At 36.5% G+C, this 70,208-nt stretch overlaps 7 protein-coding genes and 1 pseudogene across 13 annotated transcripts; 6 read left to right on the top strand and 2 right to left on the bottom strand.

Annotated features, from left to right (window-relative positions):
- The first annotated feature begins 468 nt into the window (after positions 1–468).
- On the top strand, positions 469–3,134 carry LOC125192619 (annotated as a pseudogene).
- Positions 3,135–29,860: 26,726 nt separating this feature from the next.
- On the top strand, positions 29,861–33,597 carry LOC125192517. The gene is made up of 15 exons (XM_048090115.1): positions 29,861–30,055; positions 30,414–30,525; positions 30,629–30,743; positions 30,858–31,004; positions 31,451–31,555; positions 31,700–31,783; positions 31,858–31,973; positions 32,141–32,242; positions 32,325–32,438; positions 32,527–32,583; positions 32,681–32,747; positions 32,821–32,874; positions 32,948–33,022; positions 33,233–33,268; positions 33,348–33,597. Exons 2-15 carry the CDS (start codon positions 30,491–30,493, stop codon positions 33,462–33,464), a joined length of 1,224 nt encoding a protein of 407 aa, XP_047946072.1. The 5' UTR covers positions 29,861–30,055; positions 30,414–30,490; the 3' UTR covers positions 33,465–33,597.
- A 2,993-nt stretch (positions 33,598–36,590) lies between these two features.
- Positions 36,591–39,099, top strand: LOC125193182. 2 transcript variants are annotated; one of them, XM_048090936.1, is made up of 2 exons: positions 36,591–37,015; positions 37,661–39,099. In XM_048090936.1, the coding sequence occupies exon 2, from the start codon at positions 37,676–37,678 to the stop codon at positions 38,750–38,752; it is 1,077 nt and encodes a 358-aa protein (XP_047946893.1). In that variant the 5' UTR covers positions 36,591–37,015; positions 37,661–37,675; the 3' UTR covers positions 38,753–39,099. The 2 variants fall into 2 exon arrangements, with proteins under 2 accessions (XP_047946893.1, XP_047946892.1); XM_048090935.1 differs by lacking the exon at positions 36,591–37,015 and having other exon boundaries at positions 37,655–39,099.
- Positions 39,100–40,460: 1,361 nt separating this feature from the next.
- Positions 40,461–41,860, top strand: LOC125196847. Its single transcript, XM_048095507.1, has one exon. The coding sequence runs from the start codon at positions 40,563–40,565 to the stop codon at positions 41,619–41,621; it is 1,059 nt and encodes a 352-aa protein (XP_047951464.1). The 5' UTR covers positions 40,461–40,562; the 3' UTR covers positions 41,622–41,860.
- Positions 41,861–42,029: 169 nt separating this feature from the next.
- On the bottom strand, positions 42,030–45,288 carry LOC125192594 (CRM-domain containing factor CFM9, mitochondrial). 2 transcript variants are annotated; one of them, XR_007171434.1, is made up of 5 exons: positions 45,166–45,288; positions 44,808–45,069; positions 43,616–44,017; positions 42,467–43,515; positions 42,030–42,391 (listed from the first exon to the last, which is right to left on the bottom strand). XR_007171434.1 is itself a non-coding variant. In XM_048090217.1 (4 exons), exons 1-4 carry the CDS (start codon positions 45,237–45,239, stop codon positions 42,562–42,564), a joined length of 1,692 nt encoding a protein of 563 aa, XP_047946174.1. In that variant the 5' UTR covers positions 45,240–45,288; the 3' UTR covers positions 42,030–42,561. The 2 variants fall into 2 exon arrangements, 1 of the variants encoding a protein (XP_047946174.1); XM_048090217.1 differs by having other exon boundaries at positions 42,030–43,515.
- Positions 45,289–53,559: 8,271 nt separating this feature from the next.
- On the top strand, positions 53,560–57,527 carry LOC125193059 (SAGA-associated factor 29 homolog A-like). 4 transcript variants are annotated; one of them, XM_048090769.1, is made up of 9 exons: positions 53,560–53,876; positions 55,185–55,278; positions 55,526–55,602; positions 55,844–55,950; positions 56,109–56,194; positions 56,320–56,373; positions 56,873–57,023; positions 57,127–57,140; positions 57,228–57,527. In XM_048090769.1, the coding sequence occupies exons 1-9, from the start codon at positions 53,759–53,761 to the stop codon at positions 57,328–57,330; spliced, it is 804 nt and encodes a 267-aa protein (XP_047946726.1). In that variant the 5' UTR covers positions 53,560–53,758; the 3' UTR covers positions 57,331–57,527. The 4 variants fall into 4 exon arrangements, with proteins under 4 accessions (XP_047946726.1, XP_047946724.1, XP_047946725.1 ...); XM_048090767.1 differs by having other exon boundaries at positions 55,841–55,950; XM_048090768.1 differs by having other exon boundaries at positions 55,182–55,278.
- Positions 57,528–58,788: 1,261 nt separating this feature from the next.
- LOC125191835 (surfeit locus protein 2) lies at positions 58,789–60,925 on the top strand. 2 transcript variants are annotated; one of them, XM_048089257.1, is made up of 6 exons: positions 58,789–59,064; positions 59,165–59,200; positions 59,414–59,511; positions 59,611–59,952; positions 60,374–60,422; positions 60,592–60,925. In XM_048089257.1, exons 1-6 carry the CDS (start codon positions 58,814–58,816, stop codon positions 60,680–60,682), a joined length of 867 nt encoding a protein of 288 aa, XP_047945214.1. In that variant the 5' UTR covers positions 58,789–58,813; the 3' UTR covers positions 60,683–60,925. The 2 variants fall into 2 exon arrangements, with proteins under 2 accessions (XP_047945214.1, XP_047945215.1); XM_048089258.1 differs by lacking the exon at positions 59,165–59,200.
- A 1,535-nt stretch (positions 60,926–62,460) lies between these two features.
- LOC125196917 (uridine kinase-like protein 5) lies at positions 62,461–66,834 on the bottom strand. The gene is made up of 13 exons (XM_048095582.1): positions 66,522–66,834; positions 66,333–66,424; positions 66,185–66,254; positions 66,003–66,118; positions 64,178–64,274; positions 63,927–64,006; positions 63,652–63,846; positions 63,493–63,576; positions 63,290–63,411; positions 63,131–63,224; positions 62,979–63,054; positions 62,833–62,915; positions 62,461–62,736 (listed from the first exon to the last, which is right to left on the bottom strand). The coding sequence occupies exons 1-13, from the start codon at positions 66,703–66,705 to the stop codon at positions 62,575–62,577; spliced, it is 1,455 nt and encodes a 484-aa protein (XP_047951539.1). The 5' UTR covers positions 66,706–66,834; the 3' UTR covers positions 62,461–62,574.
- Between the last annotated feature and the right edge of the window lie 3,374 nt (positions 66,835–70,208).

Here is a 70,208-nt window from a genome sequence, read left to right as displayed (position 1 = left end):
TACTCCCTCCGTCCATAAAAATAGAACACAATTATCATTTTTGACCGTCCATAAAAATAGAGCACATTTATTTATGAAATTTTTTTACTACCTCCGTCCCCCAAAATTTGCTACACTTTGACCCGACACGAATTTTAAGAAATGTAATAGAAAGTGAGTTGAAAAAGTTGGTGGGATGTGGGTCCTACTTTTAAAGTATTAGTTTTATAATAAAATGTGAGTAGGAATGAGTTAGTGGAATATGGGGTCCACTACCAAAAATGGTAAAAGTGAAGTGTATCAAAATTTCAGAGACAGACCAAAATAGTAAATTGTATCAAATTTTCAGGGACATAGGTAGTAATAAATAATAATCTTACCTATTGTTCCACTAACACTAATTAGTACTATTAATTATTGAGTATACTATTGAACCTAAAGTGTAGAAAGACAAGATAAAATGAGCCCACTACTTGTGACGCGGACAGAATTCCTTCCGCCGCTCTCTTTCCTCTCTCTCTCTCTCGTCTCTGCATTGGATGTTCGAAGATTACAGAAGCATCCAATCATCTCATCTCATCTCAGTGCATGTATTTTGTGGATCTGGGTCTCTGAGAAACGAAGTTAGGCAATCAAAATTCATCACTTCCGTCAATTTGCTTGCGAGAAATTATTAATTTCGACATGGATTTTGCTTGAAATGTGCGGCAAAGGGATAAATATCTGATCTTGGAGCTGTTTCAGCACTTTTACCAAGTGGCCAAAGTCTTAAAACTGGTGATAATTTAGAGAGAGAATGGAATATCGAAACGGGTTTTACCCGGTTGCAGAGCTTGATTTGGACCCGAAATGGTTGGTGGATCCGAAGCTTCTCTTTGTAGGGCCTAAGATTGGAGAAGGAGCTCATGCCAAAGTCTACGAGGGAAAGTAAGTTGACCTTCTCAATCTTGGTTTCCTAAGTCAAAATTTGCTTATGATTCTTACATTATGATGAATCTCTGTGATGTTGGTATGTTGAAAAATCTAATCTTTTGAGGTGGGAGAGCACTAGTTTTAAGTTAATCAAATTTAAATAAAAAAAGATTTTATGTTGTAGAAAGTAATTTGTGATTGGGCTTTTTGTTTCTTAAGATACAAAAATCGGAATGTTGCTATCAAAATTGTTGAGAAAGGGGATACAGCTGAAGAGATTGCAAAGAAGGAGGCAAGATTTGCAAGAGAGGTTGCAATGCTTTCCAGAGTCCAACATAAGAATTTAGTTAAGGTTGTTGTGTATTCATTACATACAAATAAGACTGATCTCTGTGAGTGTGTATTGTGTGTGTCGGTGTGATATTTCTAGTCACAACCTTCTTGTTTATGTGCCCAAAAGTAACGAGCACTTACAATGGAACAGAGCAGTTCATAATGCTGCTGATACTCGTTTGCCCTCGTCAAAATTTGTACACCTCTGACCTCTTTGCTCTTGCTATCAGACCACAAACTGGTTGGCTTTGCAAAACCAATATCAAGAATTTGTGATAACCTGTTTGCTCTTTGTCAAATTCGTATAACTCGTGCTACTAGACTAGGAATCTGCTTGAATATTTGTTAACACGGTTAGCGGATGCCTTGCACTTTTGTCTATATATATTGCATGAAGATTGACAAGCACATGGCTTTCTCTGTCTTGCAGAGAATTTGCTCTTGACAGAAGATCGAAGAACAGTCAAACTTGCAGATTTTGGTCTTGCCAGAGAAGAGTCGTTGACTGAGATGATGACTGCGGAGACGGGAACCTATCGTTGGATGGCCCCAGAGGTAGTTTCCGCAACATCTTCCCCTCTGCTTGTTTTTCTGATCAAAATGATTGAAGAATATGTTGCACTTGCAGCTGTATAGTACTGTCACACTAAGGCAGGGAGAAAAGAAGCATTATAACCACAAAGTGGATGCTTATAGCTTCGCGATCGTGCTATGGGAGCTCATACACAACAAGTTGCCCTTCGAAGGCATGTCAAATCTGCAGGCGGCCTATGCTGCAGCTTTTAAAGTGAGTTTCCTCAACTCTTCCTTCGGATATTTCGCACTTACTTTGATTCGTGTAATCCGGTAATGAGCGCCATTGGCGGACACACCTTGAGCCTACCAGGGGCTTAAGCCCATACCAAGCTAAAAAATGTAGTAATTTTTATTTCATACATCTTTGTCGAATTTTCGATATTTGTGTGAATTATTGTGCAAAAGCCCGTATTATCACAAAAAAACATGGAATTATTGTCTCAAAATTTAGTCGTGCGTCTACGCTAGATTTTATGCATTTCCTATGATTCAGCTCGATGACGAATGCTGGATTTTATCAATTTCAAGCTTGAAATTTCGATAAGCTAATTTTTTTATAGTTCAGTCTCATGATGGGGGCTTTTGCACAACGACCCTCACAAAATACCGAAAATTTGATAATTGAAGTATAAAAATTGATTTGTGGAGGCTTAAGGGTTTAGGGTTTAAACCCCCTTGACCCTTACTAGCTCCAATTCTAAATCCGGTCGACCGTCATCTCAACTACTTTCTTTCCCTATTTTCTGCAGAACGTACGGCCGAGCGCGGATGAGCTTCCGGAGGAACTGGCTCGAATAGTGACCCTATGTTGGAAGGAAGACGCTGATGCTCGCCCCAACTTCACTCAGATAATACAAATGCTCCTGGAATATCTTTCTGCGATGTCTCTGCCTGAGCCAGCCATACCGCACTGCATCTTCAAAAGCACTTCCGAGATGAATGCTGTCTTCCCACCGGAGTCCCCAGGGACGAGCTCGCTGATGGCGAAGAGGGGTGACATGGCCGGCACGCCGACTGCAGCGATTGAAGACGAGCCGAGAGGACTTTTCTTCTGCTGTTGCTAGCCGGATCGATTTTCGAGCTCAAGGTGCTTCTGCATATTGGATTTGTTGTGGTTGAAGCAAGACAGGTTGTAAATTATGGAGTTTTAGAGGCTGTTGTGATGGTGTTGTAGTGAAACTGTGAGGTCCATCCAAATGCCTTTGCTCCATTGATTTGTAGATTTTCTCAATAAAGAGAATCAATAATGGTTGGTTCTCTGTTCATGTTGTGTGTGGTTGTGGTGACTCGAATTCTCAACCTATTGGTTACAAGGAAAATAATTTACCAACTAAGTTGCTCGACATTGTAATTAACCCTCCATTACTTTAGGTTATACTCCCTTCGTCCCATTATAAGTGAGGCGTTTCAATTCGGACGTTGTTTTGCAAAAATGATATTCCCTTCATCCAAAGGTAGATGTCATACTTTCCCTTTTAGTTTGTTCCACAAAAAATGTCACATTTCTTCTTTTGGAAAATGTTCCCTCTCACATCAATTATAAAATTATATTTTCTCTCACCATTTAACACACAAAATAACATCTCCTAAAATTTCGTGCCATCTCCCAAGTGTGACATCTACCTTGGGACGGAGGGAGTAATAAATAGTTAGAATGAAGAGAAAGTAAAGTAAGTAAGATAATAATGTATACACGACTCTCTTCTATATTATTCTCTCTCTTACTTTACTTTATCTCCACTCTAATATTTATTATTATCATCTTCGCAAAATAACAGCCGAAAAGAAACGCTTCACTTATAGTGGGACGGAGGGAGGAGTACTATGCTACAATTCTTAACAATGCAGATGTAAAATATGCATAAATTATTGAGTTAATTTATCAAAATGTTCGTAGTGTAAAAAACTCACAAATTTTTCCAAAAGAGAGAAAAATGTTAATTTTTGGGCTTAGAATATTGCCTCGCCCTTATCCATGAGCTAAAGAATGCATAAATTATTTCACGTGTATCGTTTAAAGCTTTGTGGTTAACAAAAAAAAGATTTATGCAGCTTTTGCCTAATTACCTAAACAATTCCAAAGAAATAGAAGACGAAAAGGTATAGGATATGAAAATCGAGTCAATAAATAAAAAATGGTTAATAGAATAATCACACACCTTATGATCACATTAGTAGAAACTAAAACAAACGATGGAGAACCAATATTGAATTTAGAAAATGGTTAAGAGAATAATCACACGCCTTATGACCACATTATTTAGTATCTTATTATTAAAAAACTAGTGTTAGCATTCGTGCTATGTACGGACCAAATAAATTTCGGCTAATGAATATAAAATAATTAAAAAAAATTATTATATATGTACTTCTTACAAAAAGAACAATGATCTTCTAGTCCTAATCTAAAAAAAAATATCTTATTCAAAATAAAATTTAATACATTTGTAATTTGTGAGAAGAAACAGAAATTACTCACATAACTTAGATTTTCAATATAGTATATAAATTTAAGACCACAATATGGAAAACTTTGTTTTATTAAAAAGTCGAAAAAGTATAACGCACAATACTAAAAATACAATTTCAACGGTTACATGACCAAATTTCTTCGATGGAAAGTGAGTTGGGAAAGAGATTAGAAACGTGAGAAATGAAGATAAAATACGATATTTTTATAGAATGGAAAATAGGAATAAAAACAAAAAAATTTAGAAACTTATAGTCCGTGTTATAGTACAAGTGCCCCCGACGACGGACTGTAGTGTTTTGAAATATACCTATTTTTCTTTTTTTTTGTCTACATTAGGATTTTCAAATCAATTTGTAGGGTAAAATTAACAACTTTATCTTTATACATCATTTGTAAAGTTGTATCAATTGATTTCCATTGAATTCATCAACGTTCCCCTACACCAAAAAATTGGATTAACATTGCATCACCACAAATTCAATTATCACAACAATCTAATTTAAAATTAAAAATTTAGATGTTTTAATACGCCTAATAGTTTAGGTTTTCAATATGAAACTAAAAACTATAGGAAACTAGTACTATCACCACCACCACCGGCGGCAGTAGTAGTAGTAGTTAGATGGATATGGAGTAAGTAAAGAAAAAAAAATAGTTGAATATTTTAACGAGGAGAGAATGATTTATTTTCAAATATAGAAAGTTGATATCTTGAGTGCGACAACTAAAACAGAAATATGGACATCTGGAGTAGACGGAGGGAGTATATAATTAAAGTAAGAAAGAGAAAAAGAAAAAATAATTATAATATTATTAGTGAATAATAGATTTGTCTTAATAAAGAGAAAAAAATATCCAAAAATTAAAACATACATACCATTTATTATTGTTAACTAATGTAGAGTATGTAATCCTCTTTCGTATAATTTATTTTGCTTTTGTGCAAAAGATTATCTTATTATCTGATGAATGGTGCAATTTCCCTATGTTGACTCTTTGTTCCATGAGGCTTGACATCTTTGAGTATTTTTGCTTTTTGGTTGACCATCGTTTTTAACATTTATTATGGCAGAAATAGAGTATACATTAAGTGTTTTTCAGGGCTCACATATTGATAAATAGATAAAAATTAAAAAACATAACAAAATATAAAAGGACATAAATATAACAGAAGAAAATATAAACAATATAAAACAAAATTAACAAAAAGAAAAACATAAAAAGAAAAAATTAAATAAGATTTTAATGTGTATACAATAGTTGTGTTATATGTGTACAGTGTACAGTGTATTGTAGTAATATTATGTTTGCATAGTGGTGTTTGTGCTGTGACTTGTGATCGTAAGTTCGTAACATGTGTTGGCGTGTATTGTGTGTGAGGATGCATGTAGTGTATATTTCAGTATATGTATGTAGCTGCATGTTGTGTATTGTGCATGAGTTTGCATGTAGTGTATATTTCAAATTTCAAGATATGTATGTAGTTACATGTACGTGTATATTTTACTCCCTCCGTTCCATAAAAATAGGTAATATTTTTTTTTCGTTCATTCCATAAAAATAGTTTATATCCATTTATGACAACCTTTTTTTTCTTTTTTCTTTTACTTTATCATTTATGAGTCCCACCATTCACTACACAATTTTAACTACTTTTCCTCCTCTTTTTCTTTACCAAATTAAGCATCAAAACTCGTGCTAACCCTAAATGACCTATTTTTATAGGACGGAGGGAGTATGTATTGTGTGTGCGCAATATATGTATTAAATAAGTATTTCGTATTATGTGTATTTAGTAAGCTTGTGTGTTGTGTGTATAATTTCATATCAATTATTTTATTTTATCAAAAAAAATTTAAAATTAATTTATAATTCAATTCTTTTAATCACTTTTAATTTCAAAAACAGACTCTAAGGGCATCCGCATCGCATCTCGTCGATGTCTCTATCTCATCTCGGAGAGACGAGATGGCATCGTGACGGCGATGCGGAAGCCATCTTGTCCCGAAGCGATAAGCCATCTCGTTGCGCGTCTCGCGTGGAACAGCAGCGAGACGAGCTGTCTCGCCACGCGCTCACGCCACGTGGCGCGCACAACGGCTATGCGTGACGCCCACTCGCCGACCCGTGAATGTGTGTCGTACCCCAACTGCTTTGTCAAGATATCTGCAAGCTGATCTTTGGATCGAACGAATGGGAACTCAACAATTTCTGCCTCGATCTTCTCTTTGATGAAGTGTCTGTCAACTTCAACGTGCTTTGTCCGATCATGTTGGACTGGATTTTCTGCGGTGCTTATGTTGGAACATATATACTAAAAAGCATTTTTCGAGTTTTTTGAATCTGATAAATTGCTTGTATATTGTAAACACTCTTCATTTAATGAGAATAATAAATGTTTTCTTCACACTGTGTATTTTACTTTAATGGGTATTGACCGTATTTAATTATATATTAAATTATATAATTAAAACGCCGGAAAGTAAAATCAGTCTAAGTCTTCTACATTGAAGGTTGGGTCGTGGAACAGGTCATCACAGTAGGTGGCCCAACCGGTACCTTGTAGAAGTAAAACTTTTTCACAACCTAGATAGGCTTTGGCTACCTATCGTGAAAGGTTGCAGTGTCCATCCGAAAGTTGTTTTTACCTTGAGAATGACTAGTGACACTAGTGTGGTATAGCATTGAATGGATCTAAAATATAGACACGTCTTTGTTGCTATCTACTGTAAGACGATGTCTTGGAGAATTAATATTTCCTAATCTTTGTAATAATATAGGACACACGTTATTTAATCATACGCTGCTTTGACTTATCAATAGGTGCGGGTTTTTCGTAACCCAATATTCCTGATATCTTAGGTAGTAGTAATTAATAACTAGAATGGTGTCAGTTTTATTATTACATTGAATCGTGTGCCTGCGCGGTTTGACTATATCCCCAAGAGGTGTTCGAGAGAAGTTCTATTATTCGGAAACCCGGCCGGTTTGGATTTAATCCAAGAATGAATAGAAAAGGAAAAGTATATTTTTAATATACATCTCGTACTAGACAAACTCTTGGAAATAAAGATATTAATTAATTTAAAGTCTATAGCAGACTACAAATTAATTAATGGATATAGAAAGTCTTAGACACGGGAAATAATATATTAAAGAGGTTAACCCGGATTGCTTGTAATCACGGATTGGATGGGCGGTCAATATTTCTTCTATAGTGGCACAAGAAATATTCCATTGGCCTTATATTAAATTATGGGTTATAATTTAATTAGTAAAGAAGGTCCAATTGGGGAGGCCCAATCCAAGCCCCATAGATCCCTAACCTAGCCCATCATAAACTCTATAAATAAGAATGTAAGGAGGAGACACACATGTAATCACAAACCCTAGCCTCCACACTTGGCTTTCTTGTCTTCTCCTTCAAGATTCTTATAATTTTTAAGAGATTCCTCCCACAAGGAATTTAGATCTATAGAGTTAAGGGTCATAGGTTAGAAGATCTTTGGTCTTGCATTCATAATCAAGCTTCAAGATCTACACGTGGAGAAGTAGCAAGCCACTTCGATTCTTTGGAGAATCATTGTTGTAAGTATTCAACAACATAATTTAAATTAAATTATGTGATTAATTGCGCAATTATATGTCTCTACATGTTCAAGCATGAAATTGAATCGACCCACATAATCACCTAAATAGATTCTTATGTGGATTTATTTGTTTTGCAATTTCCGCTGCGATTATCCCCAACAGCTTATTGCAGCTTTGTTATCACAAAACAATCGACATGGTTTTTGTGATAAAAAAACTCAATTCTTCCATCAATCCTCTAAGCCATATTACCTCTGTCAAACCATTTCGGATTCCTCTGAATTCTGCCTCTACACTTGATAATGCTACAACCTTCTGTTTCTTACTCTTCCAAGTGACTAAGTTTCCTCCAACAAATGTGAAGTACCCAGAAATGGATTTCCTATCCATTGGGTTTCCAGTCCAGTCGGCATCTGTATAACTATGAATTTCCAAATGTCCATTCTTTTTTAACATAATTCCATAATCAAAAGTTCCTTTGAGGTACCTAACAACTCTCAATGCTGCTTCAAGGTGGTCTTTTTGAGATCTATGCATAAACTGACTTATCACACTTACGGCATATGCGATATCTGGTCTAGTGTGAGACAAGTAGATTAATTTTCCTACTAACCTCTGATATCTCTCTTTATCGGCTAGTTGGGCTCCCTCAGTTATTTGAAGACCATGATTTATGGCAATCGGAGTATCTGTTGGCTTACATTCCATCATGCCAGATTCTGATAGAAGATCCAAAGTATATTTCTTCTGATTGATGAAGATCCCTTCTTTTGACCTTAGAACTTCAACTCCTAAAAAATACTTGAGAGCCCCCAAATCCTTCATTTCGAATTCCGTTGCCAAATTCTTCTTAAGCTGCTCTATCTCCTCAAAATCATCCCCTGTGATGATCATATCATCTACATAGATTATCAGACACGTGATTCTATCCCCTCTTTTCTTCGGAAATAGAGTGTGATCTGCATGACTCTGGTGATAGCCGTACTTCTTCATTGCTTCTGTGAACCTTCCAAACCATGCTCTCAGAGACTGTTTTAATCCATACAAGGTCTTCTTCAATTGGCAGACTTCTCCATCTTCGAATTCATTTTCAAAACCCGGTGGGGCTTCCATATAGACTTCTTTCTTGAGTTCTCCATGCAAAAAGGCATTAGTCACATCGAACTGGTGCAGGGGCCAGTCTTTGTTAGCGCAATAGAGAGTAACACTCGAACTGTATTCATCTTTGCCACCGGTGAAAAGGTGTCGGAGTAGTCCACTCCATAGGTCTGTGTATATCCTTTTGCTACAAGACGCGCTTTATATCTCTCAATAGTCCCGTCGGGCCTTCGCTTGATTGTAAAAACCCATCTGCAGCCTACAGTGCGTTTTCCTTTTGGCAGTCGACATTTCTTCCAAGTCTTGTTTCTCTCCAAGGCCTTTAATTCAATCATCATTGCTTCCCTCCAGTGTTTGATTTTTAAGGCTTCCTTCACTGTTTGTGGTATTTCTTCTTCTTCATATAAAGCCACCTCAAAGGCTCTAGCTAGTTTTGTCAAGTTTGCTCTTGCCACACTATCCATTAGATATTTTGATTTTCGTCCGCCCGTCTTCTCCAGAGAGTATCGTTTGGGTGGAATTCCTCGGTTGCTGCGATGTGGCAAAATATATTGTCCAGTATCCTCATCAATTATCTCTCTTACTTCATCTTCTGCAGCTATATTGTCAGTAGTAATAGTAACAGAGTTCTGAGTAGAGTTGTTTACCTCAGATATCGAATTAGGAGATGATTGGGTGACATTTTTTTCCACAGGTTGAGTTGTGTTTAAGACCTGCTCGGCGACAGGAGTAGTTGGCTCGGGTTGGTCTTCGTTGGAATCATGATCATGGGAAATATGTTGGGGTTTGTATACTAAAAGATACTTCAAGCGTACATGCCTTTGTACAGTCAGCTTGTGCATGTATACGAGGAACGCAACGTCCACTTGTTTACCTAATTATGAGAATATTATATGGTTTATTATTGAAATATGATAAACAAGTCTAAGGCTTTTTACTAAGAAGGTCAAGTAGGGAAATTCGATGAATCTCCTCATGAGTTTTCCAGTAGGGGACTTGGCCAGATCTAGTAAGAAGAAAAATGTATTCACAACCTAGATAGGCTTTGGCTACCTATTGGTACGGTTGCGGTGTTTGTGATAATTCTCTCTTACCTAAGACGAGATTAGTAACACCGGTGTGGTAAAGCACTGAAAGGATCTAATATGAAATGTATTCTTTATTGCTATCTACTATAAGAATATATTTCAGAAATTTTAGTATTTTCTAGTCTATAGAATTAATATCAACATTGTTTATTCAGTCATACGCCACTTTGACTTATCAATATGTGAGAGTTTGTATTTAACTCAAGTTCATGATATCTTGGGTGGTAGTAATTGAACAACATGAAGGTATTGGAATATTATTTCAGAGAATTCGCGTGCCCAGTGTGGTATGATTAAATCCCTAAAGGGTGATCCCCAAGAGGTGTTTTGAAAAAAAGGAATTTATTATTCAGAAAACTGCGCAGTTGGAATTTATTCCATGAATTATAAATAAAGTTTCAAACTAGAAAAACTCTTTGGAGAATTAATTTAATTCTAGTCACATAGCAGACAAAAGAATTAAATTGACGGATCAAGATAATCTTAAACGCGGGAGATATTATAAAATAAAATGGACCCAAGTTATTTGTAATTTAGTGATTTAAGTGGGAGTGCAATATTATTCTTTAGTGGAACAAAATAATATTCCATTGATAATATATTAAATCATGGGTCATTTGATTTATTAGTAATTTATCCAATGGGTGAGCCCAACACTTAAATCATTTCATGGATCCCCTTACTAGCCCATTAATTCTATTATAAATAGTGAGGAGTATGGAAAACCCTAGCACACCACACAATACACAACACACACTAAACCCTAACCCTAGCCGCCATTCTTGGCGTCTCTCTCTCTCTCCCTCTTGGCACGATTTTCGTGCCTAGCATGTGGGAAATTTAGGGTTCTTATTTTGTTCTTGATCTATCCTAATTCATAGGATTAGATCGAGGAAATCTCGTGTTTTGTGTTTGGTTTTTCTAGATCTCTTCAAAGCTATTTGTTGATTATCCAAGATCCGCCCACACGGATGGATGATCAAGGACAAAGGAATAGTACGGAAGATTCGTGGTTGATAAACCAAGGATCTCCGGGTGGTGCAGCTAGCAACGTCAATCCAATGTCGGATTATGAGGTAACATTTTATTCACGTCGAATATGCATGTTTATGTGAATATTTGATGTGTGATCTGTAGATCTATGTTTATTGCATGAATTTGGAATTGAATGCATAATCACCTAAATAGATCCGTTAAGGATCTGTTTGTTTTCTGTGTCTTCCGCTGCGGTAGTCCCAACAAAATAGGCATCCAACTTAGCATGTCAACATTTGCTTCCCTCTCCCCCTGACTGGTAAGTTGGGTGTTGTAGAAGAATTCTATTTCAAGAAAAGTACAGTTCATCGTGGTGATGACCTGTCTATTTTGTGGATCGTAGCACCTGTATCCTTTTTTATTTCTCCCATACCCAATGAAAACACACTTTATTGCACATGGGGCCAATTTCGTTCATTCGTGTATTGGGGCATGAACAAACACAGAACATCCAAAAATTCGAGGTTTGAGGGATAGGGCTTGAGGGACATCAGTGAAAGTAGATAAAACATGAAAGGAGGTTTTTAGGTTAAGGATTCTAGTAGGGAGGCGATTAATAAGGTAAATTGACGAAGCAATAGCCTTGAGCCAAAAATGTTTTGGTACTTTAGACTAAAAAAGAATTGCCCTAGTCATTTCTAAGATAATTCGGTTTTTGCGTTCAGCTACCCCATTTTGCTCAAGTGTGTAGGCACAAGAAGTTTGGTGGATCAGACCTTTCTCAAAACAAAAATTTTTCATTTTTGTGTTAACAAACTCCCCCCATTGTCGGATCGAAGAATTTTGATTTTTGTCTGAAATTGGGTGAGGATCATTGTATAGAATTCAGAAAATTTCGAGAAGACATCATATTTATTTTTAAAAAAATACACCCATGTCATGCGAGTGCAATCATCAATGAATGAGACAAAGTATTTCAAACCGTTACCCCCATAAATTGGACAAGGACCCCATAAATTGCTGGATTTAAAGGATTGTCTGTGGCTTTTAGCCAAAACACAGGTTTCACACCCAAAAACAGAATCTGTCACAAGATGCGGAAACAAAAGTTTTAAATAACTAGTGAATGGATGCCCTAACCGCCTATGCCATAGCCATGATTCCCATTCTGAAGACCCGTGAGCCAACATTGCCCTGCCAGTTTGAGCTATCTCGTCCACATAGTACAACCCACGGCGTTCAGTGCCACGCCCAATGATCATCCCCGTCCGAATATCCTGAAGAAAACAAAATTTAGGATGCATTAGAAGAGCGCAATTGAGCTCCCGTGTTACATGACTGATAGACATCAGTTTTTGTGACAAAGACGGCACATAAAGGCAGTTTGAAATTTTTAGTGTAGGTGAAATTTGAACAGTGCCAGCCCCTTCAACCGGAGCAAAATCCCCACCATCTGTTTCAACATATGTTCTTTTTGCCTTTGATAACTCACCAAAGTCCGATCTATCATAGGACATAGTATCAGTGGCCCCACAGTCAAAAATCCAACCTCTATCATTTTAAACATTCCCTAATTTGGCATTGCATGCAGTAGAAATTTCAAATTCATCCTCTAGGGCCGAAAAACGATTTTTGCACAAGATTTTTGGGGTATTAAAATATTTTTCATAAGAAATGAAGGTCTTTTGTGAAAAAGTTTAAGTACTGGGGTCAATATGTAATTTCGGGGTTCCTAGAGGTGTGTTGTTAAAATGGTTGGGGGTCATTGTATAATTTGAAAAGATGGAAGGGTTTGGGGATACATCCCCAAACCCTTTACCTTCAATGACGTTCCCTTTCGCAAATTGAGCTCTAGCCGCCGCTTGTTCTCCAATTTCGACTCTCGTCGCTAACCATCCTCCTCCCGATGTTGCTGGACTGACGCTGCTCGACGGGGATGCTCTGGCGCTTCTGGTGCTGGTGGCTGTGTGGTTGGCCATCGGGGCGGAGAAAGTTTCCCCTCCTTCAGCTCTTCCAATGGCCACTGGATTCTGATTATTTTTGTGGCCGTCCTCCCATCACTCCGGATAGCCGACAATCTCGAAGCACGTCTCTTTTGTATGTTTTTGTTTTCCATAGTGGCTGCAAAGGAGTTTCGATTTGTCAATCTGAGATCGATTGGAGTCTGGCGTGAGCTGACTTCGATCTCTCGGAGACGGCGGTGGTCTGTTGTTGCTCCGACGTGGCGGCAGTGGTCCGCCTGACTTGCCTCCAAATCCTGCCCCAATTTTGGAATCAGACGCTGGGGTTGGGGGCTTCCATATCCCAGTGCGCATTTCTTCTTGTTTGACTATTCCAAAAGCATCTTCCGCAGAGGGCTCGGGGATTTGTTTGAGGAGTTCTCGGCGGAGGGTATTGTATTTATCATCCAAGCCGGAGAGAAATTAGTACAGTCTTTTGATTTCCGTCTCCTTTCTGTAGATGTTGAGGCCTTTCTCGCAGCACGTGTAGGGGCAAGGTTTTCGGCATCCGTTTCGAAGGTCGCCCCAATATTTTTTAAGGGATTCATTCCCCTGTTTGAGTTGGTTGGTTCTAGGTTCTAGATCGTATACTTGGACGAGGTCGGCTCTGACTCCGAACGTTGTTGCAAGGCTCCTCCATAATGCTTTGGCAGTTTCGTGTTGAGCAAATTGCAAGACGAGTTTCGGCTCCATGTTTTGGATGAGCCATGTGAATACATTGAAGTCGATAGCTTTCCATTTGTTGAATTCTGGGTTGGTAGCTTTTGGGGGATCCTGCTCTACTTCGATGTGTTCAAGTTTCTCTCTACTGCCGATAACAACTCGCATGAGGCGAGACCAAACTTGGAAGTTTTTTCCATCTAACTTGAATCCTAAAGATACAGATTCAATTTGTTTGGACATTTTGTGTTTTGTTGATATTCACTTGGTTTTGGCTGATTTTCAGGTTCTGGAATAGGTGGTGGTAAGGCTGATTTTTTCCTTGATTTAGTCAAGGGGTTGAGGGGTATTTGAACGATGATGAGAACTTCTCTGAGTTCTTAAAGGAATCAGGACCGAAAATTTTCTCTGGATACCATATTGAGACTGGAAGGATTTGTATTTTTATTGATAATTGAAGATAACCAAACTCCATGAATTTATAGGAGTATTGGTGACGGTTAGGATTCCACAATTAATACATTCTAGGAACTAGACATATTTTGAAACAAGTTAAGTAACAGTCTACTTCTCGAAACCCTTAATATGCTTCTTGGAAGTCTTGGTGCATTAAACTAACAGAAGAGAGATAGGAAGAAGATTAGAAAAATGTTGAATGTATCGATAGCTAAGAGCATCCGCAGCGGTTGAAAAAAGGTCGTCCGTCCGTCCGTGCCAGCGGCAAGGACGAGCTCGTCCGCCGCTGCGAGCCGTCCGTCCGTGCCGCTGAGCAGTGATGCACTTTTTATTAGCACTAAATAAACCTACAAGTATACAGAGTATGTATAGTATAGCTAAAGGTCAATACCGGGATATCGAACACGGGGAAGGCAAACACAAAGTGTCTATCCTCGACTTGAACTCAATTACTATCTGGAAGAACGAAAGGTTTTGAAAACTTTTTGAAAATAGGAAATAATTAAAAACAATTAACACTAAATGCGAATAAAACACGGAGACAATCGATAGAGATAAGGGAATCCCAGGGATGTGCGTTCATTGTTATGGTTATACAAATTCCAAACTACAATACCCTAGCACAGTTATTACTTTGATAGGACGAGTCGCCTAGCTTATGCTCATGCGATACAAACGTTGATTACAAAATTAGGGTTGTCAATCCTAACACGTAACTCCATAAAGCTCCTAAGACCCTTGAAAAGTCCTCACTCTCAATAAACAGTGTCGTTTTAAGGGAAGCTAACTGTAGCGTCTACTAAGTGAATCTGACTCGCTAGAACTCTCTCATAGTTATGAAGCAAGCTATATTAAATCATGCAAGATTGTATCACTCAATCATGCAGCATCAGAATTACTTAGGAAAGAAACAAAGTAAAAACAAAACGGATATTAAATAGAAAAAGGAATTGTATAACCAAAGTCGTTACTAACATATCCCTAGAATCCTATGAGTTTAGTTACACATAATGAAATAAGCTAAACACATAGATTGAAGGGAAAACAATTTGAACATAAAAATAAAGCAAATAAAACCCGTAGGTTGAATCCTTGTCGTTCTTGATGTTCTTGAAATCCTTCTCCAACTCCTTGCACAATTGAAGTACTCTAGCTTTTGATCTCTGTGAATTATTTTGCAAGTAGATGCTATCTAGTTTGATGAAGCTTGAGGTCCTATTTATAGGGAAAAGCCAATCCTTGTTGTAGAAGGAAAAGATCTTCAAAATATGGTAAATCTTGGAGCAAATCTAGGGCATCTTGGATTCGCCGCCATTCTCCGGCGGGCCGCCGCACCCTGGCCGGCGAACGCCGTGTTGGAGTCCAGACACTCTGTTCCTTTGGCGGCGGACCGCCGCATGACTTCTGGCGGTCGCCGGGCGAGACATCTCTTCAAAGTGCAATTTTCCGAGGCGGACCGCTGCCTTTGCTCGCCCGCCACAGTGCCGGCGGTCGCCGTACAACTTTGCGGCGGTCGCTGGTCGCCATCTCGACTCCAGATTTCCAGACTTTGCGTTTTGGCTCCCTTTTTTGGCTCAATTATGCACATTTCTCACAAAACACGTCAAAATACCAAAATAGATAAAATATGCAAGATAATGGACGTGTAGAGTGACTTTGACATAAAAAAAACGGACCAAATAACGGCCTTAAAATCGTGCAAAATCCGAGCGTATCAAGAAGCCCTACGTGGCGTGTTCTGACTGGCCAACGGCTATCCGTGCAAAATCCGAGCATATCAAGAAGCCCTACGTGGCGTGTTCTGATTGGCCAACGGCATAGCGGTTGGCAAATTTAATTTTTTTTAAAAAAAAGTCAAATTTTATTTTAAAAAATATTTTTAAATAAAAAATTATTTTCCCACTTCCAAAAAATTATATCCGTTTTCTATCCACTTTTAATTTAATTTTCAATTTTTTTCTCCAAAATTCACAGTTTCATCTATAAATGCCCCCACTTTAACACAAAAAAAATCGTATTCTCATCTATTCTATCATCTACATTCTCTCATATTTTTTCTCATATTCTCTCATCTAAATTCCCACCACACGACACAATGTCCGGCTCCGGCGATCACCCCTCCGGCAATCGCGGTTGGAACCACGATTGGTTTGACTCCGACTCAATCCCTAGTCCGGAAACGCAATTTACGGCCCCTCCTCAAACCCAAGGTTCGCAATTTCCGGGTGGCTACCGTACTTACCCGGTGAACGACCAAAATGCCTCCGGGTTCGGGTGGGCACCCAAACCCGGATCGAGAGGGAGCAGCAGCTCTACTCACACTCCTACTTCTATTCCTACTCCTACTCCTACTCCTCCTACTCGTGGTACCCGCACCCCGTACACTCCGAGTGAGATGATGGCGATGTTCAAAGACTACTTGGCAGTCTCCGAAGATCCGGACGTTGGCACGAACCAAACCGGGGATACGTATTGGTGGCGCATCACTCGGCTTTACAATGAAACCCGGCCTGGGGGAACCATCTATCGCAATGATAGTATGGTGTGCAATTGCATCTACAGATGCAACGAGGCAATTGGTAAGTTCCAGAGGTACTTCCAATAGGAAGAGCGGGCGGCGGGGAGCGGCAAGAGCGAGCTCGACATCATCATTGCCGCCTTGGCGACCTACCAAAGCTTGGAGTTCAAAGCGTTCAAGTACCTCGCTTGTTGGCAGGAGGGGCGCCTTCATCCGAAGTATAGGGGCGGCGTAGTAGCATCCTCCTCCAGCTCCTCTAGCAAACGGTCGGGGTCGGTAGCCATATCCAATGGTGCCTCCGATGATATGGCTACCCATCTTGCCGGAACTAACTTGGGTAGCCTCGACGCTGGACCGAGCAGTTCCCGCCGGCCGCAAGGAAAGAAGAAGGCGACGGCCACCCGCCGTCGCGCCCCGACTGCATCCGCCCCCGCCCCCGCTCACGCTCCCACTCCCTTTGTGCTCCTCCACCCCCGGATCAACTTGCAACACATGAAAGAATGATCCGGGGTCTCAAGAGGCAATTGGGGATAGAGGACTAGTCTTCCACGTGTGTAATTTTTAATTTGTATAATTTTAATTATGTATTTTTTTATTTTCTAGGATTTTAATTATGGATTATTTTTTAAGATTTTAATTATATAATTTTTATATTTTAGGATTTTAATTATGTAATTTTATTTTTTAATGTATTTTTATAATGTAGAAATATTTTTAATATTTGGAGTATTTAAATTGAATAATAGAATGGTGAGACCCTTGAGCTTGTCCTTAGCTAAGAGCACGGATGTGGGTGTTGTGCTCTTAGCTAAGGACAAGGAGTAAAATTGGGTCCGGGTCCACTTCCGCGCTCTTAGCTAAGAGCACGGATGGAGATGCTCTAATGACTGATAAAAAAACAAGAATCAGGCGGTGAAATTTGTGGAAGACAGGTAGAGATCTGAAGTTTTTTTCAATTTTGCAGAGAGGTAGGTATTCGAAGGAGAGAGGGGAGAGAAATTCAGAAGAAAAATAAAATGAGGAGTGTGTGAGTGGTGATCTGGCATTGTCGCTCAAGAGTCGCTCAGCAGATCAAAACTCTCGGGGAAATACCAAATTTTAAGCAAAGTTTATGATTTAAAGGACCAATTTGCATTGGTAAAACAAATATCTATCCAATCCAAACAAAAGTATTTAAAGGTGGCATTTGGATACAATGCGAGTCTAGTTAGTAAAAGATAAAATTCATAGACAATTAGAAGAAAAAAAACTAAATTTTGTTATAGTGAACGAATTTTAAGAGGAAAATTACAAGAATATGTGTTATATTGTGAAACGAATAATTTTTTTATTATCAAATAAGTATATTAAATTTCCAAAAACAATTATAGCTTGTGGAATTTTAAAAGGAAAATTACAAGTACGTATACTATATACTTTTTTGAGTTTTTAAGGATGCGTCTGGTAGCCACCACAATTTTTAACATGTTTCCATGGTTAATGGACTTTCTTTAATTGGTGGATAGGACAGTAGGTTGTTTGGTTCAACCCATGTAGGATGATTGGGCTTATTTCAAGCGTTTGGTTCAACAAGGAAGTGAAGGAAACAAAATGCCATCTAACTAAATTACCCTCTCATCGAAGATGCATCTTTACAAACTTTGCTCAAAAAACAGAACGAATGCAAGAAAACAGCCAGACCAATTCCATATTCAAATCGTTTTTGGTATATGCACAACAATCTATCCCAAAATGAGTAACAATGGAGGATGCAGGACGAAATCAACTCTGCAACCCAGACTTATCGAAGACAAATTCGCAAAATTGGCACAAATGCAGAACGAATGCAACATCACAGCCAGACTAAATCTATATTCAAAACATAAACCAACAGATCGCCCTTCCAAAAAATGCTATTCGACCGTCCAAATTTGTAAGCTATAGATGCATAAACTAATTGGTTCAAATCGGACCCAAATTCAAACATCAACACCAAATAAATATTCACTGCAAACAGATCGAACGCCAAAACACTACAAATCGACATACCCGGACGAAGGTAATGCGACGGAACCAGAACTGAAATGAGTCGGACACCGGCGAATGTAGAGTGGCACACTCGCGACGACGGAATTTTAGCGGGCAAATTGGTATAATTGTGCAGTTTTCAGCCTAATCGACGGACCCCCAAAACTAATACCAGCTCATCACCTTGATAGACTTGACACAGATTCACTGATAGTAGTATGTGAAAGGCTGAAACCCGGCGGATGATTCCCGGGTCGGCCGTTTGGTGTTCGGCGTACCAAACGGTGGAATAAGCGTGAAGGAATTTGGGTTTCACTCCATTTCAGAGTAATGATATGCTATATATCTTATAAAAGCTTTTTACGTGAGCATCACTCTCCTTCGGTACACGTTTAGTGTTGTTCGTTTCGATTTATATATTTAGTTTGATTCTAATACATTAAAAAATATTATTGAAAATTTTAATTTCACAAAATCCATAAAAATCAAACTCGATTTGCTCATTTTCTCAATAATTTTAAATAATTAATAAAAATAACAAATCATGCTTTGATTTTTTATGAGTTTTGTGAAATTAAAAATTTCAATAACATTTTTTAATGTATTAGAATCAAACTAAATACATAAATCAAAACGAACAATGTTAAACGTGCATCAATCGAGAGTGATGCTCACATAAGGTATGTAGCATATCATTCATCCCCCTCAATATACGAGTTTTGAAGTTGCAGTTACTATTCACATCTACTCCCTCCGTCCCATAAAAATATGTGCACTTTCCATTTTTGTCCGTCCCACAAAAATATGTGCATTTCATTTTTGGAAAGTTATATTAATTTAATAATATAGGTCTCACTATCCACTAACACTACTTTAACAACCATTCTCCCCCTCTCTTACTTAACCATATCATTCTTCTCCTCTCTCTTATTTTACCAATTGTGTCTTAAATCTCGTGTCATACTCATTGCTAGCGCTGGGTATTCGGTCATCGGTTAGTCGGTTAACCGATGACCGAACCGAAAAACAGCAATTTCGGTTAACCGAGAACCGCCAAGTTCGGTTTCGGGTCGGTTTCGGTTCCGGACTTTAGGCGTTGATCGGTTCTCAGTTCTGGAACCGATAACCGAAGTTAATAACCGATTAAATAGGATTTACTATTTTTTTTTAAATACTAATGAGCCCTAAATCCTAATAATCGGGACCCCTAAATCTCTTTTCATTGCTCTGCGCCTCCGCCAACTCTTTTCTCAACCCTCTTTCAATTCTCTTTTCGCAACTCCTCCGCCACGCACCGCCACGCACGGTCGTCGGCGCTCCTCCTTCCCCACGACCGGAAAAGGTCGGCGCCCGTTGAGCAGAGACCGTCATCGACTGCTGCGGTGTGCCCTCATTCATTCCTTCTGCTTCACTATCCACGAAATTCAGTTCTAGCAAAATTCTAAGGTAAGAAATTGATTCACCCCCAATTCTCTTGATTATTTTGTTTTATTGGTTCAGATTTAGCATGCAATAAGGGGCCGAGATGTTAATGAAATTGAATTGAATCCTAAGTTTGGTATTTGGACCTGGTTAATGAAATTGAATCCTAAGTTTGGTAATTGAAAAGGGGCCGAGAATAGTAGGACTTGATTTGGACTAATTATGGGACTTATTAATTGTTTGCATTCTTGAAACATTGTATGAAATTGTGGTATTTTCAGAATTTACGTGTGTGTTTTTAGGGGGGTTTATTGGTTAGCGTTTGAAGTTTGAATCAAGTTTATAAGTTTTTTCATAGAGAGAGAATTAATTCTTTGATTGTATAAATCAAACGAGAGAATGGTCAAAGTCACTAGTTGAAAAATGTATTTTAGTTTCTACAAGTAGTAGTAGGTAATTGATTTCAGATAGGCCCTCGTGTGCTAATTTGATTTCTAGTTTTTTGTTGTGTAATATGTATCTTTGTGATTAATAAAGCCTTTTAAGATTTTAATTTGGAGAACTAGGCCAGGGAAGGAAAGGAAAGAAAGGGGAAAGGAAAAGGTTTCCGATAAAAAAAGCGAAAAGGAGAAAGATCGCATATGGAAAATTTGATTAAGTTTTGAAGATTCTATTCAAAAGGAAAAAAAATTTGGGAACGTGTATATTTTTTCGATCCGAAGCAAAGGAAACCCCGCTTGTGGAAGCACTGCTTCGTGTTTGAAAAAAAATGGCGGGAATCAAACACCACCAAAGATAAATAGGAAAGACACCCGAAAGGGGCCTCCATTATGCAAAGATTGTTTTTATGAACAACCATTGAAGGAAGAGGATTTCGTTTACCCCGGTGATAGGTCCCAAAAACTTTATTACCCCGAGCGATCCGAAGCGGTGTTAAGATGTTTTTTAGGGAGAGGGAACTAGTGAGGGGTTTTCCGACGGGCATGGTGGGATCAATCACCACCATGTTATGGAGTCAATAACACAATTTTTTTTGTGTTACATCACATTTCATCGACAAGGAAGGAGGTTGCACAAGAAATTAATCATTCTTTGACATTACTAGTCATGGGGGGTGACATTGCTAAGGGTTGATAAAGGCCCTTCGAACCGGGCATTCGGAGGTATTTTGTCGCTAGGATAACGCTAAAACAAAGGGGGGCTCGGGGAAAAGAAGCCACCTTAAAAAAGAGGTTTCTTGTTGCCAATGGGCAATATTTTCACGAGGGTGTTTCCCCATACTTAATTTAATTGTCGAAGGGATGAAATAAATAGGATGGGCGATTGAGAACGTGAAAGGATAAAGGGGTTCATCCCAAAACTAAGGGCTTCAAGGATATTGCCAAGGTGTAAAGGTTTATACCAAAAAATTCGGGTCAAGAGCCATAAGGAACTCGACTCCCAATTCAGGGCATTTCCTATACGGCATTTGGGGCCACAACAACGTCACTCCCCCTTTGGTGGATTTGAGAAACCCCAAAAAACAACGGCCCCCCAGTTGGTAGAAGGAGAACCAATTCTATTTTTGCAAAAGCAATACCATGAAAGTGAGTATTCATTGCTATTTACTAATATATTTATTTATTCTTCATTTTGAACTCATTTTCTTTAATTCATTATTTTTTAATAGTGGTTGGGGAACTCGTAAGGATGGCAAAGTGACGTGGCCATTGGACGATGCAGAATTGGGAGAATTGGAAAGAACTTGTTCAAGTGATCATGATGAAAGTTAAATTTTGTCAAGCTGAGGATTGTCGAGACATTTGCTCAGCTGGTGAGCTTAATTGCTTGAATTATATTCTTAAAAGTTACTAATAATTTAGGCTTCCAATAGTAAGATTGTGTTTTCTACTTTGAAAATTGGCAGCTCAGAGGATTTTGTGGAGGAATGCATCCAAAATTTGGAGTGCTTGACCATAGGAGTGACTACAGAGTATTTGCTGATATAAGGAATGGTGGGAACATGATCTTAGAGTGAAGATGAGTCATGGATTCAATCTTGCTCCAAACTTTTGTCTATCTGGATTAATGAGCAATGTAGTTCTTCTTGTTCTAGTTGTGATTGTTTCAAATGATTTTTTTCAATGTTGGAACTTTTCTTGAATTGCAATTTTGAGTTGATTTGGTGTTTTTAGTACTATATGATGGCTTGTTTTAAAGTAATATCCTTGTTTTAAAGTAATACTCCAAGTCCCAAAATTTGTTATATATATGATGGCAGCAAAGTATATTAAATTACCCATGGGTTCCTAATCCAGAATTTTGTTATTAAACGTAAATGAGAAAGGGGTTGTTTTTGTTTTTATAATTTCTAATACAAAAATACCTACATACATTTTTTACAAGTTTATGTACTATAAATCGGGGTCACCCCGGGGTTTACGGGGGAATTTATAAAAATTTTTCGCAATATTCCCATATTTACTTGCGGTTTTTTTTGTCCAAGATTTTTTAATATATTCCCTTTTTTATTTTTCACATTATTAAAATAAAAAATATTAAAAAAAGTGGCATAATTTCCTGAAAAAAAGGACCGACAAATATTTTTTAAAAAATAATTAAATTTTCTTAAAATGGGCCCTAAACCCTAACTTAAATAATATTTCACCATTTCACAATTTTACCGTCTCTACTCCCCACTTTCACTCCGCCTTGCTAGCCCACATTCCGCCGCTCGTCGTCTCCTCCTCCTTCCGCCCCATCTCCCATCCGACGCAGGCACCTTGCTTCCCGTCCACCAATTTTGAAATTTTTTTCCTTTATAATCTATTTTCTGATTAACTTTGTTGTACTCACTTTTGTTTTTTATTCTAGGTAGTGGCTGAATTTGATATTGTATATAAACTTTAAAATCATTAACAAAGCCTGCCCTCACTTTTGTTGTACTCACTTTTGTTTCATATTGAATTTTTGAAAAAAACGTAAAACTTGGGGAAAAAACAACTAGGATTTAGGGCTTAAAGACAAAAAGTAAATCATTACTAGAACTACATAAAAAACGTGTCAGGGCATGTTAACGTTTCTCTCTAATTTTTACTATTATTAAATCATATAATCATTACTAATTTTTACTATTATTATATTTAACCTACCATTCTAGTATGCAATTCATCGTATTACTAGATTATTCCAAATAAATATCCTAAAATTTTATTATTATTATTATTATTATTATTATTATTTATTTTCATTTTTTTTGGAATTATTGGTTTTATAATGTTTTTTTTAAATTTAATAGTGATTATGGTGATCATTCTAAAAGTAATTAACAATGACTTTATACATGTGCACTTAATTTTTAGATTCCGACTTTAAAGTGCGGTGCTATTCAATATGTATCATCGTGCGTGGTGGTTCCCAACCTAGCCCGCCCCCCTCGTCAACCGCCCGAGAAAATGGCATGAACAATTTTTATGATTTTTTCCAGAGGATGGATTTGATGGTGATGATGGACCCTTCCCCCCCCGATGGGGGGAAAAACGTTTGGGCTCCTATACCTTTGTAATTGATTATTTATTATTAAGGGGGGCTTTATTTATTAATTAGTCAATATTTTTTAATGTTATGGGGCATTAATGATACACCCTTCGATGTCGGGGGAGATAACCACAAAAAAAAGGAAAAGGAGAAAAGCTATACGAGGGAAAATCGTTGTATAAAAAATTTTTTTGAATAAATTATTTATAGGGGGGCCCCAACAACCCAAAATCTCTAGCACTTTTGCACTAAAAAAGAATAAAGAATTAAATTGACTACAAATACTTACTAGGACCCCTAAATTCTAAATAGAAAATAAAACAAACTAATTAAAAACAACCACTAAACATATCTTATTTCCCTAAAGTTTAGATAATTTTTTAAACCCCTAGTGAAAAACCCCGATCAACAACACCTAAGGAGGAAAAGCTCAATTTAATTCCCCAAAGGCCTTAGTAAAAATATCAATTGATCTTTGGGGCAGACCCCCTAGTTACTTGATTAAAAACCCTTCAGAAAAAAGTGATGTAATTTTAAATGTTTTTGCAGCAAAAAAACTGGTTTTGGCCAACTTTAAGTTTTCTTTTGTGCATTGTTTGAAAAGGGTAGTCAATTGCTTAATACTCCAATCAATCTTTACCAAATTTTGTGGAACCCCCTTTTACTCCCTTTTTTAAAGGCCACGATTTTGTTTCTTCAAACCTAAAAAAAATTGAACCAATATAAAAACAGAGCGTATTTAAACGAGACTTTTGATCTGCCCAATTCCGACAAACCACTCAACAAATTATCAAATTTTAAAAGTACCGGGGCTTTATATTTCCTTTCAATAGCGGGATTCTTTTTAACATTAAATGATAACTCCTGGATTTTGAAAATTTTGGCAACAACACCAACACAAAAGAGATCTCGGGCTTTGTGAGGGTCAAAAAAATCGACCCCCAACAAGCTTTAAACTTCTTAGATCTTCCTTTTCCCATCTTTCTTCAATTTAAATTTGATTCCATGGGTGTAGCCATTTCTTTGCCCCCCTTTTACGCTCCAAGAGACTCCTTGAAACCCTCTTTAGAACAAAAACCCTTTGACCCGCTCTCTCCACTTCTAAGCCAAGGAAACATTAAACCCTTTCCCCCAAATTTTTCATCTCAAAGCAAAAGAAGATCCCCCATCAACTAAGTTTTACTCTTTTCCTTTATTATCATATCAAACATACAATAATACTAGAAGATGCACATGTGGTTCTATTTTGACGAACAAAGGGGAATCGAGGTAGATACTCTAAAACCACAAAAGAAAGGTTTGAAATTTTACCATAAAAGCTCGGGGTGCTTTTTCCCCAAGCCATATAACCCCTTCTTCAAACGAAAAATAGGATGGAAACTTTGTTGGACGAAGCCTTGGGTTCCAAAAACCCGGACGATCCCCACCAAAAAAAATGATTTTTTACACGAGGAAACTTCCAACCTTTGAGCGAAAATAGAGAAAATAATCTTACCCACCATTTTTGCTAAGAAGTCTCCTCATAGTCAATTAAGCTTTGAAAAAACCCGCGAGCAACAAAACAGCTTTAAACCTCCAATGGTTCCACCCCATTCTTTGATGCGGAATACCCATTTCACGAGACGTTTTGGGTTTTGGGCCCCACACCAGCCCCCATGTCCTTTTGCTAAGGCTTATCTCCTCCCCAAAGCTTTTCCCAATTTGGACACCCCCCTTTGCTTCTTCATGCTTTTTGATCTTGACCTCCCCCGTAAAAAAACCCAATACAACCAAAAATGATTGATATCTACCTCATAATTTTTGAGATAACGGGGTTGTCTATCTCCCCCGGCCTTCCCAAAACTTGTTGCACATCCTACTTTTTTCCAAAGAAAAACCCGTTTGGGCTGAAGGGTGAACCTTTTTAGCCTCTTCACAAAATTTTCATCTACGTGGGGAAATAGGCCCAAACAATCTTGCCCCCCCATCAAATGCGTTTAACAAAAAGAGACGCACTTATCAAATCCACATTTTAACGTAGTATACTTCATCGTCTTTGACCCTGCCCCCCACCCTTTCATAACACATATCCAACAAAATACATTTTTTTTAAAAATTAGTTTTTTAATTAGGGAAAATGTACGTAGCAAAAAGAACAAAAACCGGCCCGAAACGGAACGTCACCATATAAAATCTAAAAAGGGATTTTTGTCCCCGGGGGGGGAAGGGTTTTTACATAGGGACATTTAAGAAATTCAAAGTTCTCGAGGGAAAATTCTTTTCATAAAAAAGAAAAAACAAACTGGATGAGCTGGGTTTTTTTTTCCCCCAGTCGGAGGAGGCGGGAAAGTCATTTCCGTTGAATGCCATTGTTTCCAAAAATTTGAAGAAAGATCCACAAAATTCTCCACCATTCCGGGGGGCCTTTATCTTCTTCCAAAATCCTTTTTAACAAATTTGAACTCCCAAAATTGGACAGCCTTTTTTCTTTCAAAAATTTCACCCAAGTGAACCGAGTGCATCCACCAACACCATAAAATAGCATGTCCTTTTTTGGGGGTTTTAGTCCCCATCAAATAGGAACTAACTAACAAGTAGACTACGTTTGGAATTTTTAAAAGGAAGTCATGTGATTTACCTATTGACATCCCGAAAATTAACCCCACATTCACCGAGTGGCAACCAGATCGCCTTTTTTAGCAATTTTCAAGATTTTAAACCTACATCCCAACCCAACATCCATTCGATGATTTGGGGTTTTACTGTTTTTTGAATAGTTCACCTGAAAAACAAACAAAGAACCCTTCTTTTTTCCAATATACGTTATTCCGGGAAAAATTCTTCACATTATCAAGCACCTTCCCTCATTAGGAAAAACAAGACATCTTTCCAGTTCTAATTTTGGGGCCAAACTAGATTTCGTTTTAAACCCGGGCGTGGTAAACATCATGAAGCTTTACACTTTTGGCTGATGGATTTCCGCAACGTCAATGGTCACGTACCTTTTTTGCCCTTTTATGGTGGGGGTTTTTGGCGGACAAAAATCTCTCCCATGGTGATCAATCTCGAAAAAAGTGGCATTTGGTTTCATGATGAAACAACCGAACGATGACCATTCCCCCTTGTCGTTGATGTAGTTAACATGGACATCACCCCCTTTCCTTTGATTTCTTCAACGGGGAAGCCTTTTCCCCTTCATTTTATCATCTCCATCATTTGTCAGAAGTTAGCTTTTGTAAGCAAACCAATTCTTCTTTAAAATGCCCAAGTTTTCCACCCCAAACACGGGTAGGTTTTTTACTTGGGGATTTGCCTTTTTCCACCTGTTTATCCTTTTTCCCCCGTTGGGGCCCAAACATTCTTCTTGTTTGTTTCCCTTTTTAGAAAAAAAGGCAATCAAAATTTTTTGCCATTTTTTTCCCAAGGTTTTGATTCAAAGCATTCTTAGCCCCTTTAAGGCATTTTACCACCCCGGGGTCGGGTAACGCGGGCCCATACCCTTCCTCAAACCACAATAAGATACCCCCCGAGAGTTTTCCTTTTCGTAGGCATCTCATATTCCCCCAAAAAACTTTTTCCAAATATTCCGAAATGAATACCCCCGAGTTAAATTGCTCCACCCAAAAGTTGGCTTGGGGCTTGGTAAAAAACTTTAAGTGTTTCAAAATCTTTTGGACTTTCCCAAAAATGACAATGAACCCCTTTCCGATGATGTCCCCAAAGAAAAAAGTGCCTTACCCCACTTGATCTTCCACTTCCTTCGTGATTCGGGATTTTTGGGAACATCTCGGGGACCTCCGTTTCGGCACCGGCGACTAGCTCCCAGATCCCGACCTTGAAGATATGCCTCCATACACATCCTCCGAACTTGTAGTTGTTATGGCCTACAAGTTTCTCCATCCCGAACGATTATTTCCACCATTTGAAGCTTCCATCGTATTGCGACAAGAGCTTTCCCAAGAGTACAACTCGCTCGTACCATAAAACAAATAAAAGGAAAGCGAGAAAGAAAGCTATACATGTATGGTAAAATCGGTGTGTATATAAAATACTTCCGATACAACTTATTTATAGGCAAGTCTGCTCAACAACTTCCTAAAATCTCTAACAGAATAAATTGACTACTAAATCACTCTACTGGTGACTCCTAAATTCTAGAATAGAAAATAACAGAACAAACTAATTAAAAACAACCACTAAACATATTTGTTAGTTCCTAAAGTTTAGCACTAATTTTAACAACCACAACATTTAAGCGCATTCGAAATATCACTGGCTTTACTTGGAAGTTGACACCAAAGGAGATTAAGGATGATTATTATCAAGAATTTCAAGTAAGTATAATTTTTAAAAGTGTTCTTTGTTGCATTATTAAAAAATGCGTGTGCAATATACTTTGTTTTGTCACGAGTTTATCTATTGCTCGACCTAACTATGACTCTAAAAAAGATAGACTTGATGCATCCCTTATTTTTATATTAACTAAGTATTAGTTTCAAAATTCGAATAATATTATCAAACATTTATGTTATTTGAAAAGTTCATTATTGGTTTATCCATTTTGTTTTTGCGTTAAAGGTTGTTAATTTGTTGGTTTATTGGAAACAGGTAATCGGAGTAAAAGGTAGTTGTAACTAGGTAAACAAACAAATAATTAAAATCATAATAAGAAGAAATAATTAGCAGCGAATTACCCTCGAAAATATTAATGGCGGATTATATTCCGCCGCTAAATCTAAACTCATCGGTCCAGTTTTTCAGTGACGGAAAACTATCCGCTGGTATTAGCGGCGACAAATTATGCCATTAAACCGCCGCTAAAGTCAAACATTTACCGGCAGAATTTTACCGGCGATAATTACTGGCCGCTAATCTGCCGTTAACAATTAGCGGCAGAAAATATTCTGCAGCAAATTGTTTAGCAACGCAAAAATAGAGGCAACTTCATTCCGCCGCTGATCTGCCGGTAAATCGTTTTACCAGCGGAAATATCAACTTTACCAACGGAATATTCCGCCACTAAATTGCTATTTTTTTGTAGTGATACTTCCTTCGTTTTCTAAAAGTATAAACTTTGAAAATGGCACGAGTTTTAAGAGCATAATTAACCCCGGCCCGGATCCAGGCCCTAAGTCCCCTCCACGTCATCACTACTCTAATATTTTGGATCAGACCACAACTCCTATAACCCTTCAAGCCCTATTCATGCCTCGACTATTAAATTGCACTATTCACAATTACAAACTATTTTATTCGTAAAATAGAAAATGTTGTACAATTAAAAGACAAAAAATTCATTGTTCAGTCAAAAATACAAATTAAAAACTCTAGAAATTAAAAATTACAAGTACTAAAAAAATTATAAGTCCTAAAGTGAGAAATTGGTGGAAGAATGTTGAACAAATGATATACAAATAGGCAAAAATTTGAAATTAAAAAAAAAAAAGAATTTGGGGGTTCGGGTCAGGCCCGAACACCCCATAACCCTAGTTCGGGCCGCAACCGGGCACGGCCCCAGGACTCTCCAGCGTCCTCAGGCGCGGCCTGAGCCGCAACTCCCTCCCCTCCAACGCTGCAGGCCGCGGGTCAGGACCCAGGTGCAGTCCGGCCCGCGGCGTTATTCATGCTCTAATGCAAGATTGGTAAAGTAAGAGATATTAAGAGAAAAAAATTAGTAAGAAAGATGAAGAGACCAAAGTAGTGGAAACAATGTTACTCTCTCCGTCCCGCTTAAGATGACACGTTTTACTTTTTAGTTTGTCCCAACTAAGATGACACATTTCCTTTTTTGGTAACTTTCTCTCTCCAATTAATACACTCAACCACTTTTTCTCACTCCTATTAAAATATTCATCTTTCTTCATCTCTCTACTTTAATACTTACACTCACCTTCTCTCTCTCCAATTAAATACTTTAACCAATAACTCCTAAAATCCCGTGCCGGCTAAGCAATGTGTCATCTTAGCCGGGACGGAGGGAGTAGTTGATTGTAGGGTACATTTCTTGAAATTGAGAGTTTTTATTTTTAGGAAACAAACTAAAAAAGAAGAATTTTTATTTTTAGTAAACGTAGGGAGTGTATAATTTATGAATAAATAAAAATAATGATAGCTATTCTAAACTTATGGAGTACTACTAATTTTTTATAAGATGGTTTTAATTTAAATTTTAGAACTGAACGATAAAGCCGATAGGCCCCACAAACTAATATGTCTACAGAGTAATCAAAATGGAAAATCATAATAAATCGCAATAATTGCAGTGGGCTCTGTTAATACCATCTCATTCATTTCATAATAACAATCCCCCCTTTTGCTCTGGGGGATTTCCTATCATTGTCATTTTTTGTCATTTTTCTGCATTTCCCACCTTCGAATTTGTGCCTTTTGTAGCTCAATTTCAGCATTCCAGATTCCTGAAAACCTCGGACTCAGTCGGGCCCCCTATCAGATTCAAGATTCCTGCAAAAAGGTGACACCCAAATGCCCTACATTTTAATTCTTGCCCATTTCGTTTGAAGATTGAATCTTTTTGTTTTGTTGTTGTGTTTCCTTTTTTTCTGGAAGGAGGGATTTTGTGTAAATGGGATATTTGTGCATATTTCAAATGAGCCATAAAATTCTGTTATGTGTTTTTGTCTTTTGTTGATGGGCTGTTATTGACCCTATTGGTTGTGAATGATGATATTTTTGGGCATATTGATTTTCTGTGATCAGCTTTTGTGGTGTTGGAATTTCCTAAATCGAGTATGTAATTCTTGAAGGAATGGAATATGGTGTTGGATTGAATGTTTTTTTTTTCCTGAAAATGGATTCTTTATTTCTTTAAGGAATGGAATCTTGAAAGATAGTGGTGTGTGAAATTTGGTGCATTGGCTGCTCATCTGCTGCAAAGATTGTGAGCAGAATGGGCACCCCTATACGAAGGACCGCGAATTCTAGGTAATTTTTTAGCTCAAGAATCGCCCGTTTAAGATTAAAAAAAATGCTCAATTTGTTGGGCCCGATTGTGAGTAAATGGTGACGCAGTCCCTGGCTTTTGCAGTGGGTGGCATTTGAGAAGAACAAATGAAACAATGAGGCTGATTATCACAACTTTTGTGGGGATTGTATTTGGCTTCTTTTTAGGTGTATCCTTTCCTACACTTTCATTAACAAAGGCAGGGAGACTGGGCTTTTACTCATCTCAATTCCTTTACTTGTTTGCTTCCTTTCAATTTCTTACACTCAGTGTTTGCATTTTGGTGAGATGGTTTGTGTTGTATGCTTTGTAGGTTAACTTATCATCAAACATATTTCCTTCTGTTGATCTCACCTACATTGAGGACAAGTACTCGGGTCTCTCGACTCAGGCACTTTTGAATGTATGGTCGGCTCTTAAAGGAAGGAGAGTCATCTCGCGCAAATATAACGACACTAAGGTATGTAATTCCATTTTGGACATGGTTTCATAAAATTTACTCTAAAGCAGAGCTTGCCTCGTCATAAATATTTATCACACAGTTTTAGTTGCAATGGTAAAAAAGCTGCAGCTTCTACTTAGCAGTGAATCTGAAATAATGTTATATGGAGGGATTTTTGCAAATACTTCTATATCTTGATTAAGTTATGTGTTTGGTATGAATTATTCGAATAATTCATACCAAAGTATTCATATGATTTCAACACTTTTAGGCTCGTAATCGACATGACTTAATCTTGAATTGAACTCTTTATGTATGTCTGAATTGACTTCTTTCTCAGCCTTGTCCTGAAGACGAAAAGGCAGAAACATGTGTATTCCTCTTAAAAACTATGCTACCTCTGGTGTCCGACTTGAACAAATTTCAAGCCTTTTCATTTTCTTAGTGTGGGTGATTCTTTGCAGATCTGGGTTCCAACCAATCCTCGAGGTGCAGAGAGACTACCACCTGGTATTCTCGTAGCCGACTCTGACTTTTACACTCGCAGATTATGGGGTGTTCCTAGCGAGGTGTGTATTCTTCTGCCAAACTTAATCGTGTGTGTAACTATCAACTTCTTGAGAATGAAAACAAGTTGTGTTGCACTTATACCAGCATGCTCGTTTCCATGTGAATTATGTTTCATTGTCTGATAAGAAGGCTTGACATTGCAGGACCTAATTGTTAAACCAAGATATCTCATGGCCTTTACTGTTGGTTATGACCAGAAAAACAACATCGATGCTGCTGTAAAGAAGGTAAACTCGAAGCCATCCCGTGCTCGCTCTACTAAACAGGCATTTTATGCAAATTCCTGACAAAAGTTGTGCAGTTGACAGAGAATTTCCAAGTTCTGTTGTTTCACTATGATGGCCGGACAAGCGAATGGGATGAATTTGAGTGGTCGAAACGGGCTATACATGTGAGCGCAATGAAGCAAACCAAATGGTAATTTGTAAAGCAATTCCTTGAATTCCTTCCGACCTTTGTGTATTTGGAGACATATTTTTTAGTTTGTGCAAAACCAGACAGAGGCATCAAAATTTGTAAGAATGCACGCTTTACTGGCTTATGGTGAAAATAAAACGTGGACTATGTTGTGTTCATCATACTAGGTGGTATGCGAAGAGATTCTTGCACCCCGACATTGTGGCTCCATACGACTATATCTTCATCTGGGATGAAGATCTAGGAGTTGAGAACTTCAACCCAGAGGAGTGAGTCAGAAATGGTCGCTTCACCTTTCATTTTATGAAGCTCGAACCAAATTATTCGCTGATGCTTTCTTCCACATGACAGATATATAAAGCTAGTGAGGAAGCACAAGCTCGATATTTCACAGCCCGGTTTATCCCCCGATAGTGGTATGACGTGGGAGATGACAAGAATGCGTGAGGATACCGAAGTCCATAAGTACGCACCATTAAAAGCTTCATCCGAAAATAAGCTGTGTAATGAGTGTCATGTTTTGTCAATCTAAAGATTACTCTTTTACTTACAGGGACACAGAGGAAAGGCCTGGCTGGTGCACAGATCCTCATCTACCACCCTGTGCAGCGTATGTGAATGAGACAAGAGAAGCATTTGTTCGAAGATCCACTTTTACTCATATTATAATTCAAACATTCAACTTATTGAGATATTTTTGTGCACAGATTTGTGGAGATCATGGCCCCCGTTTTCTCTCGGGATGCCTGGCGTTGTGTATGGCATATGATCCAGGTATTTTACGCAACATTTCTTGAACACGCTCCTCCATCTCAATTTTTGATGTTTCGAAATTGTAATGGCGCAGAATGACTTGGTCCATGGATGGGGTCTTGATTTTGCTCTTAGAAAATGTGTAGAGGTCAGCTATCACTTTGTATATCATGTAAACACACTTCATTTCTCTCTCCTCTAACTCTTTCTCTGTAAAATAGCCTGCTCATGAGAAAATAGGAGTTGTGGATGCTCAATGGATAGTGCATCAAACAGTTCCTTCACTAGGGAATCAGGTAAACATGCTTAATCTTATATTCCCTCCGTCCCATTAGAAATGAAACATTTGCTTTTCGGCACGGGATTTTTTGTATTGTTGTTTTGTGAGTTAATGATGAGAATAAAGTAAGACAGATGAAAAAGTTGAGATGGTGTTGTTTTCATTTCAGGAAACGTTTTAATTTTAATGGGACAACCTAAAAAGGATATTTTTTTTCCGTATGCAGGGTCAAGCGGATCAAGGCAAGGCGCCGTGGGAAGGGGTAAGAAACCACGTGTGACCTGCCCCAAACATGTGTTTACGAAAAAGTTGTTAAACGTGATTTTGTTTTGTTGACTTAGGTGAGGGAGAGGTGTAGGAACGAATGGACTATGTTTCAAGATCGGCTGAATGCAGCTGAGAAAGCGTATTTTCAGGCCATGGGCATCGATCCTCCTAACTCCACAGCTAGTCGTTAGGCATACTAGTTTCGATGGTTTTTCTGTATGTATGAATCAACCGTGCTTCTTCGTCTTCTAGTGCTTACATGTACACTAATTGAATGGGAACTGTAACCTTTTTTGCTTAAGTTCATACAGCTGAGTTTGTACATATTCTCATTATATTTCTCTTGGAGTCCCATTTGAAATCAATGTATAATTTACTGAAAAAAAAAATGTCACCATTAGATTTCAAACTCATATAAAGCAAGTACTAATACCATTTTTTTTTATGTAATGTTGTTTACTTTATTTAAATAAAGAGAGAAAAAATACTGACTTCAATTAATTTATCCATTCATTGACCATCTACTAACTTTTAAAAATTTATGACATTTTCGTGGCTCAACTCCAACACGCAATTTAATGTGTAAGAATTTTTTAAATATGAACAATTGAGAATGTGTGTAGATGGACTGAGGACGTTTGATAAGATAGTAATACCAAAATATAGAATATATGTGGACATTTTTAATTGTATGATATCATATTTTAAGTTTAACTCAAAACTTAAAATAAGACAAGGGCCCGCCTTAATCTTGCCAATATTATCTTTAACCATGTTTATGTAATCCACCAATTTGTCAAGTTAAACCACTATTATTAATACACTACACAAATTTAGATAATTTCTTTTCTATCAAACAACGAAAAAATCTTATCTCTGTCTATTTTGTCATGAAGCCCATATGTATTGTTTTACTTATCTTCTCATTTTCTTATCAAACAGGTCCTTATTTTTATGTTTAATTATCTCGTAGTCGTCAATTTTGTTAGGATTTCTTCTTTGTACCATAGAGATGTCGTGTGTAAATATATAGATGCAGGGATCTATAGGTGAGAGAATGTTCTCGATTTTGATAAAGTTCTGTTGTATGGCGTCAGAGGCTGTAGGGTAGTCGGTTTTCGAGAATCCTTTTAATAATTCTGGTTGATGATGAGTGGTGTTGGTGGTGTGAAGTTTTGCATTTTTGTTTCTCATTCGCAGTTGGCGAATTTTATGGCAATTTGGACGAAGGCGCTGGATTCTTATCTAGGATTTATATGGAGCGGGAACGGATGATTTAGTTTATTTGTGTTGTAAGTATTATGTTAATGTATAGATTTAATCATTTCATAATGGTATGTTTTAGTAAGTTTTATAATTTATGGTATAAATTATATGTGTACATATATGCCCATTTGCTATAAGTTTGTTATTTTGTGGTGGCCTATTATATATTTCTAAAATTAATTTTTATATTAATATATTGATGATAGGTCTAATAATTCATTTTATTCTCTCTCTAATTATGAATAGTTTGTGTCAGTAAGTAACTTAAGTTATATTTTTCCCCATGATTTAACTCACAATATGATACGGAGTATGAAATTTTTGCCTAATAATATTTCAATTTTATAGTCATTGTTTTCACCCAATTATTTTTTATAAATGTAACATAATTTATTAATTATGATTGTTAACAATATTATGTTGTTTTTGTTAATATCATAATTAAATGAATCTTATTTCTTTTCTTTTTTTACAATTTCCAATAAATATCTTATCAAGAAATTTTTAAAACAAGAATATAAAAAATAAAAAGATGAAATATTCTTATGCTCCGAAAATGTTGTTAATTTATAAGATGGATGTGTTTTATCTAAAAGCCAATTCATCATATGATATAATTTTCATATTTAATAATATTCCACTTCCATAAAATGACTAAATGGATGCTTCATTTTTACTCAATTTTAAATAGTCCCCATCTGTTCCATAACAAGAGTCTTGTCTGGTTATTTATTTACGTCCATCCAATAATAAGAGTCATATTTCATTTTTAATAGTATTTAAGCTCTATATTTTACTAATTTATTTCTCTCACATTTTATTATAAAATTAATATATTTAAATGAGACTTATATGACATTAACTTATTTAATCCATCTTTTTTTACTCGCCTCGTCCCATAAAATATATCACACTTTCCTTTTTAGTTTGTTCCACAAAAAATGTCACATTTCACTTTTTGAAAAAAGTTCTCTCTCACATAAATATAAAATTATATTTTCTCTCTCCATTTAACACACAAAACAAAATTTCTTAAAATTCCGTATCGTTCTACAAATGTGACATCTTTTATGAGAAGGAGGAAGTATATTTTTTTAAATTCGTGCTCAAATCAAATATGACTCGTGTCATGAAACGGCGTGAATAATTAATAGTAGTAGTAATTTATTATCACATAAAACAATATACTTGGATTCTTCATGCCTATCATAGTCATTGCTATTTTGGATTATTCGAATATACTAGTGCAATAGTACTATATGTCAAATTATAGGATGCTTTATTAATTTTCCTCCGAAAACCAATTAATGGTAGTAATTTATTATCACATAAAACAATATACTTGGATTCTTCATGCCTATCATAGTCATTGCTATTTGGATAATTCGAATATACTAGTGCAGTAGTACTATATGTCAAATAATAGGATGCTTATATTAATTTTCCTCCAAAAACCAATTATTCAAGATTTCTTTTTCTCTCCAGACACATTTTTCTTTTTAGTTTGTCTCAATCAAGATGACACATATCCTTTTTTAGAAACTTTCTCTCTCTAATTAATACACTCAACCACTTTTTCCCATCCATATTAAAATATTCACCTTTCTTTCTCTCTCTCTTTTAATACTTCCACTCACCTTTTCTCTTTCTAATTAAACACATTAACCAATTGCTCCTAAAACCCCATGCCGGCTAAGGAATGTGTCATCTTAGCCGAGACGGAGGGAGTATAAGTTTATAACACAAAAACATTAGAAGTAACTAGAATTAAATATGCAACCAATCACATCCACATTTTCCATTGCTCATATGATATTTAAATAGAAATAATATAAACCCAATTATTATCCAAAAAATTGCGTAAATTTAGTTAGTCATAATCCAGCATAAATACAGTTAATCAAGTTTTGCTGCTTTTACATTTTAACCAAATTTATGTGAAAAATATAAAATACTAGAAATAATAGGCATGCAGCCTCCACCTTACACCTTCTTTCCATCCTTCCTTGTTCGCTATCAATTCAATTCGATTTGTCCATTTCTGATTTCATTTTCCCCCAATCGTTAATTATAGTATTAATCCCAATTCCCCAAACGCCATTTTCTTCCCATTTAATTGCTCATTATTTCAGCATTCCATTCCCTCTCAAGAAAATTTGCGAAAAAAGATTCTTCTTTTATATGAGAGGAGAGAGAGAATGAGGAAACTGGTTATATATACAACCAGCCCTTTGTCGACGACGATTGCCCGTTTAAAGGAAATCAAATTCCCCCTGTTTTCTCTCTCCAAAATTGTGTCTTTTTTCACCATTATTATTTAATTTTGTATAAACTTTTTTTTTCTTTTCTCTTCGCTTATTTATGATCACGATTTTTGGTGTGGAAGAGGCATTTGTACAGAGAGAGGGAGAGATTTTGAGAAAGAAAAAAGGATTTTTGGGCTCTCTTCTCTCTCTTCTTTTGCTGTTGTTACCAGGTTAGTCACATTTCTTGTTTTTTGCTTCTATTGATTTAAGGTTTCATGTTTAATCAAGATTGTGCTCTTGCTCATTTTCTACTTATTTGATTTGATTTTGTTTCTTGTGGGTGCAATCTTTATGTGTTTTTTCAATGATATTTTGAGGTACAACTGTTCTTGAATTAGCTTTATGAGTGTACATTGCTGAAAATGGCATTTTTGCTGTTGGGAAATAAGCAAATGTGTTGTGCAATATAATCTTCAAGATGTGCCCTTTTAACAAAAAGAGGTGGCTTGTTTTGTTGGTTATATGAAATTATGAATATATGATGGCATACAAATGTGTTGTGCAATATCAACATCATCCCCTATTATAAACATAAATGCTTTGTTTTTGTTGCTGATTATAATGAATATATAGGATGGCATTGTTGCTATTGGGGAGAATCCATAAATAATTCAAATTGTTAAGAAATAAGCAAATGTGCAATGCAATATCATGATTTGCATTTTTATATGCTTTGTGGCTTACTTGATTATATGAGTATATGTTTTCATTTTTCCTGTAGAAAAGAATCCACAATTGTGCATATTGTTAACAAATAAAGTGTTGTGCACTAATCTCCCGAATTCATCAAGAAATTCTTGCTTTTCAATATGCAGCCTGCACTTTTGAGCATGTCGAGAGTCCGGTGGTCATTTCTAGGGCTCGATTTGAGGGCCTTGCTCTTCCTATGTCTAGTCATTCCCTCCGGCATAATTGGCATATACCTCCACGGCCAAAAGATAACCTATTTCCTCCGGCCGTTGTGGGAGTCCCCTCCGAAGCCCTTCATAACCTTAACTCACTACTACCACGAGAATGTGTCGATGGAGACTCTATGCAGGCTTCACGGGTGGGGCGTTCGGGACTTCCCTAGGCGCGTCTATGATGCTGTCCTCTTCAGCAACGAGGTCGACATGCTCAAGATCCGGTGGAAGGAGATGCATCCTTACATATCACAATTTGTGCTGCTCGAGTCGAACTCCACCTTCACAGCCCTCCCGAAGCCCCTCAACTTTGACTTGAACCGGGACAAGTTCAAATTCGTTAAGCCTAGGCTGACTTATGGCATGATTGGTGGGAGGTTCAAGAAAGGCGAGAACCCCTTCATTGAGGAGGCATACCAGAGGCTGGCCCTAGACCAGCTGCTGAGGATTGCTGGGATAGAAGACGACGACCTCCTTGTCATGTCGGACGTTGATGAGATCCCTAGCAGGCACACCATAGATCTACTGAGATGGTGTGACAACATTCCTCCGGTTCTCCACCTCCAGTTGAAGAATTATGTCTACTCGTTCGAGTTCTTGTATGATCTCCGGAGCTGGAGGGCCTCAGTCCATAGGTACCAAAGGGGGAAGACGAGGTATGCTCATTACCGCCAAGGGGACCTCCTCTTGGCGGACTCTGGGTGGCACTGCAGCTTCTGCTTTCGTTACATAAGCGATTTCGTGTTCAAGATGAAGGCTTATAGCCACACGGATCGAGTGAGATTCTCTCACTTCCTCAGCCCCAGAAGGATTCAAGAACTGATATGCAAAGGTGCTGATTTGTATGATATGCTACCGGAGGAGTACACGTTTAGAGAGATCATCGGGAAAATGGGCCCGATTCCTCACTCTTACTCAGCTGTTCATCTCCCCGCGTTCCTGCTGGAGAATGCAGACGAGTACAAGTACCTTTTGCCCGGGAACTGCATAAGGGAGAGTGGTTGAGGGTGGAAGCCTCGGATTCTTGAAGAGGGCGAGCACTGACTGTGCAACGGGGCAAGGGAGACGAGAAGGGGACTAGTGTAGGTGGATGATCTTTAGAGAAGAGCTAGACATATCCATCTTTGCTCCGATTTGGAAGACCTCTCTCGTTTAACGATGTGGCCGGATTCGGGCTGTGGATGGTGTGGTTTGCTTGCTTTCATCAACGATGTTTCTGTTCATTTGTTTTATTGAATTTTTTATGCTTACATTGTAGAGTGAGTCTATTTATCAAGGCATGATATTTTACCTTGGCCTAGGATTTCTGATATGCAAATAAAGTTGGTGGCTGCTCCTCTACTTTTCTTTTATTTATAAACTATTGTTTCACTTGTGATGCACGATTCATGGTATTTATTTTAGGTTATATAACATCAAATTAATACGCATGATAAACAAAAAATATAAAAATTTCTTTTTATAAAAAAGCCCATAAATGTTGATTAAAATCTTTTAGATATTTAATATTGTACAAAAATTGCGAACACGCATCAACAATAATATGCCAGAGTGAGTGAAGATTAATAAACTATAGAATAAAGTTCCACCCGAATGAATAATATAAAAAAAATAACGTGAGTGAATGGATTTATAATGCAAAACGACTTGTAGCTAAATTTAACTATGGATTGATAAAGGAATATACTAGTAATACATGGATTGACAACCGAATAAGAGTTCATGAGATAAATACCGAAATCATAGTAAAAATTAATTTAATTATAAATAAAGTATCTAGCTAAGCAAAAGAAAAATAGAAGCAAAAGCCGAAACAATAAAAATAGTGACGGACAAAAATGCTCTTCAGGAGTGTGTTGGGTGAGACCCAAATAAACTCATTCGTGATTAAATTAAATACTACCGGTGGATGATATTTTCCTATAGGAATGTGTTGGGTGAGAACTATATTCCATAGGAACTAAACTTAGTTCACTTTTTTAAAAAAAAAAATCTATGAAATAATCATTCAAATATATCGCATTCTTGTACAACGTTAAAAATAGTCCACCACAATATTATTGTCTTAAACCAATATATGTTAGTTCTTATATCTGACATAAATACTCCACCACGTAATATTATCTTAGGCCACAATTGGGTGAAATGCAGGTCCACAAAATCCTGTTATACCGAAGAATAGTATTTGTGCGAATATTTCATATTTGTATAAATTGCGATTGACAGTGAAGGAGATACAATTTTCGTGGAGGGAATAATATATTCAATTTACTTAATTAGACCAGTTGACCAATTGACTAATGTTTTTCCAAAACTATTTCACCACATAAGCATTAAGATTGGGCAATAGTTTAAGTATGAGATTTAATTGAATGCTTATTCGTTCACCAGAAAATTTCATGCTGCAAAAAATTGTGCGAATAATTATACATTCGATCTTTATGAGAACATATAATCTTGATGTAAGCTCAATAGATTTATTTTTGGTAATTACCAAGGATATCCACTGGCAGGCTCAGTGCCTATTTTCTGCGCTAATTTGTAGTCATCTCGATGGATAGGACAGTTAGTCCAAGGATTTAAGACTGCTTCATGCCCAAAGACAGTGACAGATCCTCTGACCATTTAGTTTAGGATGGACTGACCCATACCACTCGACCACTTTATTAGTACAAAATAATGTAGAAAAATTAATGACGAGGGTGTGTGGTCATATAAGGAGCTCAGCATTACCAATCTCTTGATATTTAAGAATCAACAAGTTGCATTTATATTGTTAAATGTGTTGTGTATTCATCAAGAAGTAGTGTTGATCATGTCAAGAATCCGGTGGATATTTGTAGTGCTGTTGCTATGTCTAGTGATCCCCTCCGGCATGATTGGCATATACATCCACGGCCAAAAGCTAACCTACTTCGTCCGGCCATTGTGGGACTCCCCTCCCAAGCCCTTCACAACCCTAACTCACTACTACACCGACAACGTCTCCATGGAGACTCTATGCAAGCTCCACGGCTGGGGCATCCGGGACTTCCCTAGGCGCGTATACGATGCTGTCCTCTTCAGCAACGAGGTCGACATGCTCATGATCCGATGGAAGGAGTTGCATCCGTATGTGTCACAATTCGTCCTGCTCGAGTCCAACTCCACCTTCACAGCCCTCCCCAAGCCCCTCAACTTCGCCTTGAACCGGGACAAGTTCAAATTTGTTGAGCCCCGGCTCAACTACAACATGATTGGGGGAAGGTTCATGAGAGGCGAGAACCCCTTCGTTGAGGAGGCGTACCAAAGGCTGGCGCTCGACCAGCTCCTGAGGCTCGCGGGGATAGGAGATGACGACCTCCTCATCATGTCGGACGTTGATGAGATTCCGAGCAGGCACACCATTGATCTACTGAGATGGTGTGATGACATTCCTCAAGTTCTCCACCTCCAGTTGAAAAACTATGTCTATTCATATGAATTTTTGTATGATCTCCGGAGCTGGAGGGCCTCGGTGCATAGGTACCGGAGGGGGGAGACGAGGTATGCTCATTACCGCCAGGCGGACCTCCTCCTGGCGGACGCTGGGTGGCACTGCAGCTTCTGCTTTCGTTACATAAGCGATTTCGTGTTCAAGATGAAGGCTTATAGCCACACGGATCGAGTGAGATTTTCGCACTACCTCAGCCATAAAAGGATTCAGGAACTGATATGCAAAGGGGCTGATTTGTATGATATGCTACCGGAGGAGTACACGTTTAGGGAGATCATCGGGAAGATGGGCCCGATTCCTCACTCACACTCGGCCGTTCATCTGCCCACTTTCCTTCTCGAGAATGCGGAGGAGTACAAGTACCTCTTGCCCGGGAACTGTGTAAGGGAGAGTGGTTGAGGGTAGATGATAGGACCCTCGAGCTAGAAATCTCGCCCAAGATAGTCTCCAACATATCTTCTTAATTTTGTTTAAGTTAGCATATAGGAGTATTTAATTTAGTTAACTATTTTTTATGCAATCTTTATCTTCATTGAGTCTAGTTATTATGTATGAATTGGAAGTTAGAAATGCCTCCTTGAGTTTAGTTTTTTCGCTTTCTTCTCAGTTTTGAAGGCGTCTAACAATTGGTGCTTTCATTGATGTTCTCATTTCCAAATGTTTCCATGACGTAACCATTAAATATCCCATATTTAATGTTCATGTGCTGTGAGAAAAATATATTCCATGCGGTCACCATCAAATATCCCATATGGTTATATTTGAAGGAATACTTGTGCGAATATTCTCTGTATAAATTGCGATTGTTAATGAAGGAGGTACTTGTTATATAGAACCCAAAAACTAAATAAGCATATACTTTTGTTGGATAAACAAAACTAAGAAAAGATACTAGGGAGTAAAAGATTGAATCTATTTAGACAAAGTGAATCTTAACGCCCACTAAAGTTTTTTGAAACTATTTCACCACATAAAAGATAGCACATGGAGCATTAAGCTCCATCTTGCTAGGCTTCGGTTAATTAACATGTGGTAAAATCCAGAAAAATATTTGATAAATAAAAATTCCACATCAACAGTTCCACTCATCCCCAATTCCTACCTGTTGAGAAGCAGCAACAACGAACAAATTGTCCACTGCAACGGCGAGCCACCGCCCTTCTCCACCGCTGGCATATCATGAACCTCCAATCAGTTTGTTCCTTTTCGACAAGGAAAATAAGAAGTTCAAAATATCCTTTAACCTTGCATCATGAGGAGTTATCAGAAGCTGCCACAAGTTCAAATTTCACCCAACATTCTTGAGTTATCTGATTCTAGTAGTATAATTTATCGTAGTTTATTTGCTGCCTTCATCATCTCCTGATGTAGCATCTGATTCCCATTCTGCTAGCTCCGATTCGCTAAATGGATCTCGATCAAAAGCACTGCCTTTCGACGTTGCTGGAGTGCCTCTATGCGATCTTCTGTTCGTCTCAGTCTGTTCAAAGTTATCGACGTTACTAATGCTCCCACTCTGACGATTTGATGTTCTTGAATCCCTCAGGTCTCGCCCTTCGCCCTCCGGATCCCACGTTATATCTTCCAAATCACTTAATGCGTGTTCTTGAACAGTATGTTGATTCTTCCTACCATTGGGTTTCATTTCATTTCTACCAAAACCCCTGCTGTTGGCTCTACCAGCGTTGCTACGCTGATATCTCTCCCCATTAGATTCATCAGAGTCATCCTCATAACTCCCACGAACCACTTCTCCAATGCCATCAGATTCAAACCCATCATCATCACCTTCAACCTCATTGTCAGAGGCTCTCCCCCTACGCCTTTGATCCCTGTATTTCATCCTATCCTTCGTTTCATTACCCAAGTACTCATTTCTGATACCTTCAAATCTTTGGTATCTACCACCAAAATCTTCTCTATTCCAGTATCTTATCCGGTTAAGCTCTTCCTTCTCTGCTGATTCCTCCTCAGCCCATTCTTTATCAGCCGCATCTTCTATCTCTGCAATGAATCGGTCGAGCTCCTCCTGATCACTATCACCACCAGCATCTTGCGGCTGCTGAAAGCTCTCCTCAGATGCCACTTGTGTTGTCTTGTCCTCTCGAAAGACGTAGGGACTTCCCTCTCTCTTATCAATAGCATTGAAAAAAGTCGAAGCCACTCTTTGGATGCTAGCCATGGCAACTGGGTCATCAGGATTCACACCCTTCCTGCGGAGCTCTTGTTCTATCTTTTTTATGTTAAGCTTCTGAGATTCGAGGGCCTGTTCAAATCGTGCCTTGAATAATGCCTGCAATGTAAAAAATACGAGTAATTAGGATTCAACATATTTATTCTACACTCTTTAAATTTGTTTGCAGATGCCAATATTGAGGAAGATTACACCTCACCTTCCTTTTCGTGAGGGTGTTGATAGGTATCAAGTTCTTAGGTTGGCGATAGTTTCTGCCACGAAACATGATAATGGTTTTCACATTGTGTACATTCACGACAATCCCTCCACTTAATCTTGTGAGCATGGATGCCATCTCTTTAATCTTTTCCTTGGGGAAATTATCACAACAAACTTGGACCGTCTCATGGAATTTCCAGTGAAGGTGCATGTTCTGAACAACTCCTCCAAAGACACCGCGAACACCAACAGGGACATAGTTCTTATTTCTGAAACCAATCTTCTTGTATGCCTGCAACTGCTCTGCAGTGAACAACTCGGGATCATGACGAGGAAGCGGAAGCTCTGGTAGTTCGTACTTTTTCAGCTTCTGAAGAAGCAAAGCCACCTTTTTCTTTGCCTGGACTAGTCAAAACATGAAGCAAAATGGTGAAATATTCAGCTTCTAAATATTAAAGGAGAAAAACAAGCAGCAAATAGAGAACTCAATGCTTGCAATTATATTAAAAAAAACAGCACCACTTCTATTAAATGAAGAAGATGCTAAGCAACAAGAGACAACAACAAAGCCCAATCGGAAACAAGAACGAGTCACCAAAAAAGATTAATACACCTTTGAACATATACGAGTAAATGTAAAGACATTGTTGTGCAGTGTCTGAAAATCGAATATAAAGACATACTACCTCCGTCTCCTAAAAATAGAAACTATTTCCCTTTTGGTCCGTCTCTTAAATACAGAAACATTTTAAACTTTCTATATTAGGAAGTGGACCCCACAATCCACTAGCATTACTTTCACTACTTTTTCTCCCCCTCTCTCTTACTGTACCCATTTTTCTCTCATTCTCTCCTACTTTACCAATTCTTTTCCCTTACTTTTACCAATTGGGGATTAAATCGTGTTGTTTCAAAAGTTTCTATTTTTCAATAACGGAGGTAGTAATTGTTATCCAAGTTCACCATTCGTTTCTTCACTCCAACATTGCACTAGCAATTTAAGCAGCTACAAATAGTGATTCATTTCACATATCCAAATGAATGGATCAAAAAGGAGAACTCAAACTAATCAACTAAATTCCAATAACTACTAAAGCAAGCTATCCCATTTCACCATCAAAGAACCAGTCTTGACACAGAAAATGACCAAAAAAAAAAACTAGTAGTAGAAATCAGTAGTAATAGCATACCCTTCTAAGATTGTATATGAGGCGTTCTTCATCAGTCATCAATTTCTTCCTCAATTTTTTCGCCCTCCGAATTTCCCTTAGGGTTTTGCCCGACTCCCGCTGCATCCGCTTCTCCACTTTACTCCTCATACTCTTCGACGAGAAACGCCGCGCTCCGTCAAAACTGCTCCATATTGTCGGCGCCGAAGACGATTCACAGCTCACATTGCTGAATCCAGGCGTCGAAATTGCAGCAAAACTGCTTCTCGTGATGACATCAACCCTGAGCAAAATGGAAAAGTTCAATTGATCGGATATATGCACAACTCTTAACAAAAAAATGAGAAATTTTTGGAGAAATTACACAAAATTCATTTACCTTTGATTGAGGAGGAGGGAAGAAAGGGTTCTGAGACATTGATTTCGAAGATTTCTAGTATAAACAGACATCATTTTGATTCAAATTTCCGGGAATTGAAAACCGGCCGCGATTGAATTGGAGTTTGGGGGTTTTTAGGTGGGGTTTAACAGTTTGGTTAATTACAATATATCCCCCGCGATTTGTATAATTAATTAGTAGCCCCACAAATAGGTTAGACTATCCACTTCCTTATCTCTTATTATCTCTTCACTATTCATAAGTTTCACTGTACTTTCACCTCAGCTCGTATCTAAGAAACAGCACATATATCCCTCCATCTCTTAAACCATTTCATTCATTAACTATTCATTGAATTTCATTTTTTATTTTTATTTCCAACAAATTCAATTAATATTTCATTGAAGCATTAAATTAATACTAATAATTCATTAAATCATTAAAAACCATGAAAATTACAACATCCGAAAATACGAAAAATACATAATTGAAATCCTATGGAGTATTTTTATTTTTTGTTTTTATTTTTAATTTTCAATTTTTATTACCATATTGAAAAATACAAAATTTGAAAATTACAATATTTTTTTTTAATTTTTTTATTTTCGAATTTTCCTGAATTTAAAAAAAAACAAAAAAAGAATGAATGTGGTGATATTGAATCATTCCTAAAATTTCTACAATTATTTTTCACTACCAAAATGAAAATTTTCTCATTCTTTCTGAACAAGAATGAAAGAGATATTGCTTTTTTATTGCATAGAAAATGGAGAATTTGCAGAGAAAGTAGAAGAAGAGTACTACTGAATTGGTTTCTCGTTTTGGCGAGATTTTCCGATAGATAAAACTCATCGGAACGAAATGACTTATTAATTTAATTGTTTTGCATAGAATGATAGAAGAATGAACATCTCAATTAGAATAAAATTTTCAGAATATGTCCAGGGCTGAAGAACAGAATTCGTGTTTGTGGCCTTGTTGTGGGAGAAAACGAAAGAATTACTAATACAGTGTAAAACAAAAAATAATTATGTCAATGCCATATCAGCAGTCGCTTAAATAGCGCTCATATAAAGCCGCGCAGCACATCATTCCTCTTTTCCACGAACTTTTAAAATTGGTATATAATAGGAGTATCACAAACTTTGCACTTTGTTTGGTATTTTCCACGGCATGTCTATTAATATATTTGACTAACTTACAAGACTTTTTTTATCATATTCAGTTAAATCAACGTGGTTTTCAACGTGTTTATCGTACATGTTATGAACTTAAAAAATGGTTTAAAATATCATAAAACGTATCACGATTGCCTACGTAAAATAAGATTTTGATGAAAATATCTTATTTGAGTGAGTTTGGGAAGTACCAAACAAAATGCAAAGTTTGTGATATTAAAACCAATGTCAAAGTTTATGAAAAATATTAAATTTTAGGCAAAGTATGGTTTTAGAGACCAATATCTCTTTTAGTAATGGATTTGATTAATGTTGCTCATCTTCCTAGCTGCTTCATCTACAAATACGATAAGCATTTTCACATTAAATTTATTTTATTATTTTTGTTATATGTATTTATGTTTATTTTAATATACATTCCAAATTGTTAACTTCATAAATAGCATAAAATTAAATAAGTTACTGCTACTATTTAATTAGTAATGAATAATCAAATTTATAATTTTAATATATTTTGTAAATTAAACATAGCTTGCCTCATAAAAGAAATGGTAACATATTGATCATATGTACACAGACATCTTAATCATAACCAATAGTAAATTTCACACGACATAATTGAGAATGTGATGTTAGTAGCATTTCTCATAGCATGCATAAAAGAGACTGGATCTTTTTATTTCTTTTAAAATATTCATGGTCCATAAAAATTCTCACTTATCATTTCAATATGCACTAATGACGATAAAAATTCAAAGAAAGGTTATATGACTGAACTTTTGATGCGCAACATAAGTTCAGTCTTATATCCTTCCTTTCAATTTTTTATTTTTTAAATTAATTTTATTATATACTGTACTATACTTACTCAATGGCAATGTGAATTTCATTAACATATAAAATTTTACATAATTAACAATTGTAAAGATATATAGTTAAAATTAAAAAATTTACATAAATTACTCATATACACATATACTAGTATATAAACTCTAATAACATAGTCTCCTAGTTTCTGACTTATATAAATTTTGGTTGTATAATAATGAGTAGGTTTGTGTTAAAATGACAACCCCTCTTAAAATAACAACGTGACAACGCTTATACTGCAATATTATAAACGCTACACAGCAATATCCAACACGTTAGACATGCAATTTATAGATTGCTTGTCTAACGTGTTGGATATTGCTGTTCAAGAAAAATTGCCGCTTAAAGACCACAAAATTGCTGCCCGTTTTTTTTTTTTTTTTTTTTTTTTTTTTTTTTGCCACATGGCAGCTTATTATTCGTCCACGTGTACAAATGATTGGCTAGAAATAGTGGTATGGTGTTATTTTAAAGGGTGGTGGCACCCTAACATGCCCCATAATGAGTATCCTTATTTTTTCCAAGTTACTCGTTAAGAGCACTCCCAATGGGGGTGGCGAAAATCCGGCGATAAATCGCCGATCATCGCCGAATTATCGCCGTTGCCGTTGTGGTGAAAACGGCGATAATTCGGCGATAAAGTTACCGTTTTTACGCCAACCGGCGTTTTATCGCCGGATTATCGCCGAGCGATCGCCGGCCATTGTGGGCGACGCTCGGCGATAATCCGGCGATTTTTAAATTTTTTTTTTTTTTTCGGCCAACGGCTATTTTTAAATCCCACCCCTATAAATATTTCCTCCACTTCCTCCCTTCATCACCCACAATCTTCATTCTCTCCATTTTCAATCTCTTCTCCCAATCTTCAATCTTCATCAAATTATGAGCTTTTGGAAGAAAAATTCCCGCTCGGGTAAGGGTAAGGGTAAGGGGAAAGAGTCGAGTTCACAAATTCCCAACATGGATGAAGCAAACGAGCAGTGGATGCACTCGTTGTTGGCGATGGGTTCTCCTCCCGGCCAACTTCCATACGCGGGTCCGTCTCCTTTGCAGACTCCTCCGGCGCGGAGACTTTCTCCGTACTTCAACTATGCCGGCAGAATGCCCTCTCCAGCCGACGATGTGTATCGGCCCCAGTTCGACACCCCCGGATCAACCCCAGGCGACCAAGAATCTCAGGCCGCGACACCGAGCGCGGAGGACTTCGAGGTGGAAGAAACGCCCACCGAGCCGCCTGCGACTGATACGGGTTCCGATGAGAGGCCGAAGCGGGTAAGGACTACTTACACACTTCAAGAGTCCGAGCTGATAGCCACCTGCTGGGCGGACACGTCACAGAACGCGGAGCGCAGCAACTACCAGACTGAGATCATATTCTGGGAGCGGGTTGCCGCGAAGTACAGGAGCCACAAGACTGCCTCAATGAAGGACCATGGCAGCGAGGCGATCCGTCGGCATTGGGAGCGCCTCATGAGGGACTGCGGCCACTTCAACGGTATTTATTCTAACTTGTTGGCGGACATGCCCAGTGGCCAGAACGAGCATATGGTCCGAGATGAGGCCATGCAGAGGTATTGTGGCAAGTACTTGTCGAAGGGGTTCAAGTATTGGAACATCTACGATAAGCTGAAGGATCTCCCAAAATTCCGGACGGGAATGCACGCCGCGCTGCACGGGAAATCGGTGCGCTCGCGCCTTAGCGTTTCGGAGAGCGAGGGGAGCGTGGCCCACATCGACTTGAGTGGGGATGGTCCGCACGAGCGCCCGGAGGGAGCGAAGAAGGCGAAGGGGAGGCGGAAGGGGAAGGGCACAACGTCGGAAGTCGGTTCGGAATCCCACATCGACTTAGAAAAAGCCACTTATTCGAGCAATGTCGCCAATCTGACGCAGATGTACACGCTGTACTTCACCGGCGGCGGGACCCCTGAAGAAAAGGCGGCCCTCTGGAAATGCATCCAAGGCCTGCAGATTAGGATGGGCCTCGAGCCCGACGCCCCTCCGGCCCCTCCGTCTTAGTTTTTTTTTTTTTTTAAATCTTTGTTTATTTGCGGTTTTTATTTGTAATTTTTTTTTTCTCGTTGTATTATATTTTCCAATGATTAATACAACGATGAATTGTTCATTATAAATCTATTTATTAAACACATTTGTAGGGAAAATTAAATAATATTAAAAATGATGATGTAAAAATGAAATGTTGAGTTAGGGAGAAATAAGGGAGAAATAAGGGAGAAACCATTGGAGCAGTTGGCTAAAAGTTGGCTAAAAACTGGGGATAAATTATGGTGCTGATGTGGCGCTGATGTGGCAGAAATAAGGGAGAAATAAGGGAGTTTTAAGGGAACCCATTGGGAGTGCTCTAAAGTTCAAGAATACGAATATTTTGTGGGAGGTATTGCCGTATTGCTAACTAATACCAAAGTGATAAATCCAGAAAGATGGGGGATATATTAAATGCATACTTGTCAATTCTCTCGTGAGAGGAATATAAAATATAATTGAAGCTACTAAATAAATTTGATTATCCCGTGATGTTTGTGGTTAAAATTTTTCAATAAATAAAAAAGTTTAATTTGGAATTGATGAAATGAAAAACTAGTATTGTTGCATATGAGACAAAATACGAAGAGAACTACGGGTCAAAATTACAGGGGAACCTACGGGTCAAAATTACACGGGGACCTTTTGATTAAGTTACAGATGGATCTATGAGTGAAATTACTGAGGTATCCTGAACAGATATCAGACTTGATCTATCATAGAATAATAAGAGTTTATCTATACTGAGTCGTGACTCATATTAACCACTAATAAATTTAGTAGTATGATATTAGTGATGTTTTGATTGACGTGAGTTATACAAACTCCACGTAATTTCTTGGTCGATGGTTAGCATGTTGTGGCAACCTTTTTCTCATCATTTTGCATTTATATGAATGCATGGAATATAGAGTGGTGAGAGGATCCCACTACTACTTCAAAATATTTTGAAATATGAAATATATAAATGTTGATTTTTGAATTTATCTAATATTGGTGTTTTATGCATTTGCCATGTGGGTTGGTTGTTTTAAATTTTAAATTTATTCAGTAAAAGAGTTTACGTCAGAGGGAGAGGGATCGGGTGTGATAATTTATCAAGTCTAAAATTACAAAAATGCAACAATTAAAATCCAATTAAATGCAAATATGAGTATACCAAAAAACATCATTCTTATTTTCTAGCAATTGAAATTTCTCACATTCATCATCCAAACATAATTTTCCGGTTGAAGTTGATGTGACTTTTTGTTTCCCAAGATTTGCAAATCTATCTTCTAATGTGCATGTTGGTCCAATCTTGTATCCAAATAATCTTTGAAAGCATCTTGGAAAGATATGTTCTATCATTCAACATAAAAGTAATTATATTTTGTGCATCCAGATTATACAAGGAATTTATTAGAGAAAAAAAATTGAAGTACAAAACAAATTGCAATAAAAATAATATGCTATCTCAAAAGATCTTTCTTAGAATATATTGATGATTAACAAATACATACTACCATTTTTAATTGCTCATGTTAGGGAAATACTGTGAAGAATTCTGGAATCTCATCATATAAGGATACATTCTTTGTTGATTTAGCCATTGTTTTCTTGTTGTTCTCGACAAAGAGAAGGTTTGACAAATGGAGTTGGTTTTGGAGAAGATGAAATTGAGTAATTGGTTTTGTGTAGTTGTAGTGATTGATGCTTTTATTGATTGGTAGGTGAAAAGGAGTGGATTCTTTATATTATTGTCAATGAAATCATTAATGTTGAGCCCGGCATTGTATTGATTTATTCAATTTTAATACTAGCCTTCAAGTCATTTATTATATTGATCAAATGGTATTAATAAAGAATTTCATCAAAATGATATTGTTTGTTCTACATTATTGCGTATCAAATTATTTTGTTTTGTTATATGTTACTTCATAATTTTTAAGTTCTTATCATGTTACTGATCATCATTTAATTATTAATAAATACTATAATTTCTATATTTGAACATATTTTTTTTTACAGATATGATCAATTTATTATTATGTATTCTATATCATATTAATGTCATTTGATACATAATTTTATTGTTTTGATTAGTATGGTTTATGGCGTGATTGGTAGCACTGTTGTAACGCCCAGAACTCTTTAAAACGGATGACGCTACCAAAATACTAAAATTCTAATTTCTTTTACTTTTAAAATTCAGAATTTAAATGGAAATAAGAAAAATGGAAACGATTTTATAAACTTAAAAGAAAAATCATCATTGACAGATGAAATATCTATATTTTTAACATAGTGATACATTTTGGCATAGATATCTATATACACATATTTCCGATGTTGGAGTATATTCTTATTAATGTTCTTTAAATTGTTTTATATATATAAAAAAAATATGTCAATGATAATTTTTCTTTTAAGTTTATAAAATCGTTTCCATTTTTCTTATTTCCATTTAAATTCTGAATTTTAAAAATAAAAGAAATTAGAATTTTAGTATTTTGGTAGCGTCACCCGTTTTAAAGAGTTCGGGGCATTACAACTGCAAAGGATTTGAGTTCAAAATAATAAAATATTTATTAATTTTAACATACTCAACTTTCAATTTAATACTCTAGCTTACATTCCCATTAATAACCCCAATACAAACTTATAGTAATATATTTTGCACATTAGTTATTCTTATAATTTTATTTCTTTTTCTCTTTATTTATCTTATTGTTCCTCTTTCGTCGATTATTATATTTTCTCCATTTAACTCAGTAAATATCTATTCTTAAATATTATACTCCCTCTGTCCCAACTATGTCGGTACAAAACTTTTGGACACGGAGTACCTATAATAATCTTCTTTACTCGCTTCTTGCACGAAGTATAGGATTATGTACACATTTGTTAACACTCCTATTGAATACTAATACCGGCGCCATTCTCTTTGTATTTTACATCTATTGCAGCAAAAAAGCGTTTCTATCGCCTTAGCGGCCCCCCACACTCCGACCCGACATCATGTGAGGGGGTTAATCAGGGTACGCAGTAGTCTGTTAAGGAGGAGACCTTAACTCACTGGCTACCAGAAGCCCATCTCTCAAGGCCTCACACTTGTGCATGAGAAATGGAAGTAACTACACGACCGCATTGAGATTTGAACTCAGACTCATTGTAGCAAGATCTGCCCTTCCGTTGTCAATTGTGATTTGTGCTGCCCCTGCTGGTAGGGGTGGGAATACGGATATCGGGTATTGGATTTACCCGTACCCGACCCAATATCTGTCGGATTTGGATACCCAATATCCAATTTTATGGGATTGGGTGTGGGATTGAGTATTGAAATATGAGATAAATCGGGTATTGGATAACCCGAATGGGTATCGGGTATTACCCGAATATCCAATTTATTATTTAAAGCATATTTTAATTAGGTTTAGCCATTTTGCATTAAATATAATCTTATACTTTAAAATAAAAGTGATCCATTTTTTTTTAGTTTTATACTACAAAATAAATGAAACATTAAAGATATTAGTCAATTTAGATATTTCTATATTTCTATTAATATATAAAATTTAATTTTTTTATTAATTATTAACACATGTAAATAGTCGGGTATTTGGATACCCGGGGTGGGTATTGGAGTACCCGAAAATATATCAAGGCGGGTTTTAGATAGACATTTTGATGATTTTCGGGTTTGGATACCCGGTTTTTTTGGATCGGGTATCCACATATACCCGTATTCCAACCCTTACCTGCTGGCTTATTTTATATTTATTACAAGTTAGTACATCGGAAAAACAATTTCAAATTTGACATTTATTTGAGATTATTGAACATGTTCAATGAAAGAACATGTTCAATGAAAGACCACATTATTCAAATCATACTTCCAGTATAGTAGTACTTCCATGTAACAAAATACTCCTATTATACTAATACCGTAATTGTTTATAACATCAATTATGTACCTACTAATTTGGAATTTAACATATGGATTGTGAAATTAAAACTTTTTATTTCTTAAAAATCACACATTTTTATATAGAGTGACCCTTTTTAATTATTCTATTCGTTGAATATACATTCACTAAATATTCTTAAAATGCAATATGTCAGATCAATGTTATACTACATTCTCGATGTATGGATTAAATAAATTTTGTATATCCACAAGACATAATTAAAATTGGTTTGACTAGTCAACGTCAAGCGAGGTGCCACGTGGTAGCCTCTTACACATTGATGTTTGACGATTCCCTCAAATTAATTACTTAAAGTCTTGAACTCTAACCCAAACAAAATCTCCCAAATTCATAAATTAAAAATTTACTCATTTAGGGAGAATTTTAAAATTGCTTTTTAAAAAAAAATAAATTCCAGAATTTCTCGAGCAGCTGAAATTCGTCAGATTGCTTGCATTCCTCAAAAATCTGTGGAAGCTGATCAAAAATCAGATTGCTTGCATTGCATTCGTCAGATTTACTCATTAAGCGCGATCTCCGTGTTTACTCGGAACGATGTCGTCGCCGGACATTGCCGGAATACTCGATAGCTCGAAGGAGCTCGATCGGCTGAGGAAAGAGCAGGAGGAAGTGCTTATCGAGATCAATAAGATGCACAAGAAGCTGATTTCTTGTGAGTCTTCTAGGAGTTCGGAATTATCGTTTGCATTTTGATAGTAGTAATTTGTTTTTAGTCATTCTCGATTGGACCGTTAATTTTGATCAGAACCTTTTTTACTGGTTTATCTTTAATTAGAGATTTTGATTAGCACAATTAAGCGTGGACTGTGGGAGTTAATGATGATTATAATTGTATTGTTTATCGTTTCGGTTACATGCGTGTTTTTTCTTTGATTTGGAAGTTGCTGACACTTGTCGAGCTTTTCTGTTTGGTGAATTTTGGCTGTGTGGGTAGCAGATAAGCCCAGAATGGTGTTGAGTTCGAAATTTTTAGCTAAATAGCTTGTTTTGGGATTGGATTGGTATTGAGTTCAGGCGTGAAATGTTGGAACTTTTTTTGCGCCTGCTTTGTTTAACTGTTGCTTGATTATCGGTTAGCTCAAGTTGAGCTAACATTTTTAAGGGGAGAGCTTGATCTGATAAGGCAATGAGTTTAGTACAGATGAGCTTTGATCTGGATTGAGAGCTTGGGTAGTTCTAACTATAAAAGTTTGAAATGATTACTTAATTTATGTTGTGTGAATAGTGGTCGAAGGATTTTTGGATGGATTGGTATTGGGTTAAGGCGTGAAATGTTGAACTTGTTTTTACGTGTGCTTTGTTTAACTGTTGTTTGATTATGAGTTAGATCAAGTTGAGCTATCATATTTAAGGGGAGAGCTTGATCTGATAAGGCAATGAGTTGAGTTCACATGAGCTTTGATCTTGATTAAGAGCTTGGGTTGTTTCAAACTATGAAATGATTACTTAATTTATGTTGTGTGGATAGTGGTCGAAGGTTTTTCAGATGGATATGATCCGTTGTTTTTGTGTAATGAAATGCCCTTCTGCATGTGGTGAGTGTCATGTGTATAAGGAAAGAGGGAGTTATTATGTTAAAGCTTGTGTATGTTTATGTGGAAAATTATTATTTATACAGCTGATCCCCAATTATGTTCTATATGTTGGATTATGCACAAAATCTGATTCTAAGTTGCAGTACCAGCTTTCAGAGGATGCACTTGTTTTGGTGACTGATTCTAATGTGGTTCCTTGTGTATTCCATGCCTTATTTTAGTTCACAGTGAATAAGGTGAACACATGGGTATGAATTGTGATAATGTCGAGGAAGAAGCTTATCAAATTTTTAACATACAATCTGATAAAAGAGAATGATAATTTCCACATACGAATGTCTATAGGGAGAAAAACATTATTTATAGTTGATTATCATCCAGTAACCCTGCATTGACCTTTTTCCACTTTTATGTTATGCAAGCAGGTCCGGAGGTGGTTGAAAAGGCTGGTGACTCTTCCCTATCAAAGCTTAAGATGTTGTATATCCAAGCCAAAGAGTTGTCAGAGAGTGAAGTGAGGTACGTTTGAATGGTAAAGCGACGTTCTCATTTTCCAAGTTTATAGTTTCAGTTCCAAAATTGTATATGAACATAATGGCTTAAGCCAAAGATGCTTCTAAAGTTAGTAATTTCATCTTGTAAGAGTATTCTGCAGCTATACGCCTAACCCATGAGCAATGACTTTTTTTGGCATTTGTACAGATAATAACTAACCGCTTATCTAAAAACTCTAGATATCTCAGCTCATCTATCGTTGTTCTTGCAGTATTTCCAGTCAATTGTTAGGACAACTGGATGCATTAATGCCTTCTGGAACTCAAGGACAGCATCGGAGACGGATAGGTTTGTACCCCTCCAAAACATAATCTCAATAATATCTCTTTGTCATTCAAGATGTGATGATTGCGAAAGCTGTAACTAGTCGGACAAAGCTAGGCATATCATAGATTTTTATCAATTGGTAGAAGAAATAAACACAAGTAATAGAGAGAACGTTAACTCACATTTCATATTTGTATATTTTTGTCCATTCAGACATCCTATACCCATCAATATAACTTAAGAACTTCATGTATCACAGAAGGTAGTGAGCAGAAAAAGAAGAGGGTAAAGGCTGATTCGGAAGTCCCGAGGCTATCTCCTTCAAGGAGAAGTCACCTGGAGTCTTTGGCGAGTTTGAAGGGTGAACAAGTACGTGCCCAGCTTACACTCTCCATCCTCATTATCTTGTTAATTTTCCTTATCGATTTTGGATGATTATTGCCCTTTCCAGTCTTGCTATTCTCATGGTATTATTATTACTATGGTCTCGACATGCTAATGACTCTTCTTGCCTCCGATTGATTTAGGTGGCAGCCAGGATCACTCAAGAGAATTCTGGAAAGGATGAGTGGTTTGTGGTTAAAGTAATCCATTTTGACAAGGAAACAAGAGAGTAAGTGTCCACCTTTGCACAGCTCTTCTTTATCATTAATTTACTGGGTTCAAAGGAAGTTTGCCTTTTTTGAGAAAGTACATTAATTTATATTCTGTTTGCATGTCATAATTTAATTCATGTAGATTCGAAGTGCTGGACGAGGACCCAGGTGAAGATGAAGAGAGTACCGTGCAGAGGTAAATGCCTTCCTAATTTTATAGTGTATACTCTACATGACAATTGGAAAATTTCTGCATAACATCTTTTCTTTTATAATTTAGTTTTATTTTAGATTTCTCTTCTTAGTATAGGAGTTAAATTGGCTCACTAATTGCCGTTGATTTTAACATGAGAACTGATATTTTTGAAATTTCTTCTCTTAGGAAATCTCTAAAAATATAGATTAGTTAATTTAGAGACCAATATCCCTAATTACTGTATAATTTGACCATTACTTCATAATAAAATTGTGAAGGTTGTAATTACTTCTGAAGACTAATATTGCATTTGCTGACTAAATTTTTTACATATGCAAATAACCCCCATCAACTGCTTTATGAAGAACTTTATTCACTGATTGAAGTCAAAATCTCATTTGTTTAGTAACGAAATCACTGGTTGAATCTCATTACTGAGTTGTGAGACATTAACTATATGACTCTGTGACAGCTAACAGTTTCTGCTTTCTGCTCTCAGAAAATATAAACTGCCTATGTCACATATCATACCTTTCCCTAAACGGAGCGATCTATCAAACATCCCCGACTTTCCTAGCGGTAGACATGTTTTGGCAGTTTATCCAGAGACCACGGCGCTATATAAAGCAACTGTATACCAGACTCGTAAGGTATTTGTTGCTGCTCATTGAAGAAGACATTTATTTAGCTATAAAACAGAGTGAACTAACTATTGCTTTTCACATACAAAACACAATGCTCTCGATTGTACAGAGGAAAATTGACGAGTAAGTAGTTCTGCACCTCTTCTTTCCCCTCTTCTTGGGATGGAATGTGATTCTGAATCATCAAACTTTGTTCTTGGCTATTGACAGTTACGTTGTGCAATTCGAGGACGATGAAGAGGATGGATCTTTGCCTAAACGGTTGGTGCCGTTCCACAGGGTTGTTGCCCTTCCGGATGGATGTCGTCAGTGATTATATGATATAATTATCATTGTAAAGTATGGTGTTTGTGTGAGAGAAAGACGCCACGCCTAATGTATCTATTTAGCGTCATATGTATAAGCTGAGAGTAACTAAAACAAGGTCTGGTCTATTCACTTTGATTTCAGTTTTGTATTAGCTGTAGAGTAATGTAATTGATTTTGGAAGCATAGTGCTTCTTTTTCTTCTTTTAGAATTCAATTGTGAAAACTCGATTAAGCTAACCTAATGGTTAATATTAAGTCATAGTATTTGGTAGGGGAGATTAGCTCATGAATCATGATAATAGTAGACATGATAATATAAAAAAAAAAAAAGAGTGAATACATGATTAACTCCTAACTTTTCTTGAACTTCCACCACAGACCCCTATAAAATAAAATAGCACCATTAACCTCTAACATTAAATTTATTTATGAATGAGGTCATTTTTCACTTTTTTATACTTAGGACCAAAAAATTATTTTAAGACAGTTTTGTGGTACTACATTCTAATACTGACAACCTGTTTCGGCTAATACTCCATTGGTCTTTGAAAATTTGTCCTTCATTTTCATTTTTGTCCATTCTAAAAAAAATTTCACCCTTTACTTTTATTAGTTTTCACTTTTACTATTTTTGGTAGTAGACCCCATATTTCACTAACTCATTTTCATTCACATTTTATCATAAAATAAAATTAACACTCCCTCCGTCCTGCTCAAGATGAACCACTTTACATTTAAATCAAGATGACTCTTTACTAAAATTAAAAACACATTTGTCTCTATTTTATTCCCCCTCGCTTACTTTACTCTCTCCACTTCAAACACAAAATAAAATTGCATAATTCTCGTGCCGTCCAGAAAAGGGTTCATCTTTCTTGGGACGGAGGGAGTATATAAAAATATAACTCACATTCCACTAACTCTTTTGACCCACTTTTTATTACAATTCTTAAAACCTGTGTCAGGTCAAATGGTGAAAATTATTAGGGACGGATGGTGTACTAATTATGCAAGTACGTCACATCAATGTGTATTTCATTTTCAATGCTATAAAAATAGGAACTTTTGAAACGGCATGGATTTTAATAAGAAATTGCTAAAGTAAGAGAAAGATAGAAAGAAAAATGTGTTAGTGGAAAACGGTCCCACTTCAATAGAGAAAGAAATTTCCTAAAAAGTGAATGTTTATACTTTCAAGGGGCATACGAAAAAGGAAAGAAATTTTATTTTTAGTGGAATCTAAGTCCACTGCTAAAAATAATAAAAAGTGAAATGCGACAAATTTTGTGGGAGAAAGAGAGATGGAAATACGTAATTATGATGAATTTTCAAACATAAAAAATAATCACACAAAAGCGCTGCTAGCCCAATATGAATACCCGATCCAGCCCAATAAGCCCAAAGACATGTTTTCGCGTTTCAGGTTTCCCTAACTTAAATAATAATCTGCTTTGCCCTAATTTCAATTTACAGTTTGTTTTTGAAGAATGGGGAAGAAGAAAGGTGAAGAAAACCATAAATCCGAGGAGCCGAAAGAGGGCTTCAATTTGCTCGGCAAGCCTAAGTTCAAGAAGCTCGAAAACGGCCGCTTCAAATGCGTGGAGACCGGCCATGAGCTTCCTGCCCACGCCAGAGAAGCCTACGCTGTGTCCAAGCACTGTCGGCTTGGCCTCATTAATGCCGCCCTCGCTCGCAGCAAACCTCCGCTCAATATGTTCCGACAGGACCCCCTTTCCAGGTATTTTGTTTTTCAATTTAGTCAGCTTATTTTCAGCTGCTTCAATTTTGATTTGTTTTTTTGTTGTTGTTGAATTGTTAATTTTTCGGGGTGGAAAAAGCTGTGTATCTGTTTGGAATAGAGTTCAGCTCAGAAGGTGGGTTTGTATTTCATATCAAATTGTTTTTATGATGAAATACCTAAATTTTGAATTGGATTAGGGTTCACCTTAGGAAGATGGAATTGAATTGTATCAGTTTGTTTATGTGCTGAATTGGCTCAAATTTGACAATGGTGGGGAAAGTGACTTAATTTTGATTGATTAGGTTTCTGAAATTATTGATGAATTGAAATTTCTTTTCTTTTGTAGTTCTAAATTAGAGTGCAAATTGACTGGGCTTTCGATTAATAAATCGGAGGAGCATATATGGAAGCATATGAGTGGGAAACGATTTCTCAACATGCTAGGTTTGTGTATTACCTATATTTTCTTGAGAATATGTGAAATGGGGAGAAATTAGTAAAAGTTGGATGGTTTAATGATGTTTGTGTGTATTATGTGATCAGAGAAATTTGAGTCCGAGAAAGAAATTCCGAATGGGGTGGAGGGAAATCCGGATGATGATAAAGAGGGAACAAAAACAAAGAAGAACGAAGATGGGAGTTTGAAGAAGGAGAAGAATAAGAAGAAGAAAAAGAAGGAAAAGAAGAAAAAGAATAAGAAAGAGGAGAAAAATGTTGATGAGATTGTAAATGAAGTGAGGGATTCTGCAGGCAAGAGTAGTGATTCAGAAGAAGATAACTTTTGGATGCCTCCAGAAGGAGAACGATGGGACCAGGATGACGGGGGCGATAGATGGAGCGACGGTTCGGAATCAGCACCAGAGGATGATGATGATGTTCAAGAAGGTACGCCTTTTCTGTTGGTGGCTTTTGTTAATAATGTGAAGTGTTTTGGATTTGATCGAAGAGTTTCATGACAGAAATTCTGGATATGAAAAATGCTTGAAATTTGAAAATAGCTAATGCTTAAGAAATTTGAAGCTTAGCCATCAGCTATCTACTACTGATGGTTACTGAGGGAGAGAATTAGTCTTAATAGTTGACTCTCCTAAAGCATGTCACATTGCATAAAATTAATAAGAAATGTATACACTATGTTGGAAAGACACAACACAACCTTGAATTTTTATTTGATTTAGTAGTTGTGTGAATATAACATAAGCCACTACTCAAATGTTGTGTTTTGTGAAATTTGTTTGATTCTTCACACGAGTACAAAATTCTGAATTCTTTGATTTCCAACTTATAATGTGGTTTCTTTTGTCAGATGCTGGAGATGAAGAGGCTGAGCACGAAGCTAGCGAACTATCCAATGGGTACGTATAACACCTTCGTTCCAAAATCTTTTTTCTTCCGGGACATGAAGGACAGAGGCAGCTTGATGACGGGCAGTGAACCCAGCGGCTTGGCCTTGATTTTCCTATGGTTGAGTTGCTTCTTTCTTCCCTGCTTGATTATACTCGCTGGTATTTTTTCCCCATGCAGGACCAAGCGAATGTCGCTTGAAACCGATCCCGATACCGATCCAACATGCAGTGCCCCAAAGACGAAGAAAAGAAAGACGAAAGCATGCTAGCAATAGAGTGAGTGAGATTTTATTCAGTTTCAAAGTAGGCAGAAGGGGGGATCTTCCTCGTTTCCGTTTACTTTTTATGGGTGGGAAATCAGTTTTCTTTTCTTTATACACATGGGCGATGTGGTTTGTTTACTTTGAAGGAAAAAATCAATCTTGAAAAGCTTATAGTAGCATTGTTCATTTGAAGTAGTTAAGTTATGAATGATCAGTACCTTTGATAGATATATTCAGGATTTAAGCTTATTGGTGTTGTGAATAAACTTCTCTCAAGTGTAAAACATGATGAAATAAAGTTTTATTAATAAGAAACATAAACAAACGAAAGAACTTAAGAACATAAACAAATTCTAGAAGATCACAAGTTGACCCCTCAAGAAATGAGTTTTGTTTTTTCTGAGAGGATTAGAGAAATGATGGATTTGTTACTAACCTCTTTTGCAAAAATCTCCTGAAAAAAATGACCAAAAGAGGAAAATGTATAATATTATATCAATACATATTTGGTATCCTTGAGAATTGATATGATATTTGAGCTCCCCATTCCACGTCAGCTCTTCTCAAATTTTTTTCTTGTACGAAATTGGCCAACATTTCCATGCTCCTCTTTTTCAATTTTGAGATTCGTTCTATGAAAATCAAAAGCTATTCCAAATATTATCCCTGCCCAACCAATTTGCAAAAAATCTCTTCGTCTTTTTTCAAGTTTTTCTCCTCTTCCAATTCTTTTGTTTTTATCAATCGAAAGGTACTGCAAAAAGGATAAACATTCAGCAAATTTCTAACCCACTTCAACGAAATTGATGATAGCGCCGGAAATGAGTGACTAGAAAAGGACCCAACCATCCAATTTATTTGATACTACCGCCAATCGGAAGGCACAATTTTTAGGGAATTTTTTCATTTTCCTTTTTCAATGCCCAATTCTGAGGAGATACTGATTATGGTCTCCCGTGTTTGGGTGAAATCGATAAATAGTTGTTGAATCTTGATAAACAATTTGGAAATTTCTCAGATAATTCATTGTTGAATAATTGGATTCGGCGATAATGAGATTTTGAAGAAATAGGAGAGAGATTTTTTTCAGAGAGGTTAATATTCAGGGCTCAGGTAGAATTTTAGGGGAGTAAAACTTCAAGAAGAACGTACATGTAGGTAAGAGCAGAGAGAAATTAATTAAAAAAATTAACAAAAATTTAATGATGTGCTAGGCGCTTAAGCTGGTGCTCACTAGGAGCTCTCGGCATATCAATCCTCTGTATTCTTATACTATAATTTAATTTAAGTTAGAATGTTATTATAGTATGTTCATTCAGTAATTTTCAAGATGTAATTTTGTATTCAATAATTAATACTCCATTTAGTTAATATCTAAATATATCTATAAGCACATCTTGTTATATTTATTAATTTTATATTATCTTTATCCATAAAAAAATGGATTATGTTTTTTCATTTTGGATCATTCACAAAAATTAGTCTCTTATCTATTTATAGTGTGTTTCACTTTTTAAGTGGTGCATCTAATTTTTTTAATAATAATATTTTATTTATTTTTTTACTTTTTCTTAATTTACAAATTTTGTATTAAAACTCATGTTGTCTATTACTAATATTATTCTTATGAACGCAGGTAGTATAAATTATTAATAAAGTATTATGAGGTTAATGCATAATTTTGATAAAATACTACTAGTATGACTGTATGATTAAACATAAAATGGTATGAGAAAAAAAAAAAAAAAAGACAGGGAGGGAACATAATTTTACAAGTAGCGGCAAAATAAGAAGTGATGTAATTTATTTGGCCATAGAAAAATAAATATCGTATTTAAATAGAATAAAAAAATGTAGTCCTATGTGAAAAATGAAAATAGGATGGATTTATAGATATGTCATGTAGAAGGGCGTTTATTGGCGGTTCCAAAATAACGATCACCGAACTCTCCCATGCCTGGTATCACTCGCAGCTCTTTATTCAGCCCTCTATCTATCTCTGACGTCACTATCTTCACCTTTGGATATTTCTTGCACATTGCATGTATTCCTTCTGGAGACTGCACCCACCATTTTATTCATTTTCTTTTCTATATATTAATCAATTCAGTTCCACTCTATTTATACTACATAGACAAAACATAAAACTAACTCACTGCAATTAAATTAAGGAATATTATGTTGGACTCTGGAACACCCTTGCTCACCAACACAGATATTGCTTTCACTGCTGAATTCCCTGTTTGACAAGATGGTTATTTATTTATTTATATTTATCTTCTCTTTTTGGTGAAATACTTACCTGAGGCCAGAACAGGGTCCAGCAATAGGACATGCCGAGTCGAGATGTCTTTTGGTAGCTTTTCATATATCAGCTCCTGCAATTTTTTATTTTTCAATTTTCTACTCATCGTTCAAAATATATATTCAAATATAGTACTGTGTTACCCTTACCTTTGTACCGGCGTTGCCATCTCCATGGATTAGGATTTTGCCGATTTTGATGCCTTTACAACACGCCCGCAACGCGTTCTCCATGCTCTCCCCACTGATGCAATGGATGAATCATTATGAACCAAACTAACTAGTAGTATTGGATGATCAATAATGTACCTTCTGATAATTGAGACGCCACACAATCTTTCGCAGAAGACGACCCCAGTGTACACTGATCCTGTAGGAGTAGTGATCTGTTTTTCACTGAATGGAAGGTGCCCGAGCCCATGTTCCACAACCTTCAACATTAAACGATACTATATTATTTATCAATTTCTAACTAATAGTACTAGAATATTTATATTAGAACGGAATATTACTAAACGAATGAGGCGATCTGCATAGAAGACGAAATCATGCTTGGTAGTTTTTGCATCCCTCACAAGCGTGTGCATCCCTCGTATCTACGCCATAACATGCTTTGTTTGTAGGGAGTAATAATCATGTCTAAGAATGAACTCCGGGAATTGGGAACCAACCTGGAAAGTCGAGTATATAACAAAAACATTGGAATAGAATTTGCAGAGATCATGTTGGCCAAGCTTTGTACGAATGTGTTGCACTATCAAGTCGATTGCAACTTCATTGTCTGCCCCTCGAGGAATTATAACGTCCGCGTATTTCATCGATGGGAGTATGAACTCATCAAAGCTTGGCTTTACAAACTTAGCATACTGCAAAGGGGGCAACAAACAAGTTAAGATGGCTCTTTTTCCTCATTGGACTTGAATAGAGATGGTGTGACGATACTAACTTGGTCGAGGACATTCTCCACGTTTCTTCCCCTCTCGACAGTGTCACGACGTAGCCTCCTTCCCAGACGAACATCGGAATCTGCACTGATGAAGGTTTATTCATCAGATAACTGGAAGATCAATATCATTGTATTGGAGAGAAATAAATGAAATTTGAACTACAAATTTGCCTTTTCATATAATATATCTCACATCGTTTAAGCTAAATTTTGAAGAGGATGAAAGCTACAAAAAGCAGAAAGCAAAGAACCTGTATCAACAAAGATCTTCATGTTCATAAGATCACGTACACGAGAATCATGAAGAACAAGAATCCCTTCCAAGATAATAACATCGGCAGGGTTCACCTACGCGATAGTAAAACTCCAATCATATTGATGCACCACAGCTTTAAACTAAAGCTAGTTCGTTTATAACACTCTAGTGTTAGAGAAAAGAGGCAAGGAAACCTGCTACGAACGATATATACAGAAAATATATTTGATATATAAGCTGTAAAAACCAAAAGATGATCATCTTGCGAGGTACGAAAATCTTCACTTCTCTGATGAAGTGCAAGCAAGATGATATTGAATTGCACAACCTTACCTTCTTAGTTGCTGCAGCTTACTTTATTTTTTTTTGCCTTCGCACCTTTGATTATATACTACTAATATACATATATATTGTCTCTGTCCACCAATAATTGTCTCATTTGGTCATTTTCGTTCGTCCACCAACAAATATCACATTTGTTATTTTACTAATATTCATAATGGACCACACATTTTACTAAGTCGCAAACTCATTGAGCCTATTATTCTATTTGTTTTTCTAACACGTAAATATAGTTTTTTTCTTGGCTGTATAGATAAAATATATTTACATTCAAATTAGTGTTAATTCAAATTATCGAAAAATAAAATATAGTTACATTAGTAATTTGCAATATTATACTCCACTGATTTAACTCAAAAAATCGTTCAAAATTTCTACCTTAAAAGTACCCCTTCGTCCCGACTAAAATGACACATTTCTTAGTTGGCATGAGATTTTAAGGGGCCGTTTGGTAGCTATGTTTCGCCTAGATAAGAGATTAATTTGGGTTTATTTGTGTGTTTGGTAGTTATGTTACAAAACATAGTAGCCCGTGTTTTATTTCCGGCCCGCACAAAGCCCACTGAAAATCTTATGTTTTAGTCATATTTGTAACTACCCAAAATCCTATGTTATTTATCATGGAAGCCTAGTTAAGTTAGCAAAATACAATTTTACCCATCAAAATTTCTAACCCATCAATTTTACTTAGTTGTTGTATTGAAGGACGTCATTTTCCTATTAAATCATATTAAGAATTTTGTTGATGTCAATTTGTTGTTCTAATTATATTACTTTGTTATTTTATTTACATTATATTATATTATAATATTCTCATTATATTACTTTATGTTCTCATTATATTACTTTACATTAAATCGTATTATATTCTCATTATATTACTTTATTTACATTATATTATATTATACTTATAATTACGTAATACTTGAAGGCAATTGCTTTTGTTTTGAACATAAATATACGATGTTGTTCAATCCACAAACGCTTTAAACTTCAAAAAAATTGAACATATAAAATTTGGTACTTGATAAAATATTTTCATATAGAATTTGTCCAAAATAATAATTGATTATTCATAAAATTTGTCCAAAATTATTAATGCTCACAAAAATAGAATACCAAAATAAATATAAGTTTTTTGATATAAAGATGCTAATTTTTGTAAGGAGTTTAGCTTGAAAAGATGTTAATTTTAAACAAAACGATTTTATAGGAATAATTAGGGTAAAATGATGATAGTTTAGTAATTAACTTAAACTAATGAGGATAATTTTGACAATCATAATTTTAATCCTTACTTGTGACTTATTGTACCAAACACTACAATAAGATAACTCACAATTATCTTAATCTACCAAACATCCAATATATGTAAATTAACTAATCGAAACTATGATTACTATCATAATGATATCATGTCTAGTCGAAACATGACATAGCTATATGGTTTCATTTCAAAAGGAATAACAAGAAAGTACCTGACGGCCTGGTTCAACGCTTTTGTGAGTCTTAAAATCATAATTTGGAATGGTTGCTACACTTCCACGTTTCAACTTTTCCATACACGAAAGCAGAACCTCTGTATCAAACGCATCTGACCACCAAAAATACAAGTCATTCACACACTACAAAAATTATCATTTCTAAATTTTCTAGGTACCTGGATGATCGAAGTTATATTCTCCCACTGTCTTCAGCTGCTCATTATTCAAGGATCGATAAAACGCATCCTAACACAATTAATAACTCAACATCATCCATTTAATAAACAATCTCAATCGCAAAAACATCCCACAAATTCGATTTACTTGATTCACGAGAACAACACGCTGATCACGGAGATGCGCGATAATCACATCGCATACAGTCGTTTTGCCCGACGCAGTTCCACCGGCGACGCCTTCAATCAAACCAGAAATTTTCAATTTCTCGCACATCACAAAATCAAAAACAATAAATCAAATCTGATTAACGACTGCAGCTGAGCAGAAACGCACCGATTATGAACGGAACTTTGAGCGGACTCCGATCCGACTCGCTGCTCCGATCCGGCTCGCGACCTGACTCGCTGCTCCGATCAGACTCGCGACCCGACTCGCGACCTGACTCGCTGCTCGATCGACGAGTGGATCGATTATCGCCCATGTTTTTAAGCACTTTAGCGAATCCAGATTTCATCATGTTGAATTGGATCGGAGGAAAATCTCGCAAAAAATTGCTATATCGACGAATTCGTATAATTTGCTCGTTATTGATTCATAATCGAGATTCAACACCTTGTCTTCGTCGTGGAAACTGAAGAGTGAGGAATTGAGGGTAATGGAATCAGATTTTAAGCGTGAAAATTTTTGAGCTCTTTAATTCGTTAGGCTTTGGGTGTGCAGAGAAGGATTCGCGGGAAAATCGCATTATTTCGCACGTGTCTTATCATTTGATTCATGGGCTAACAGATAGCCCAACTATGTCTTTGATTTTTTCATCTACTATTTTCGTATTTATTTATGATATTTCATCTGTACGACGAAATCAATAAAATCTAGGTAATTTTATTTGATTATTTTGATAGGATTATTTAGGAGTGTATTTTATAGCTTTAACTTTCAACACTTTTTAATATATGACCTTAATTTACGTATGCTATAAAAATTAGTAGTTAATTAATTTTGCAGCTAAGCTGTTTTAAATGGCGCAACTATGTTATTTTGACGTTAAAAGTACTACCCCCGCCTCATGAAAATATGCTAATTATGGATAATACGGATGCATAGTTGATAAAATAAGATAAAAGAAGAAAAAATAATTGAAATATTATAATGAATGGTATGACCCATAAATGACCAAGTTAAAAAGAATGAGAGAATGCTTTTATAAATCGAAAATATAAATAAATAACACACATTTCAAACCTAAATCAACGGTTACAACTTAAAATCCATGGACCGTATAATTAACACTGAACAAATTATTCATTTTGAATTTATAATTCTCGTTTGAATTTCATAAATTTTGAGCTCCAAACATTATTTTAGTTGTCTTCAATCACAACATCCCGTGTCGAACCACTGCTGGAAACGTTGTGCCGCAGCGGGGAAGGGGCCGGAGCGAGACGAAACCAAAAATGTAAACAAGCCGGTGCTGATGTTGAATCACAAATGCAACGAGCCACATATTTTTTATTTGTGAGTTTAAACTAATCATGTCGTCCATGAACGACTAGTCTTCTCTAGTGGTATAAATGGTCTGAAGTTACGCATCCAAAATTTTCAATTAAGAATTTAAACAAAATATTAGTAGTATATAGGGTGCGTTAAAATAACACCACCTCTTAAAGTGACAATGTGACACCACACTAGACTGCAATATTATAAATGCTAGACTGCAATAGTATAAACGCTAGACTGCAAGCGTATTGGATATTGCAGACGGAAAAAATTGTAGTCTAGCGTAATGGATATTGCAGTCCTTGGAAATTTATTCTTGAACATTTTTTATAATTGCCACATGACAGCTTATTATTCGTCCACATGTACAAATGATTGGCTAGGAATGATGATATGATGTTACTTTAAGATGTGTTGTCATTTTAACACGAACCTATTTTTATATTACTACAAATACGATATGAGATAGCTTAAGAGTTTATAAAATAAGCAGTTAACACCATAATATAAATAGACACGATAATTAACCATAAATACAAAGAATTAATACAATATATTATTAGGAACGTGATCTAATGCAAACTCTAAATATTGTACAAACTTCAAACTATAATTTGGACCGTTAGAAAATGTCAATAGATGATAAAATAGTAGCAATAGAAATGTCAACACAGCGTCAACGGTTGATGCTGTGTTGATATTGTATTGACATTGTGTTGATATTTTCTGTTGCTACTATTTTGTCATCTGTTGATATTTTTTAACGGTCCAGATCATAGTTTGGAGTTTGTACAATATATGAGTTTGCATTTTATCACTACCCTATATTATTATATACTCCCTCCATCCCAGAGAAGTTGGCACACTTTCCTTTTTAGTTTGTCCCACAAAAGATGTCACATTTTCCTTTTTGGAAAAATTTCTCTCTCACATGAATATAAAAATTATATTTTCTCTCTTCATTTAACACACAAAACAAAACCTCCTAAAATCCCGTGCCATTTTCAAAGTATGCCAACTTTTTTGGGACGGAGGGAGTATATAAATAACAGAAATTTGATAAAATAGTTGGCATTTTGTATTGTTGGAAAAATTTTAAAATAGAAAGAAAGATTAATTCTATAAAATATTTATGCCCAATTCATTTTTTTAGGGTGGCGGCGACCGACAATGTAATTTTTTTTTTTGAATTTATTTCTATAAAATATCTATTTCCAAATCATTTTTTCACTCCATTCCATTCTATTTATTTTTGTCCAGTTAATTTTGTTATAGTCCAACTAAAATATACCAACAATTGATAAAATAATGTGATTTGGGCTGGACAAGTTTTTGTAGTTGTGGCGTGGCTGTTTCGGGACTGTTGTCCACCACTGTAGACACTCTAACATTTTACGATCAAATTTCATAGCAAATACAATCGAGGCGTACTCCCTTCATTCTATAGCAGTAGAGTCATTTTGCCATTTTGGCTCGTTTCATAATAGTAGAGTCATTTCTATTTTTAGTAAAAGTAACACATTTCATAGAATTTCATCCCTAGATGAGTTATAAACCCTACCAAACATGCACTTACTTTACTCTTTCTTCATTTCTCTACCTTTTTCATTTCTACTTTATTCTCCATTTACTTAACTCACTTAACATAATTTCTTAAATTGTCCGTCGAAAAGAAACGATTCCACTACTATGGAATGGAGGGAGTATTTGTTTAGTGTATTCTGTTATGGAAATTAAATTTCTTAACGATTGTTTGATCTTAATAAGGAAGTCAATAAAAATTTGATTCTCAATTTTTATATTTATTTTTTTTAATAAAATATACTATCCCTTTGTCCCACAATATGAGTCACACTTAGTTTGTGCTTGAGTTTTAAGAAATATAAATGAAAGTGTGTTGGAAAATTTAGTGAAATATGAGTGAAAAGACTAATTTCATGCATCGGTTATGGGGGTAAATTTTTCAACAATTTCCTGGGTCTAACACTTGTTTTAAATCAGGTTGTGTAGACAAAATCACCAGGCCGAGGAAATAAGAGAAAAATTTGTCAGACGAAGGAAAGGAGCGAAAAAGGTGCAACAATTTACAAGACGGAGGAAGCTTCGAAGTCGAGGGCAAAATAACGAATACAAGGAAGGATCTAGAAGCCGTCCATCTATAAATATTGGAAGCGCATACAAATTTACAGACTCTTTTTTTGCGCTCCAGCTTGTAGTTCCTAGCTCACTACTTCAATTTTCTCTACACACACTCTGCACCGTGGGATAATCTGGGAGGTTCGCATCTTGATAGGAAGTTAGTCTGTGCACCACCGTCTCCACGTGAGGCGAAGAAGCAATTGCTTTTAATTTTTGTTTTGCTACTCTTGAGCCGAGTCTTCGCTGTTCGAAGCTCAACGACTGTTTTTGTTGTTGAATCACCATTGAATTTTAGTCTATTTTGCTATGGAACTTTACATTCTGTTCTCGAATCACGTTGATCTCTGTTATATGTTTATTTTGGATGCTTTTCGCACTTGATCT

This window comes from Salvia hispanica, chromosome 6 (assembly GCF_023119035.1).
Source record: "Salvia hispanica cultivar TCC Black 2014 chromosome 6, UniMelb_Shisp_WGS_1.0, whole genome shotgun sequence".
NCBI classification, from domain to species: Eukaryota; Viridiplantae; Streptophyta; class Magnoliopsida; order Lamiales; family Lamiaceae; genus Salvia; species Salvia hispanica.
The sequence above is the reverse complement of the archived record's forward strand: the minus strand, read 5'-3'. Positions and strand labels throughout refer to the sequence as shown.

Excerpts from the sequence above, each read along its gene's own strand:
- LOC125196847 (XM_048095507.1), top strand. The coding sequence starts at position 40,563 with ATGTCAAGAATCCGGTGGATATTTGTAGTGCTGTTGCTATGTCTAGTG.
- LOC125191835 (XM_048089257.1), top strand. The coding sequence starts at position 58,814 with ATGGGGAAGAAGAAAGGTGAAGAAAACCATAAATCCGAGGAGCCGAAA. Across the intron at positions 59,201-59,413 it reads AATAGAGTTCAGCTCAGAAG|TTCTAAATTAGAGTGCAAAT; the intron begins GTGGGTTTGTAT and ends TTTCTTTTGTAG. Across the intron at positions 60,423-60,591 it reads GCTAGCGAACTATCCAATGG|GACCAAGCGAATGTCGCTTG; the intron begins GTACGTATAACA and ends TTCCCCATGCAG.
- LOC125193182 (XM_048090935.1), top strand. The coding sequence starts at position 37,655 with ATGCAGCCTGCACTTTTGAGCATGTCGAGAGTCCGGTGGTCATTTCTA.
- LOC125192517 (XM_048090115.1), top strand. The coding sequence starts at position 30,491 with ATGGGCACCCCTATACGAAGGACCGCGAATTCTAG. Across the intron at positions 30,744-30,857 it reads CTACACTTTCATTAACAAAG|GTTAACTTATCATCAAACAT; the intron begins GCAGGGAGACTG and ends TATGCTTTGTAG. Across the intron at positions 32,584-32,680 it reads CATCTACCACCCTGTGCAGC|ATTTGTGGAGATCATGGCCC; the intron begins GTATGTGAATGA and ends TTTTGTGCACAG.
- LOC125193059 (XM_048090766.1), top strand. The coding sequence starts at position 53,759 with ATGTCGTCGCCGGACATTGCCGGAATACTCGATAGCTCGAAGGAGCTC. Across the intron at positions 55,279-55,525 it reads TTGTCAGAGAGTGAAGTGAG|TATTTCCAGTCAATTGTTAG; the intron begins GTACGTTTGAAT and ends TTGTTCTTGCAG. Across the intron at positions 55,951-56,108 it reads CGAGTTTGAAGGGTGAACAA|GTGGCAGCCAGGATCACTCA; the intron begins GTACGTGCCCAG and ends CGATTGATTTAG.
- LOC125192594 (XM_048090217.1), bottom strand. The coding sequence starts at position 45,239 with ATGATGTCTGTTTATACTAGAAATCTTCGAAATCAATGTCTCAGAACC. Across the intron at positions 45,070-45,165 it reads TCCCTCCTCCTCAATCAAAG|GGTTGATGTCATCACGAGAA; the intron begins GTAAATGAATTT and ends CATTTTGCTCAG. Across the intron at positions 43,516-43,615 it reads ACACCCTCACGAAAAGGAAG|GCATTATTCAAGGCACGATT; the intron begins GTGAGGTGTAAT and ends TTTACATTGCAG.
- LOC125196917 (XM_048095582.1), bottom strand. The coding sequence starts at position 66,705 with ATGATGAAATCTGGATTCGCTAAAGTGCTTAAAAACATGGGCGATAAT. Across the intron at positions 63,225-63,289 it reads GGCGTCTCAATTATCAGAAG|TGGGGAGAGCATGGAGAACG; the intron begins GTACATTATTGA and ends CCATTGCATCAG. Across the intron at positions 62,916-62,978 it reads GGACCCTGTTCTGGCCTCAG|GGAATTCAGCAGTGAAAGCA; the intron begins GTAAGTATTTCA and ends CTTGTCAAACAG.